We start from the raw sequence: 72,089 nt of genomic DNA on the forward strand, positions 1-72,089 counted from the left end.
GAGGCATTCTGTTATCTGTGGACTATCAGAGTGTTGATGAAACACAGAAATTGCATCGGGATTGAATACAACAGTCACCATACGCACTTTCCTCCATGGGAGTAATGTCTCAAAGAGTCTACGCTTTGATCGCTCCCTGGAATACCAGTAGTAGTTTCCGATGCACATCTGGAGGCATTCTGTAATCTGTGGACCTTCAAAGTGTTGAGGAAACGCAGAATTTGCATCGGGAGTGAATACAACAGTCACAATCCGCTCTTTCCTCAATAGGGTAATGTCTGATACAGTCTACACTTTGATCGTTCCCAGGAAGACCTGTAGTAGTTTCCGATGCACATCTGGTGACAATCTGTAATCTGTGAACTATCACAGTGTTGATGAAACACAGAAATTGCATCGGGATTGAATACAACAGTCACCATCTGCACTTTCCTCCATGGGAGTAACGTCTGAAACAGTCTACGCTTTGATCGTTCCCTGGTAGACCAGTGGTAGTTTCCGATGCACATCCGGTGGCTTTCTGTAATCTGTGGACTTTCAGAGTGTTGATGAAACACAGAAATGGCATCGGGATTAGATACAAAATACACCATGTGCACTTTCCTCCATGGGAGTAATGACTCAAACAGTCTACGCTTTGATCGTTCCCTGGAAGACCAGTAGTAGTTTCCGATGCACAACTGGTGGCATTCTGTAATCTGTGGACTATCAGAGTGTTGATGAGAAACAGAAATAGCATCGGGATTGAATACAACAGTCACCATGCGCACACGCCCATGGGGGTAATGTCTCAGACAGTGTACGCTTTGATCGTTCTCTGGAAGACCAGTAGTAGTTTCCGATGCACATCTGATGGCATTCTGTAATCTGTGGACTATCAGAGTGTTGATGAAACACAGAAATGGCATCGGGATTGAATACAACAGTCACCATGCGCACTTTCCTCCAAGGGAGTAATGTCGCAAACAGTCTACGCTTTGATCGTTCCCTAGAAGACCAGTAGTGGTTTCCGATGCACAACTGGTGGCATTCTGTAATCTGTGGACTATCAGAGTGTTGATGAAACACAGAAAATGCATCGGCATTGAATACAAGAGTCACCATGCGCACATTCCTCCACGGGAGTGATATCTCAAACAGTCTACACTTTGATCGTTCCCTGGAATACCAGTAGTAGTTTCCGATCTACATCTGGTGGCATTCTGTAATCTGTGGACTATCAGAGTGTTGACGAAACACAGAAATTGCATCGGGATTGAATACAACAGTCACCATGCGCATTTTCCTCCAAATGAGTAGTGTCTCAAACAGTCTATGCTTTGATCGTTCCCTGAAATACCAGTAGTACTCTCCGATGCACATCTTTTGGCATTCTGTAATCTGTGGACTAACAGAGTGTTGATGAAACACAAAAATTGCATCGGGATTCAATACAACAGTCAATACTCCCACTTTCCTCCATGGGAGTAATGTCTCAATCAGTCTACGATTTGATCGTTCCCTGGAAGAGCAGTAGTAGTTTCCGATGCACATCTGGAGGCATTCTGTAATCTGTGGATTATCTGAGTGTTGATGAAACACAGAAATTGCACAGGGATTGAATACAACAGTCACCATGCGCACTCTGCTCCATGGGAGTAATGTATCAAACAGTCTACGCTTTGATCGTTCCCTAGAAGACCAGTAGTGGTTTCCTATGCACAACTGGTGGCAATCTGTAAATTGTGGACTATCAGAGTGTTGATGAAACACAGAAATTGCATCGGGATTGAATACAACAGTCACCATGCGCATTTTCCTCCATATGAGTAATGTCTCAAACAGTCTACGCTTTGATCGTTCCCTGGAAAACAAGTTGTACTCTCCGATGCATATCTGGTGGCATTCTCTAATCTGTGGACTAACAGAGTGTTGATGAAACACAGAAATTGCATCGGGATTTAATACAACAGTCAATATTCCCACATTCGTCCATGGGAGTAATGTCTCAAACAGTCTACGCTTTGATCGTTTTCTGGAAGACCAGTAGTAATTTCCGATGCACATCTGGAGGCATTCTGTAATCTGTGGACTATCAGAGTGTTGATGAAACACAGAAATTGCATCGGGATTGAATACAACAGTCACCATCCGCACTTTCCCCCGTGGGAGTAATTCTCAAACATTCTACGCTTTGATCGTTCCCTGGAAATCCAGTAGTAGTTTCCGATGCACATCTGGTGGCATTCTGTAATCTGTGGACTATCAGAGTGTTGGTGAAACACAGAAATAGTATCGGGATTGAATTCAACAGTCACCATGCGCACTTTCCTCCACGGGAATAATGTCTCAAACAGTCTACGATTTGATCGTTCCCTGGAAGACCAGTAGTAGTTTCCGATGCACATCTGGAGGCATTCTGTAATCTGTGGATTATCTGAGTGTTGATGGAACACAGAAATTGCATAGGGATTGAATACAACAGTCACCATGCGCACTTACCTCCATGAAAGTAATGTCTCAAACGGTCTACGCTTTGATCGTTCCCTGGAAGACCAGTAGTAATTTCCGATGCACATCTGGGGCATTCTGTAATCTGTGGACTATCAGAGTGTTGATAAAACACAGAAATTGCATCAGGATTGAATACAACAGTCACCATGCGCACTTTCCTCCATGGGAGTAATGTCTCAAACAGTCTACGCTTTGATCGTTCCCTGAAAGACCAGTAGCAGTTTCCGATGCACATCTGGAGGCATTCTGCAATCTGTGGACTATCAGAGTGTTGATGAAACACAGAAATTGCATCGTGATTGAATACAACAGTCACCATACGAACTTTCCTCCATGGGAGTAATGTCTCAAGGAGTCTACGGTTTGATCGCTCCCTGGAATACCAGTAGTAGCTTCCGATGCACATCTGGAGGCATTCTGTAATCTGTGGACCTTCAAAGTGTTGAGGAAACACAGAATTTGCATCGGGAGTGAATACAACAGTCACAATCCCCTCTTTCCTCAATAGAGTAATGTCTGATACAGTCTACACTTTGATCGTTCCCAGGAAGACCTATAGTAGTTCCCGATGCACATCTGGTGACAATCTGTAATCTGTGGACTATCAGAGTGTTGATGAAACACAGAAATTGCATCGGGATTGAATACAACAGTCACCATCTGCACTTTCCTCCATGGGAGTTACGTCTGAAACAGTCTACGCTTTGATCGTTCCCTGGTAGACCAGTGGTAGTTTCCGATGCACATCTGGTGGCATTCTGTAATCTGTGGACTGTCAGAGTGTTGATGAAACACAGAAATGGCATCGGGATTAGATACAAAAGACACCATGCGCACCTCCCCCATGGGAGTAATGTCTCAGACAGTCTCCGCTTTGATCGTTCTCTTGAAGACCAGTAGTAGTTTCCGATGCACATCTGATGGCATTCTGTAATCTGTGGACTATCAGAGTGTTGATGAAACACAGAAATTGCATCGGGATTGAATACAACAGTCACCATGCGCACTTTCCTCCATGGGAGTAATATCTCAAACAGTCCACGATTTGATCGTTCCCTGGAAGACCAGTAGTAGTTTCCGATGCACATCTGGTGGTATTTTGTAATCTGTATACTATCAGAGTGTTGATGAAACACAGAAATTGCATCGGGATTGAATACAACAGTCACCATATGCACTTTCCTAAATGGAAGGTATGTCGCAAACAGTCTACGCTTTGATCGTTCCCTAGAAGACCAGTAGTGGTTTCCGATGCACAACTGGTGGCATTCTGTAATCTGTGGACTAACAGAGTGTTGATGAAACACAGAAATGGCATCGAGATTGAATACAACAGTCAATATTCCCACTTTCCTCCATGGGAGTAATGTCTCAAACAGTCTACGCTTTGATCGTTCCCTGGAAGACCAGTAGTAATTTCCGATGCACATCTGGAGGCATTCTGTAATCTGTGGACTATCAGAGTGTTGATGAAAAACAGAAATAGCATCGGGATTGAATACAACAGTCACCATGCGCACTTCCCCCATGGGAGTAATGTCTCAGACAGTCTCCGCTTTGATCGTTCTCTTGAAGACCAGTAGTAGTTTCCGATGCACATCTGGTGGCATTCTGTAATCTGTGGACTGTCAGAGTGTTGATGAAACACAGAAATTGCATCGGGATTGAATACAACAGTCACCATCGCATTTTCCTCCATATGAGTAATGTCTCAAACAGTCTACGCTTTGATCGTTCTCTGGAAAACCAGTAGTACTCTCCGATGCATATCTGGTGGCATTCTGTAATCTGTGGACTAACAGAGTGTTGATGAAACACAGAAATGGCATCGAGATTGAATACAACAGTCAATATTCCCACTTTCCTCCATGGGAGTAATGTCTCAAACAGTCTACGCTTTGATCGTTCCCTGGAAGACCAGTAGTAATTTCCGATGCACATCTGGAGGCATTCTGTAATCTGTGGACTATCAGAGTGTTTATGAAACACAGAAATTGCATCAGGATTGAATACAACAGTCACCATGCGCACTTTCCTCTATGGGAGTAATGTCTCAAACAGTCTACGCTTTGATCGTTCGCTGGAAGACCAGTAGTAGTTTCCGATGCACATCTGGATGCATTCTGTCATCTGTGGACTATCAGAGTGTTGATGAAACACAGAAATGGCATCGGGATTAGATACAACAGTCACCATGCGCACTTTCCTCCATGGGAGTTATGTCTCAAACAGTCTACGATTTGATCGTTCCCTGGAAGACCAGTAGTAATTTCCGATGCACATCTGATGGCATTCTGTAATCTGTGGACTATCAGAGTGTTGATGAAACACAGAAATTGCATCAGGATTGAATACAACAGTCACCATGCGCACTTTCCTCCATGGGAGTAATGTCTCAAACAGTCTACGCTTTGATCGTTCCCTGGAAGACCAGTAGTAGTTTACGTTGCACATCTGGAGGCCTTCTGTAATCTGTGGACTATCAGAGTGTTGATGAAACACAGAAATTTAATCGGCATTGAATACAACAGTCACCTTGCGCACTTTCTTCCATGGGAGTAATTCTCAAACAGTCTACGTTTTGATCGTTCCTTGGAAGACCAGTAGTAGTTTCCGATGCACATCTGGCGGCATTCTGTAATCTGTGGACTATCAGAGTGTTGATGAAAAACAGAAATAGCATCGGGATTGAATACAACAGTCACCATGCGCACTTCCCCCATGGGAGTAATGTCTCAGACAGTCTACGCTTTGATCTTTCTCTGGAAGACCAGTAGTAGTTTCCGATGCACATCTGATGGCATTCTGTAATCTGTGGACTATCAGAGTGTTCATGAAACACAGAAAATTCTTCGGGATTGAATACAACAGTCACCATGCGCACTTTCCTCCATGGGAGTAATGTCTCAAACAGTCTCCGATTTGATCGTTCCCTGGAAGACCAGTAGTAGTTTCCGATGCACATCTGGTGGTATTTTGTAATCTGTGGACTATCAGAGTGTTGATGAAACACAGAAATTGCATCGGGATTGATTGCAATAGTCACCATGCGCACTTTGCTCCATGGGAGTAATGTCTCAAACAGTCTACGCTTTGATCGTTCCCTAGAAGGCAGTAGTGGTTTCCTATGCACAACTCGTTTCATTGTGTAATCTGTGGACTATCAGAGTGTTGATGAAACACAGAAATTGCATCGGGATTGAATATAACAATCACCATGCGCATTTTCCTCCATATGAGTAATGTCTCAAACAGTCTACGCTTTGATCGTTCCCTGGAAAACTAGTAGTACTCTCCGATGCATATCTGGTGGCATTCTCTAATCTGTGGACTAACAGTGTGTTGATGAAACACAGAAATTGCATCGGGATTGAATACAACAATCAATATTCCCACATTCCTCCATGGGAGTAATGTCTCAAACAGTCTACGCTTTGATCGTTCCCTGGAAGACCAGTAGTAATTTCCGATGCACATCTGGAGGCATTCTGTAATCTGTGGACTATCAGCGTGTTGATGAAACACAGAAATTGAATCGGGATTGAATACAACAGTCACCATCCGCACTTTCCCCCGTAGGAGTAATTCTCAAACATTCTACGCTTTGATCGTTCCCTCGAAGACCAGTACTAGTTTCCGATGCACATCTGGTGGCATTCTGTAATCTGTGGACTATCAGAGTGTTGGTGAAACACAGAAATAGCTTCGGGATTGAATACAACAGTCACCATGCGCACTTTCCTCCACGGGAGTAATGTCTCAAACAGTCTACGATTTGATCGTTCCCTGGAAGACCAGTAGTAGTTTCCGATGCACATCTGGAGGCATTCTGTAATCTGTGGATTATCTGAGTGTTGATGAAACACAGACATTGCATAGGGATGGAATACAACAGTCACCTTGCGCACTTACCTCCATGAAAGTAATGTCTCAAACGGTCTACGCTTTGATCGTTCCCTGGAAAACCAGTAGTAATTTCCGATGCGCATCTGGAGGCATTCTGTTATCTGTGGACTATCAGAGTGTTGATGAAACACAGAAATTGCATCGGGATTGAATACAACAGTCACCATACGCACTTTCCTCCATGGGAGTAATGTCTCAAAGAGTCTACGCTTTGATCGCTCCCTGGAATACCAGTAGTAGTTTCCGATGCACATCTGGAGGCATTCTGTAATCTGTGGACATTCAAAGTGTTGAGGAAACGCAGAATTTGCATCGGGAGTGAATACAACAGTCACAATCCGCTCTTTCCTCAATAGGGTAATGTCTGATACAGTCTACACTTTGATCGTTCCCAGGAAGACCTGTAGTAGTTTCCGATGCACATCTGGTGACAATCTGTAATCTGTGAACTATCACAGTGTTGATGAAACACAGAAATTGCATCGGGATTGAATACAACAGTCACCATCTGCACTTTCCTCCATGGGAGTAACGTCTGAAACAGTCTACGCTTTGATCGTTCCCTGGTAGACCAGTGGTAGTTTCCGATGCACATCTGGTGGCATTCTGTAATCTGTGGACTTTCAGAGTGTTGATGAAACACAGAAATGGCATCGGGATTAGATACAAAATACACCATGTGCACTTTCCTCCATGGGAGTAATGACTCAAACAGTCTACGCTTTGATCGTTCCCTGGAAGACCAGTAGTAGTTTCCGATGCACAACTGGTGGCATTCTGTAATCTGTGGACTATCAGAGTGTTGATGAGAAACAGAAATAGCATCGGGATTGAATACAACAGTCACCATGCGCACACGCCCATGGGGGTAATGTCTCAGACAGTGTACGCTTTGATCGTTCTCTGGAAGACCAGTAATAGATTCCGATGCACATCTGATGACATTCTGTAATCTGTGGACTATCAGAGTGTTGATGAAACACAGAAATGGCATCGGGATTGAATACAACAGTCACCATGCGCACTTTCCTCCATGGGAGTAATGTCGCAAACAGTCTACGCTTTGATCGTTCCCTAGAAGACCAGTAGTGGTTTCCGATGCACAACTGGTGGCATTCTGTAATCTGTGGACTATCAGAGTGTTGATGAAACACAGAAAATGCATCGGCATTGAATACAAGAGTCACCATGCGCACATTCCTCCACGGGAGTGATATCTCAAACAGTCTACACTTTGATCGTTCCCTGGAATACCAGTAGTAGTTTCCGATCTACATCTGGTGGCATTCTGTAATCTGTGGACTATCAGAGTGTTGATGAAACACAGAAATTGCATCGGGATTGAATACAACAGTCACCATGCGCATTTTCCTCCAAATGAGTAGTGTCTCAAACAGTCTATGCTTTGATCGTTCCCTGAAATACCAGTAGTACTCTCCGATGCACATCTGGTGGCATTCTGTAATCTGTGGACTAACAGAGTGTTGATGAAACACAAAAATTGCATCGTGATTCAATACAACAGTCAATACTCCCACTTTCCTCCATGGGAGTAATGTCTCAAACAGTCTACGATTTGATCGTTCCCTGGAAGAGCAGTAGTAGTTTCCGATGCACATCTGGAGGCATTCTGTAATCTGTGGATTATCTGAGTGTTGATGAAACACAGAAATTGCACAGGGATTGAATACAACAGTCACCATGCGCACTCTGCTCCATGGGAGTAATGTATCAAACAGTCTACGCTTTGATCGTTCCCTAGAAGACCAGTAGTGGTTTCCTATGCACAACTGGTGGCAATCTGTAAACTGTGGACTATCAGAGTGTTGATGAAACACAGAAATTGCATCGGGATTGAATACAACAGTCACCATCCGCACTTTCCCCCGTGGGAGTAATTCTCAAACATTCTACGCTTTGATCGTTCCCTGGAAATCCAGTAGTAGTTTCCGATGCACATCTGGTGGCATTCTGTAATCTGTGGACTATCAGAGTGTTGGTGAAACACAGAAATAGTATCGGGATTGAATTCAACAGTCACCATGCGCACTTTCCTCCACGGGAGTAATGTCTCAAACAGTCTACGATTTGATCGTTCCCTGGAAGACCAGTAGTAGTTTCCGATGCACATCTGGAGGCATTCTGTAATCTGTGGATTATCTGAGTGTTGATGGAACACAGAAATTGCATAGGGATTGAATACAACAGTCACCATGCGCACTTACCTCCATGAAAGTAATGTCTCAAACGGTCTACGCTTTGATCGTTCCCTGGAAGACCAGTAGTAATTTCCGATGCACATCTGGGGCATTCTGTAATCTGTGGACTATCAGAGTGTTGATAAAACACAGAAATTGCATCAGGATTGAATACAACAGTCACCATGCGCACTTTCCTCCATGGGAGTAATGTCTCAAACAGTCTACGCTTTGATCGTTCCCTGAAAGACCAGTAGCAGTTTCCGATGCACATCTGGAGGCATTCTGCAATCTGTGGACTATCAGAGTGTTGATGAAACACAGAAATTGCATCGGGATTGAATACAACAGTCACCATACGAACTTTCCTCCATGGGAGTAATGTCTCAAGGAGTCTACGCTTTGATCGCTCCCTGGAATACCAGTAGTAGTTTCCGATGCACATCTGGAGGCATTCTGTAATCTGTGGACCTTCAAAGTGTTGAGGAAACACAGAATTTGCATCGGGAGTGAATACAACAGTCACAATCCCCTCTTTCCTCAATAGGGTAATGTCTGATACAGTCTACACTTTGATCGTTCCCAGGATGACCTGTAGTAGTTCCCGATGCACATCTGGTGACAATCTGTAATCTGTGGACTATCAGAGTGTTGATGAAACACAGAAATTGCATCGGGATTGAATACAACAGTCCCCATCTGCACTTTCCTCCATGGGAGTAACGTCTGAAACAGTCTACGCTTTGATCGTTCCCTGGTAGACCAGTGGTAGTTTCCGATGCACATCTGGTGGCATTCTGTAATCTGTGGACTGTCAGAGTGTTGATGAAACACAGAAATGGCATCGGGATTAGATACAAAAGACACCATGCGCACCTCCCCCATGGGAGTAATGTCTCAGACAGTCTCCGCTTTGATCGTTCTCTTGAAGACCAGTAGTAGTTTCCGATGCACATCTGATGGCATTCTGTAATCTGTGGACTATCAGAGTGTTGATGAAACACAGAAATTGCATCGGGATTGAATACAACAGTCACCATATGCACTTTCCTAAATGGAAGTTATGTCGCAAACAGTCTACGCTTTGATCGTTCCCTAGAAGACCAGTAGTGGTTTCCGATGCACAACTGGTGGCATTCTGTAATCTGTGGACTATCAGAGTGTTGAAACACAGAAAATGCATCGGCATTGAATACAAGAGTCACCATGCGCACATTCCTCCACGGGAGTGATATCTCAAACAGTCTACGCTTTGATCGTTCCCTGGAATACCAGTAGTAGTTTCCGATCCACATCTGGTGGCATTCTGTAATCTGTGGACTATCAGAGTGTTGATGAAACACAGAAATTGCATCGGGATTGAATACAACAGTCACCATGCGAATTTTCCTCCAAATGAGTAGTGTCTCAAACAGTCTATGCTTTGATCGTTCCCTGAAATACCAGTAGTACTCTCCGATGCACATCTGGTGGCATTCTGTAATCTGTGGACTAACAGAGTGTTGATGAAACACAGAAATTGCATCGGGATTCAATACAACAGTCAATACTCCCACTTTCCTCCATGGGAGTAATGTCTCAAACAGTCTACGATTTGATCGTTCCCTGGAAGAGCAGTAGTAGTTTCCGATGCACATCTGGAGGCATTCTGTAATCTGTGGATTATCTGAGTGTTGATGAAACACAGAAATTGCATAGGGATTGAATACAACAGTCACCATGCGCACTTTGCTCCATGGGAGTAATGTATCAAACAGTCTACGCTTTGATCGTTCCCTAGAACACCAGTAGTGGTTTCCTATGCACAACTGGTGGCAATCTGTAATCTGTGGACTATCAGAGTGTTGATGAAACACAGAAATTGCATCGGGATTGAATACAACAGTCACCATTCGCATTTTCCTCCATATGAGTAATGTCTCAAACAGTCTACGCTTTGATCGTTCCCTGGAAAACCAGTTGTACTCTCCGATGCATATCAGGTGGCATTCTCTAATCTGTGGACTAACAGAGTGTTGAAGAAACACAGAAATTGCATCGGGATTTAATACAACAGTCAATATTCCCACATTCGTCCATGGGAGTAATGTCTCAAACAGTCTACGCTTTGATCGTTTCCTGGAAGACCAGTAGTAATTTCCGATGCACATCTGGAGGCATTCTGTAATCTGTGGACTATCAGAGTGTTGATGAAACACAGAAATTGCATCGGGATTGAATACAACAGTCACCATCCGCACTTTCCCCCGTGGGAGTAATTCTCAAACATTCTACGCTTTGATCGTTCCCTGGAAGACCGGTAGTAGTTTCCGATGCACATCTGGTGGCATTCTGTAATCTGTGGACTATCAGAGTGTTGGTGAAACACAGAAATAGCATCGGGATTGAATTCAACAGTCACCATGCACACTTTCCTCCACGGGAGTAATGTCTCAAACAGTCTACGATTTGATCGTTCCCTGGAAGACCAGTAGTAGTTTCCGATGCACATCTGGAGGCATTCTGTAATCTGTGGATTATCTGAGTGTTGATGGAACACAGAAATTGCATAGGGATTGAATACAACAGTCACCATGCGCACTTACCTCCATGAAAGTAATGTCTCAAACGGTCTACGCTTTGATCGTTCCCTGGAAGACCAGTAGTAATTTCCGATGCACATCTGGAGGCATTCTGTAATCTGTGGACTATCAGAGTGTTGATAAAACACAGAAATTGCATCAGGATTGAATACAACAGTCACCATGCGCACTTTCCTCCATGGGAGTAATGTCTCAAACAGTCTACGCTTTGATCGTTCCCTGAAAGACCAGTAGCAGTTTCCGATGCACATCTGGAGGCATTCTGCAATCTGTGGACTATCAGAGTGTTGATGAAACACAGAAATTGCATCAGGATTGAATACAACAGTCACCATACGCACTTTCCTCCATGGGAGTAATGTCTCAAGGAGTCTACGCTTTGATCGCTCCCTGGAATACCAGTAGTAGTTTCCGATGCACATCTGGAGGCATTCTGTAATCTGTGGACCTTAAAAGTGTTGAGGAAACACAGAATTTGCGTCGGGAGTGAATACAACAGTCACAATCCCCTCTTTCCTCAATAGGGTAATGTCTAATACAGTCTACACTTTGATCGTTCCCAGGAAGACCTGTAGTAGTTTCCGATGCACATCTGGTGACAATCTGTAATCTGTGGACTATCAGAGTGTTGATGAAACGCAGATTGCATCGGGATTGAATTCAACAGTCACCATGCGCACTTTCCTCCACGGGAGTAATGTCTCAAACAGTCTACGATTTGATCGTTCCCTGGAAGACCAGTAGTAGTTTCCGATGCACATCTGGAGGCATTCTGTAATCTGTGGATTATCTGAGTGTTGATGGAACACAGAAATTGCATAGGGATTGAATACAACAGTCACCATGCGCACTTACCTCCATGAAAGTAATGTCTCAAACGGTCTACGCTTTGATCGTTCCCTGGAAGACCAGTAGTAATTTCCGATGCACATCTGGGGCATTCTGTAATCTGTGGACTATCAGAGTGTTGATAAAACACAGAAATTGCATCAGGATTGAATACAACAGTCACCATGCGCACTTTCCTCCATGGGAGTAATGTCTCAAACAGTCTACGCTTTGATCGTTCCCTGAAAGACCAGTAGCAGTTTCCGATGCACATCTGGAGGCATTCTGCAATCTGTGGACTATCAGAGTGTTGATGAAACACAGAAATTGCATCGGGATTGAATACAACAGTCACCATACGAACTTTCCTCCATGGGAGTAATGTCTCAAGGAGTCTACGCTTTGATCGCTCCCTGGAATACCAGTAGTAGTTTCCGATGCACATCTGGAGGCATTCTGTAATCTGTGGACCTTCAAAGTGTTGAGGAAACACAGAATTTGCATCGGGAGTGAATACAACAGTCACAATCCCCTCTTTCCTCAATAGGGTAATGTCTGATACAGTCTACACTTTGATCGTTCCCAGGAAGACCTGTAGTAGTTCCCGATGCACATCTGGTGACAATCTGTAATCTGTGGACTATCAGAGTGTTGATGAAACACAGAAATTGCATCGGGATTGAATACAACAGTCACCATCTGCACTTTCCTCCATGGGAGTAACGTCTGAAACAGTCTACGCTTTGATCGTTCCCTGGTAGACCAGTGGTAGTTTCCGATGCACATCTGGTGGCATTCTGTAATCTGTGGACTGTCGGGGTGTTGATGAAACACAGAAATGGCATCGGGATTAGATACAAAAGACACCATGCGCACCTCCCCCATGGGAGTAATGTCTCAGACAGTCTCCGCTTTGATCGTTCTCTTGAAGACCAGTAGTAGTTTCCGATGCACATCTGATGGCATTCTGTAATCTGTGGACTATCAGAGTGTTGATGAAACACAGAAATTGCATCGGGATTGAATACAACAGTCACCATATGCACTTTCCTAAATGGAAGTTATGTCGCAAACAGTCTACGCTTTGATCGTTCCCTAGAAGACCAGTAGTGGTTTCCGATGCACAACTGGTGGCATTCTGTAATCTGTGGACTATCAGAGTGTTGAAACACAGAAAATGCATCGGCATTGAATACAAGAGTCACCATGCGCACATTCCTCCACGGGAGTGATATCTCAAACAGTCTACGCTTTGATCGTTCCCTGGAATACCAGTAGTAGTTTCCGATCCACATCTGGTGGCATTCTGTAATCTGTGGACTATCAGAGTGTTGATGAAACACAGAAATTGCATCGGGATTGAATACAACAGTCACCATGCGAATTTTCCTCCAAATGAGTAGTGTCTCAAACAGTCTATGCTTTGATCGTTCCCTGAAATACCAGTAGTACTCTCCGATGCACATCTGGTGGCATTCTGTAATCTGTGGACTAACAGAGTGTTGATGAAACACAGAAATTGCATCGGGATTCAATACAACAGTCAATACTCCCACTTTCCTCCATGGGAGTAATGTCTCAAACAGTCTACGATTTGATCGTTCCCTGGAAGAGCAGTAGTAGTTTCCGATGCACATCTGGAGGCATTCTGTAATCTGTGGATTATCTGAGTGTTGATGAAACACAGAAATTGCATAGGGATTGAATACAACAGTCACCATGCGCACTTTGCTCCATGGGAGTAATGTATCAAACAGTCTACGCTTTGATCGTTCCCTAGAACACCAGTAGTGGTTTCCTATGCACAACTGGTGGCAATCTGTAATCTGTGGACTATCAGAGTGTTGATGAAACACAGAAATTGCATCGGGATTGAATACAACAGTCACCATTCGCATTTTCCTCCATATGAGTAATGTCTCAAACAGTCTACGCTTTGATCGTTCCCTGGAAAACCAGTTGTACTCTCCGATGCATATCAGGTGGCATTCTCTAATCTGTGGACTAACAGAGTGTTGAAGAAACACAGAAATTGCATCGGGATTTAATACAACAGTCAATATTCCCACATTCGTCCATGGGAGTAATGTCTCAAACAGTCTACGCTTTGATCGTTTCCTGGGAGACCAGTAGTAATTTCCGATGCACATCTGGTGGCATTCTGTAATCTGTGGACTAACAGAGTGTTGATGAAACACAGAAATTGCATCGGGATTCAATACAACAGTCAATACTCCCACTTTCCTCCATGGGAGTAATGTCTCAAACAGTCTACGATTTGATCGTTCCCTGGAAGAGCAGTAGTAGTTTCCGATGCACATCTGGAGGCATTCTGTAATCTGTGGATTATCTGAGTGTTGATGAAACACAGAAATTGCATAGGGATTGAATACAACAGTCACCATGCGCACTTTGCTCCATGGGAGTAATGTATCAAACAGTCTACGCTTTGATCGTTCCCTAGAACACCAGTAGTGGTTTCCTATGCACAACTGGTGGCAATCTGTAATCTGTGGACTATCAGAGTGTTGATGAAACACAGAAATTGCATCGGGATTGAATACAACAGTCACCATTCGCATTTTCCTCCATATGAGTAATGTCTCAAACAGTCTACGCTTTGATCGTTCCCTGGAAAACCAGTTGTACTCTCCGATGCATATCAGGTGGCATTCTCTAATCTGTGGACTAACAGAGTGTTGAAGAAACACAGAAATTGCATCGGGATTTAATACAACAGTCAATATTCCCACATTCGTCCATGGGAGTAATGTCTCAAACAGTCTACGCTTTGATCGTTTCCTGGAAGACCAGTAGTAATTTCCGATGCACATCTGGAGGCATACTGTAATCTGTGGACTATCAGAGTGTTGATGAAACACAGAAATTGCATCGGGATTGAATACAACAGTCACCATCCGCACTTTCCCCCGTGGGAGTAATTCTCAAACATTCTACGCTTTGATCGTTCCCTGGAAGACCGGTAGTAGTTTCCGATGCACATCTGGTGGCATTCTGTAATCTGTGGACTATCAGAGTGTTGGTGAAACACAGAAATAGCATCGGGATTGAATTCAACAGTCACCATGCACACTTTCCTCCACGGGAGTAATGTCTCAAACAGTCTACGATTTGATCGTTCCCTGGAAGACCAGTAGTAGTTTCCGATGCACATCTGGAGGCATTCTGTAATCTGTGGATTATCTGAGTGTTGATGGAACACAGAAATTGCATAGGGATTGAATACAACAGTCACCATGCGCACTTACCTCCATGAAAGTAATGTCTCAAACGGTCTACGCTTTGATCGTTCCCTGGAAGACCAGTAGTAATTTCCGATGCACATCTGGAGGCATTCTGTAATCTGTGGACTATCAGAGTGTTGATAAAACACAGAAATTGCATCAGGATTGAATACAACAGTCACCATGCGCACTTTCCTCCATGGGAGTAATGTCTCAAACAGTCTACGCTTTGATCGTTCCCTGAAAGACCAGTAGCAGTTTCCGATGCACATCTGGAGGCATTCTGCAATCTGTGGACTATCAGAGTGTTGATGAAACACAGAAATTGCATCAGGATTGAATACAACAGTCACCATACGCACTTTCCTCCATGGGAGTAATGTCTCAAGGAGTCTACGCTTTGATCGCTCCCTGGAATACCAGTAGTAGTTTCCGATGCACATCTGGAGGCATTCTGTAATCTGTGGACCTTAAAAGTGTTGAGGAAACACAGAATTTGCATCGGGAGTGAATACAACAGTCACAATCCCCTCTTTCCTCAATAGGGTAATGTCTAATACAGTCTACACTTTGATCGTTCCCAGGAAGACCTGTAGTAGTTTCCGATGCACATCTGGTGACAATCTGTAATCTGTGGACTATCAGAGTGTTGATGAAACGCAGATTGCATCGGGATTGAATTCAACAGTCACCATGCGCACTTTCCTCCACGGGAGTAATGTCTCAAACAGTCTACGATTTGATCGTTCCCTGGAAGACCAGTAGTAGTTTCCGATGCACATCTGGAGGCATTCTGTAATCTGTGGATTATCTGAGTGTTGATGGAACACAGAAATTGCATAGGGATTGAATACAACAGTCACCATGCGCACTTACCTCCATGAAAGTAATGTCTCAAACGGTCTACGCTTTGATCGTTCCCTGGAAGACCAGTAGTAATTTCCGATGCACATCTGGAGGCATTCTGTAATCTGTGGACTATCAGAGTGTTGATAAAACACAGAAATTGCATCAGGATTGAATACAACAGTCACCATGCGCACTTTCCTCCATGGGAGTAATGTCTCAAACAGTCTACGCTTTGATCGTTCCCTGAAAGACCAGTAGCAGTTTCCGATGCACATCTGGAGGCATTCTGCAATCTGTGGACTATCAGAGTGTTGATGAAACACAGAAATTGCATCAGGATTGAATACAACAGTCACCATACGCACTTTCCTCCATGGGAGTAATGTCTCAAGGAGTCTACGCTTTGATCGCTCCCTGGAATACCAGTAGTAGTTTCCGATGCACATCTGGAGGCATTCTGTAATCTGTGGACCTTAAAAGTGTTGAGGAAAAACAGAATTTGCATCGGGAGTGAATACAACAGTCACAATCCCCTCTTTCCTCAATAGGGTAATGTCTAATACAGTCTACACTTTGATCGTTCCCAGGAAGACCTGTAGTAGTTTCCGATGCACATCTGGTGACAATCTGTAATCTGTGGACTATCAGAGTGTTGATGAAACGCAGAAATTGCATCGGGATTGAATACAACAGTCACCATCTGCACTTTCCTCCATGGGAGTAACGTCTGAAACAGTCTACGCTTTGATCGTTCCCTGGTAGACCAGTGGTAGTTTCCGATTCACATCTGGTGGCATTCTGTAATCTGTGGACTGTCAGAGTGTTGATGAAACACAGAAATGGCATCGGGATTAGATACAAAAGACACAATGCGCACTTTCCTCCATGGGAGTAATGACTCAAACAGTCTACGCTTTGATCGTTCCCTGGAAGACCAGTAGTAGTTTCCGATGCACATCTGGTGGCATTCTGTAATCTGTGGACTATCAGAGTGTTGATGAGAAACAGAAATAGCATCGGGATTGAATACAACAGTCACCATGCGCACCTCCCCCATGGGAGTAATGTCTCAGACAGTCTCCGCTTTGATCGCTCTCTTGAAGACCAGTAGTAGTTTCCGATGCACATCTGATGGCATTCTGTAATCTGTGGACTATCAGAGTGTTGATGAAACACAGAAATTGCATCGGGATTGAATACAACAGTCACCATGCGCACTTTCCTCCATGGGAGTAATGTCTCAAACAGTCCACGATTTGATCGTTCCCTGGAAGACCAGTAGTAGTTTCCGATGCACAGCTGGTGGTATTTTGTAATCTGTATACTATCAGAGTGTTGATGAAACACAGAAATTGCATCGGGATTGAATACAACAATCACCATATGCACTTTCCTAAATGGAAGGTATGTCGCAAACAGTCTACGCTTTGATCGTTCCCTAGAAGACCAGTAGTGGTTTCCGATGCACAACTGGTGGCATTCTGTAATCTGTGGACTATCAGAGTGTTGAAACACAGAAAATGCATCGGCATTGAATACAAGAGTCACCATGCGCACATTCCTCCACGGGAGTGATATCTCAAACAGTCTACGCTTTGATCGTTCCCTGGAATACCAGTAGTAGTTTCCGATCCACATCTGGTGGCATTCTGTGAAGTGTGGACTATCAGAGTGTTGATGAAACACAGAAATTGCATCGGGATTGAATACAACTGTCACCATGTGCATTTTCCTCCAAATGAGTAGTGTCTCAAACAGTCTATGCTTTGATCGTTCCCTGAAATACCAGTAGTACTCTCCGATGCACATCTGGTGGCATTCTGTAATCTGTGGACTAACAGAGTGTTGATGAAACACAGAAATTGCATCGGGATTCAATACAACAGTCAATACTCCCACTTTCCTCCATGGGAGTAATGTCTCAAACAGTCTACGATTTGATCGTTCCCTGGAAGAGCAGTAGTAGTTTACGTTGCACATCTGGAGGCCTTCTGTAATCTGTGGACTATCAGAGTGTTGATGAAACACAGAAATTTAATCGGCATTGAATACAACAGTCACCTTGCGCACTTTCTTCCATGGGAGTAATTCTCAAACAGTCTACGTTTTGATCGCTCCTTGGAAGACCAGTAGTAGTTTCCGATGCACATCTGGTGGCATTCTGTAATCTGTGGACTATCAGAGTGTTGATGAAAAACAGAAATAGCATCGGGATTGAATACAACAGTCACCATGCGCACTTCCCCCATGGGAGTAATGTCTCAGACAGTCTACGCTTTGATCTTTCTCTGGAAGACCAGTAGTAGTTTCCGATGCACATCTGATGGCATTCTGTAATCTGTGGACTATCAGAGTGTTGATGAAACACAGAAAATTCATCGGGATTGAATACAACAGTCACCATGCGCACTTTCCTCCATGGGAGTAATGTCTCAAACAGTCTCCGATTTGAGCGTTCCCTGGAAGACCTGTAGTAGTTTCCGATGCACATCTGGTGGTATTTTGTAATCTGTGGACTATCAGAGTGTTGATGAAACACAGAAATTGCATCGGGATTGATTACAACAGTCACCATGCGCACTTTGCTCCATGGGAGTAATGTCTCAAACAGTCTACGCTTTGATCGTTCCCTAGAAGGCAGTAGTGGTTTCCTATGCACAACTGGTTTCATTATGTAATCTGTGGACTATCAGAGTGTTGATGAAACACAGAAATTGCATCGGGATTGAATACAACAGTCACCATGCGCATTTTCCTCCATATGAGTAATGTCTCAAACAGTCTACGCTTTGATCGTTCCCTGGAAGACCAGTAGTAATTTCCGATGCACATCTAGGGGCATTCTGTAATCTGTGGACTATCAGAGTGTTGATGAAACACAGAAATTGCATCGGGATTGAATACAACAGTCACCATCCGCACTTTCCCCCGTAGGAGTAATTCTGAAACATTCTACGCTTTGATCGTTCCCTGGAAGACCAGTAGTAGTCTCCGATGCACATCTTTTGGCATTCTGTAATCTGTGGACTATCAGAGTGTTGATGAAACACAGAAATTGCATCGGGATTGAATACAACAGACACCATGCGCACTTTCCTCATCGGGAGTAATATCTCATACAGTCTACGCTTTGATCGTTCCCTGGAAGACCAGTAGTAGTTTCCAATGCACATCTGGTGGCATTCTGTAATCTGTGGACTATCAGAGTGTTGATGAGGCACAGAAATTGCATCGGGATTGAATACAACAGTCACCATGCGCACTTTTTTCCATGGGAGTAATGTCTCTAAAGGTCTACGCTTTGATCGTTCCCTGGAAGACCAGTAGTAGTTTCCGATGCGCATCTGGTGGCATTCTATGATTTGTGGACTATCAGAGCGTTGATGAAACACAGAAATTGCATCGGGATTGAATACAACAGTCACCATGCGCACTTTCCTCCATGGGAGTAATGTCTGAAACAGTCTGCGCTTTGATCGTTCCCTGGAAGACCAGTAGTAGTTTCCGATGTGCATCTGGAGGCATTCTGTAATCTGTATACCTTCAAAGTGTTGATGAAACACAGAAATTGCATCGGGATTGAATACAACAGTTACCACGCGCACTTTCCCTCCACGGGAGTAATGTCTCAAACAGTCTACGCTTTGACCGTTCCCTGGAATACCAGTAGTAGTTTCTGATGCACATCTGGTGGCATTCTGTAATCTGTGGACTATCAGAGTGTTGATGAAACACAGAACTTGCTTCGAGATTGAAAACAACAGTCACAATGCGCACTTTCCTCCACGAGAGTAATGTCTCAAACAGTCTACGCTTTGATCGTTCCCTGGAAGACCAGTAGTAGTTCCCGATGTACATCTGGTGGCATTCTGTAATCTGTGGACTATCAGAGTGTTGATGAAACACAGAAATTGCATCGGGATTGAATACAACAGTCACCATGCGCACTTTCCTCCACGGGAGTAATGTCTCAAACAGTCTACGCTTTGATCGTGCCCTGGAAGACCAGTAGTAGTTTCCGATGCACATCTGGTGGCATTCTGTAATCTGTGGACTATCAGAGTGTTGATGAGAAACAGAAATAGCATCGGGATTGAATACAAAAGTCACCATGCGCACACCTCCATGGGGGTAATGTCTCAGACAGTGTACGCTTTGATCGTTCTCTGGAAGACCAGTAGTAGTTTCCGATGCACATCTGATGGCATTCTGTAATCTGTGGACTATCAGAGTGTTGATGAAACACAGAAATTGCATCGGGATTGAATACAACAGTCACCATGCGCACTTCCCCCATGGGGGTAATGTCTCAGACAGTGTACGCTTTGATCGTTCTCTGGAAGACCAGTAGTAGTTTCCGATGCACATCTGATAACATTCTGTAATCTGTGGACTATCAGAGTGTTGATGAAACACAGAAATGGCATCGGGATTGAATACAACAGTCACCATGCGCACTTTCCTCCATGGGAGTAATGTCGCAAACAGTCTAGGCTTTGATCGTTCCCTAGAAGACCAGTAGTGGTTTCCGATGCACAACTGGTGGCATTCTGTAATCTGTGGACTATCAGAGTGTTGATGAAACACAGAAAATGCATCGGCATTGAATACAAGAGTCACCATGCGCACATTCCTCCACGGGAGTGATATCTCAAACAGTCTACGCTTTGATCGTTCCCTGGAATACCAGTAGTAGTTTCCGATCTACATCTGGTGGCATTCTGTAATCTGTGGACTATCAGAGTGTTGATGAAACACAGAAATTGCATCGGGATTGAATACAACAGTCACCATGCGCATTTTCCTCCAAATGAGTAGTGTCTCAAACTGTCTATGCTTTGATCGTTCCCTGAAATACCAGTAGTACTCTCCGATGCACATCTGGTGGCATTCTGTAATCTGTGGACTAACAGAGTGTTGATGAAACACAGAAATTGCATCGGGATTCAATACAACAGTCAATACTCCCACTTTCCTCCATGGGAGTAATGTCTCAAACAGTCTACGATTTGATCGTTCCCTGGAAGAGCAGTAGTAGTTTCCTATGCACAACTGGTGGCAATCTGTAATCTGTGGACTATCAGAGTGTTGATGAAACACAGAAATTGCATCGGGATTGAATACAACAGTCACCATGCGCATTTTCCTCCATATGAGTAATGTCTCAAACAGTCTACGCTTTGATCGTTCCCTGGAAAACCAGTTGTACTCTCCGATGCATATCTGGTGGCATTCTCTAATCTGTGGACTAACAGAGTGTTGATGAAACACAGAAATTGCATCGGGATTTAATACAACAGTCAATATTCCCACATTCGTCCATTGGAGTAATGTCTCAAACAGTCTACGCTTTGATCGTTTCCTGGAAGACCAGTAGTAATTTCCGTTGCACATCTGGAGGCATTCTGTAATCTGTGGACTATCAGAGTGTTGATGAAACACAGAAATTGCATTGGGATTGAATACAACAGTCACCATCCGCACTTTCCCCCGTTTGAGTAATTCTCAAACATTCTACGCTTTGATCGTTCCCTGGAAGACCAGTAGTAGTTCCGATGCACATCTGGTGGCATTCTGTAATCTGTGGTCTATCAGAGTGTTGGTGAAACACAGAAATAGCATCGGGATTGAATTCAACAGTCACCATGCGCACTTTCCTCCACGGGAGTAATGTCTCAAACAGTCTACGATTTGATCGTTCCCTGGAAGACCAGTAGTAGTTTCCGATGCACATCTGGAGGCATTCTGTAATCTGTGGATTATCTGAGTGTTGATGGAACACAGAAATTGCATAGGGATTGAATACAACAGTCACCATGCGCACTTACCTCCATGAAAGTAATGTCTCAAACGGTCTACGCTTTGATCGTTCCCTGGAAGACCAGTAGTAATTTCCGATGCACATCTGGAGGCATTCTGTAATCTGTGGACTATCAGAGTGTTGATAAAACACAGAAATTGCATCAGGATTGAATACAACAATCACCATGCGCACTTTCCTCCATGGGAGTAATGTCTCAAACAGTCTACGCTTTGATCGTTCCCTGAAAGACCAGTAGCAGTTTCCGAGGCACATCTGGAGGCATTCTGCAATCTGTGGACTATCAGAGTGTTGATGAAACACAGAAATTGCATCGGGATTGAATACAACAGTCACCATACGCACTTTCCTCCATGGGAGTAATGTCTCAAGGAGTCTACGCTTTGATCGCTCCCTGGAATACCGGTAGTAGTTTCCGATGCACATCTGGAGGCATTCTGTAATCTGTGGACCTTCAAAGTGTTGAGGAAACACAGAATTTGCATCGGGAGTGAATACAACAGTCACAATCGCCTCTTTCCTCAATTGGGTAATGTCTGATACAGTCTACACTTTGATCGTTCCCAGGAAGACCTGTAGTAGTTTCCGATGCACATCTGGTGACAATCTGTAGTCTGTGGACTATCAGAGTGTTGATGAAACACAGAAATTGCATCGGGATTGAATACAACAGTCACCATCTGCACTTTCCTCCATGGGAGTAACGTCTGAAACAGTCTACGCTTTGATCGTTCCCTGGTAGACCAGTGGTAGTTTCCGATGCACGTCTGGTGGCATTCTGTAATCTGTGGACTGTCAGAGTGTTGATGAAACACAGAAATGGCATCGGGATTAGATACAAAAGACACCATGCGCACTTTCCTCCATGGGAGTAATGACTCAAACAGTCTACGCTTTGATCGTTCCCTGGAAGACCAGTAGTAGTTTCCGATGCACATCTGGTGGCATTCTGTAATCTGTGGACTATCAGAGTGTTGATGAGAAACAGAAATAGCATCGGGATTGAATACAACAGTCACCATGCGCACCTCCCCCATGGGAGTAATGTCTCAGACAGTCTCCGCTTTGATCGTTCTCTTGAAGACCAGTAGTAGTTTCCGATGCACATCTGATGGCATTCTGTAATCTGTGGACTATCAGAGTGTTGATGAAACACAGAAATTGCATCGGGATTGAATACAACAGTCACCATGCGCACTTTCCTCCATGGGAGTAATGTCTCAAACAGTCCACGATTTGATCGTTCCCTGGAAGACCAGTAGTAGTTTCCGATGCACATCTGGTGGTATTTTGTAATCTGTATACTATCAGAGTGTTGATGAAACACAGAAATTGCATCGGGATTGAATACAACAGTCACCATATGCACTTTCCTAAATGGAAGGTATGTCGCAAACAGTCTACGCTTTGATCGTTCCCTAGAAGACCAGTAGTGGTTTCCGATGCACAACTGGTGGCATTCTGTAATCTGTGGACTATCAGAGTGTTGAAACACAGAAAATGCATCGGCATTGAATACAAGAGTCACCATGCGCACATTCCTCCACGAGAGTGATATCTCAAACAGTCTACGCTTTGATCGTTCCCTGGAATACCAGTAGTAGTTTCCGATCCACATCTGGTGGCATTCTGTAATCTGTGGACTATCAGAGAGTTGATGAAACACAGAAATCGCATCGGGATTGAATACAACAGTCACCATGCGCATTTTCCTTCATATGAGTAATGTCTCAAACAGTCTACGCTTTGATCGTTCCCTGGAAAACAAGTTGTACTCTCCGATGCATATCTGGTGGCATTCTCTAATCTGTGGACTAACAGAGTGTTGATGAAACACAGAAATTGCATCGGGATTTAATACAACAGTCAATATTCCCTCATTCGTCCATGGGAGTAATGTCTCGAACAGTCTACGCTTTGATCGTTTCCTGGAAGACCAGTAGTAATTTCCGATGCACATCTGGAGGCATTCTGTAATCTGTGGACTATCAGAGTGTTGATGAAACACAGAAATTGCATCGGGATTGAATACAACAGTCACCATCCGCACTTTCCCCCGTGGGAGTAATTCTCAAACAGTCTACGCTTTGATCGTTCCTTGGAAGACCAGTAGTAGTTTCCGATGCACATCTGGTGGCATTCTGTAATCTGTGGACTATCAGAGTGTTGATGAAACACACAAGTTGCATCGGGATTGATTACAACAGTCACCATGCGCACTTTGCTCCATGGGAGTAATGTCTCAAACAGTCTACGCTTTGATCGTTCCCTAGAAGAGCAGTAGTGGTTTCCTATGCACAACTGGTCACATTCTGTAATCTGAGGACTAGCAGAGTGTTGATGAAACACAGAAATTGCATCGGGATTGAATACAACAGTCACCATCCGCACTTTCCCCCGTGGGAGTAATTCTCAAACAGTCTACGCTTTGATCGTTCCCTGGAAGACCAGTAGTAGTTTTCGATGCACACCTGGTGGCATTCTGTAATCTGTGGACTATCAGAGTGTTGGTGAAACACAGAAATAGCATCGGGATTGAATACAACAGTCACCATGCGAACTTTCCTCCACGGGAGTAATGTCTCAAACAGTCTACGATTTGGTCGTTCCCTGGAAGACCAGTAGTAGTTTCCGATGCACACCTGGTGGCATTCTGTAATCTGTGGACTACCAGAGTGTTGGTGAAACACAGAAATTGCATCGGGATTGAATACAACAGTCACCATGCGCACTTTCCTCCATGGGAGTAATGTCTCAAACAGTCTACGTTTGATCGTTCCCTGGAAGACCAGTATTAGTTTCCGATGCACATCTGGAGGCATTCTGTAATCTGTGGACTATCAGAGTGTTGATGAAACACAGAAATTCCATCTGGATTGAATACAACAGTAACCATGCGCACTTTCCTCCGTGGTAGTAATTCTCAAACATTCTACGCTTTGATCGTTCCCTGGAAGACCAGTAGTAGTTTCCGATGCGCATCTGGAGACAATCTGTAATCTGTGGACTATCAGAGTGTTGATGAAACACAGAAATTGCATCGGGATTGAATACAACAGTCACCATCCGCACTTTCCTCCATGGGAGTAACGTCTGAAACAGTCTACGCTTTGATCGTTCCCTGGTAGACCAGTGGTAGTTTCCGATGCACATCTGGTGGCATTCTGTAATCTGTGGACTGTCAGAGTGTTGATGGAACATAGAAATGGCATCGGGATTAGATACAAAAGTCACCATGCGCACTTTCCTCCATGGGTCTAATGACTCACACAGTCTACGCTTTGATCGTTCCCTGGAAGACCAGTAGTAGTTTCCGATGGACATCTGGCGACATTCTGTAATCTGTGGACTATCAGAGTGTTGATGAGAAACAGAAATAGCATCGGGATTGAATACAACAGTCACCATGCGGCACTTCCCCCATGGGAGTAATGTCTCAGACAGTCTACGTTTTGATCCTTTTCTGGAAGACCAGTAGTAGTTTCCGATGCACATCTGATGGCAATCTGTAATCTGTGGACTATCAGAGTGTTGATGAAACACAGAAATTGGATCGGGATTGAATACAACACTCACCATGCGCACTTCCCTCCATGGGAGTAATGTCTCAAACAGTCTACGATTTGATCGTTCCCTGGAAGACCAGTAGTAGTTTCCGATGCACATCTGGTGGTATTTTGTAATCTGTGGACTATCAGAGTGTTGATGAAACACAGAAATTGCATCGGGATTGAACACAACAGTCACCATACGCACTTACCTAAATGGGAGTAATGTCGCAAACAGTCTACGCTTTGATCGTTCCTTAGAATACCAGTAGTTTTTTCCGATGCACAACTGGTGGCATTCTGTAATCTGTGGACTAACAGAGTGTTGATGAAACACAGAAATTGCATCGGGATTCAATACAACAGTCAATATTCCCACTTTCCTCCATGGGAGTAATGTCTCAAACAGTCTACGATTTGATCGTTCCCTGGAAGACCAGTAGTAGTTTCCGATGCACATCTGGTGGCATTCTGTAATCTGTGGACTATCAGAGTGTTGATGAAACACAAAAATTCGATCGGGGTTAAATACAACAGTCACCTTGCGCACTTTGTTCCATGGGAGTAATTCTCAAACAGTCTACGCTTTCATCGTTCCCTGAGGGACCAGTAGTAGTTTCCGATGCACATCTGGTGGCATTCTGTAATCTGTGGACTATCAGAGTGTTGATGAAACACAGAAATTGCATCGGGATGAATTCAACAGTCACCATGTGCATTTTCCTCCATATGAGTAATGTCTCACACAGTCTACGTTTTGATCGTTCCCTGGAAAACCAGTAGTAGTTTCCGATGCACATCTGGAGGCATTCTGTAATCTGTGGATTATCTGAGTGTTGATGAAACACAGAAATTGCATAAGGAGTGAATACAACAGTCACCATGCGCACTTTCCTAGATGGGAGTAATGTCTCAAACGGTCTACGCTTTGATCGTTCCCTCGAAGACCAGTAGTAATTTCCAATGCACATCTGGAGGCATTCTGTAATCTGTGGACTATCAGAGTGTTGATGAAACACAGAAATTCCATCGGGTTTGAATACAACATTCACCTTGCGCACTTTGCTCCATGGGAGTAATTCTCAAACAGTCTACGCTTTGATCGTTCCCTGGAAGACGAGTAGTAGTTTCCGATGCACATCTGGTGGCATTCTGTAATCTGTGGACTATCAGAGTGTTGATGAAAAACAGAAATAGCATCGGGATTGAATATAACAGTCACCATCCGCACTTTCCCCCGTGGGAGTAATTCTCAAACATTCTACGCTTTGATCGTTCCCTGGAAGACCAGTAGTAGTTCCGATGCACATCTGGTGGCATTCTGTAATCTGTGGTCTATCAGAGTGTTGGTGAAACACAGAAATTGCATCGGGATTGAATTCAACAGTCACCATGCGCACTTTCCTCCACGGGAGTAATGTCTCAAACAGTCTACGCTTTGATCGTTCCCTGGAAGACCAGTAGTAGTTTCCGATGCACATCTGGTGGCATTCTGTAATCTGTGGACTATCAGAGTGTTGATGAGAAACAGAAATAGCATCGGGATTGAATACAACAGTCACCATGCGCACCTCCCCCATGGGAGTAATGTCTCAGACAGTCTCCGCTTTGATCGTTCTCTTGAAGACCAGTAGTAGTTTCCGATGCACATCTGATGGCATTCTGTAATCTGTGGACTATCAGAGTGTTGATGAAACACAGAAATTGCATTGGGATTGAATACAACAGTCACCATGCGCACTTTCCTCCATGGGAGTAATGTCTCAAACAGTCCACGATTTGATCGTTCCCTGGAAGACCAGTAGTAGTTTCCGATGCACATCTGGTGGTATTTTGTAATCTGTATACTATCAGAGTGTTGATGAAACACAGAAATTGCATCGGGATTGAATACAACAGTCACCATATGCACTTTCCTAAATGGAAGGTATGTCGCAAACAGTCTACGCTTTGATCGTTCCCTAGAAGACCAGTAGTGGTTTCCGATGCACAACTGGTGGCATTCTGTAATCTGTGGACTATCAGAGTGATGAAACACAGAAATCGCATCGGGATTGAATACAACAGTCACCATGCGCATTTTCCTTCATATGAGTAATGTCTCAAACAGTCTACGATTTGGTCGTTCCCTGGAAGACCAGTAGTAGTTTCCGATGCACACCTGGTGGCATTCTGTAATCTGTGGACTACCAGAGTGTTGGTGAAACACAGAAATTGCATCGGGATTGAATACAACAGTCACCATGCGCACTTTCCTCCATGGGAGTAATGTCTCAAACAGTCTACGTTTGATCGTTCCCTGGAAGACCAGTATTAGTTTCCGATGCACATCTGGAGGCATTCTGTAATCTGTGGACTATCAGAGTGTTGATGAAACACAGAAATTCCATCTGGATTGAATACAACAGTAACCATGCGCACTTTCCTCCGTGGTAGTAATTCTCAAACATTCTACGCTTTGATCGTTCCCTGGAAGACCAGTAGTAGTTTCCGATGCGCATCTGGAGACAATCTGTAATCTGTGGACTATCAGAGTGTTGATGAAACACAGAAATTGCATCGGGATTGAATACAACAGTCACCATCCGCACTTTCCCCCATGGGAGTAACGTCTGAAACAGTCTACGCTTTGATCGTTCCCTGGTAGACCAGTGGTAGTTTCCGATGCACATCTGGTGGCATTCTGTAATCTGTGGACTGTCAGAGTGTTGATGAAACATAGAAATGGCATCGGGATTAGATACAAAAGTCACCATGCGCACTTTCCTCCATGGGAGTAATGACTCACACAGTCTACGCTTTGATCGTTCCCTGGAAGACCAGTAGTAGTTTCCGATGGACATCTGGCGGCATTCTGTAATCTGTGGACTATCAGAGTGTTGATGAGAAACAGAAATAGCATCGGGATTGAATACAACAGTCACCATGCGCACTTCCCCCATGGGAGTAATGTCTCAGACAGTCTACGTTTTGATCCTTTTCTGGAAGACCAGTAGTAGTTTCCGATGCACATCTGATGGCAATCTGTAATCTGTGGACTATCAGAGTGTTGATGAAACACAAAAATTGCATCGGGATTCAATACAACAGTCAATATTCCCACTTTCCTCCATGGGAGTAATGTCTCAAACAGTCTACGATTTGATCGTTCCCTGGAAGACCAGTAGTAGTTTCCGATGCACATCTGGTGGCATTCTGTAATCTGTGGACTATCAGAGTGTTGATGAAACACAAAAATTCGATCGGGGTTAAATACAACAGTCACCTTGCGCACTTTGTTCCATGGGAGTAATTCTGAAACAGTCTACGCTTTCATCGTTCCCTGGGGGACCAGTAGTAGTTTCCGATGCACATCTGGTGGCATTCTGTAATCTGTGGACTATCAGAGTGTTGATGAAACACAGAAATTGCATCGGGATGAATTCAACAGTCACCATGTGCATTTTCCTCCATATGAGTAATGTCTCAAACAGTCTACGTTTTGATCGTTCCCTGGAAAACCAGTAGTAGTTTCCGATGCACATCTGGAGGCATTCTGTAATCTGTGGATTATCTGAGTGTTGATGAAACACAGAAATTGCATAAGGAGTGAATACAACAGTCACCATGCGCACTTTCCTAGATGGGAGTAATGTCTCAAACGGTCTACGCTTTGATCGTTCCCTCGAAGACCAGTAGTAATTTCCAATGCACATCTGGAGGCATTCTGTAATCTGTGGACTATCAGAGTGTTGATGAAACACAGATATTGCATCAGGATTGAATACAACAGTCACCATGCGCACTTTCCTCCATGGGAGTAATGTCTCAAACAGTCTACGCTTTGATCATTCCCTGGAAGACCAGTAGCAGTTTCCGATGCACATCTGGAGGCATTCTGTAATCTGTGGACTATCAGAGTGTTGATGAAACACAGAAATTCGATCGGGTTTGAATACAACATTCACCTTGCGAACTTTGCTCCATGGGAGTAATTCTCAAACAGTCTACGCTTTGATCGTTCCCTGGAAGACGAGTAGTAGTTTCCGATGCACATCTGGTGGCATTCTGTAATCTGTGGACTATCAGAGTGTTGATGAAAAACAGAAATAGCATCGGGATTGAATATAACAGTCACCATGCGCACTTCCCGCATGGGAGTAATGTCTCAGACAGTCTACGCTTTGATCGTTCTCTGGAAGACCAGTAGTAGTTTCCGATGCACATCTGATGGCATTCTGTAATCTGTGGACTATCAGAGTGTTGATGAAACACAGAGAATGCATCGGGATTGAATACAACAGTCACCATGCGCACTTTCCTCCATGGGAGTAATGTCTCAAACAGTCTACGATTTGATCGTTCCCTGGAAGACCAGTAGTAGTTTCCGATGCACATCAGGTGGCATTGTGTAATCTGTGGACTATCAGAGTTTTGAGAAAAACAGAAATTGCTTCCGGATTGAATACAACAGTCACCATGCCTACTTTCCTCCATGGGAGTGACGTCTCAGACAGTCTACGCTTTGATCGTTCTCTGGAAGACCAGTAGTAGATTCCCATGGACAACTGGTGGCATTCTGTAATCTGTGGAATATCAGAGTGTTGATGAAACACAGAAAATGCATCGGGATTGAATACAAAAGTCACCATGCGCACTTTCCTCCATGGGATTAATGTCTCAAACAGTATACGCTTTGATCGTTCCTGGAAGACCAGTAGAAGTTTACGTTGCACATTTGGAGGCATTCTGTAATCTGTGGACTATCAGAGTGTTGATGAAACATAAAAATTTAATCGGGATTGAATACAACAGTCACCTTGCGCACTTTCCTCCATGGGAGTAATTCTCAAACAGTCTACGATTTGATCGTTCCTTGTAAGACCAGTAGTAGTTTCCGATGCACATCTGGTGGCATTCTGTAATCTGTGGACTATCAGAGTGTTGATGAAAAACAGAAATAGCATCGGGATTGAACACAACAGTCACCATGCGCACTTCCCTTATGGGAGTAATGTCTCAGACAGTCTACGCTTTGATCGTTCTCTGGAAGACCAGTAGTAGTTTCCGATGCACATCTGATGGCATTCTGTAATCTGTGGACTATCAGAGTGTTGATGAAACACAGAAAATGCATCGGGATTGAATACAACAGTCACCATGCGCACTTTCCTCCATGGGAGGAATGTCTCAGACAGTCTACGATTTGATCGTTCCCTGGAAGACCAGTAGTAGTTTCCGATGCACATCTGGTGGAATTTTGTAATCTGTGGACTATCAGAGTGTTGATGAAACACAGAAATTGCATCGGGATTGATTACAACAGTCGCCATGCGCCCTTTGCTCCATGGGAGTAATGTCTCAAACAGTCTACGCTTTGATCGTTCCCTAGAAAACCAGTAGTGGTTTCCTATGCACAACTGGTGGCATTCTGTAATCTGTGGACTATCAGAGTGTTGATGAAACACAGAAATTGCATCGGGATTGAATACAACAGTCACCATACGCATTTTCCTCCATATGAGTAATGTCTCAAACAGTCTACGCTTTGATCGTTCTCTGGAAAACCAGTAGTACTCTCCGATGCATATCTGGTGGCATTCTCTAATCTGTGGACTAACAGAGTGTTGATGAAACACAGAAATTGCATCGGGATTGAATACAACAGTCAATATTCCCACATTACTCCATGGGAGTAATGTCTCAAACAGTCTACGCTTTGATCGTTCCCTGGAAGAGCAGTAGTAATTTCCGATGCACATCTGGAGGCATTCTGTAATCTGTGGACTATCAGAGTGTTGATGAAACACAGAAATTGCATCGGGATTGAATACAACACTCACCATGCGCACTTTCCTCCACGGGAGTAATGTCTCAAAGAACCTACGATTTGATCGTTCCCTGGAAGACCAGTAGTAGTTTCCGATGCACACCTGGTGGCATTCTGTAATCTGTGGACTATCAGAGTGTTGGTGAAACACAGAAATAGCATCGGGATTGAATACAACAGTACCATGAGCACTTTCCTCCGTGGGAGTAATGTCTCAAACAGTCTACGCTTTGATCGCTCCCTGGAATACCAGTAGTAGTTTCCGATGCACATCTGGAGGCATTCTGTAATCTGTGGACCTTCGAAGTGTTGAGGAAACACAGAATTTGCATCGGGATTGAATACAACAGTCAATATTCCCACTTTCCTCCATGGGAGAAATGTCTCAAACAGTCTACGCTTTGATCGATCCCTGGAAGACCAGTAGCAATTTCCGATGCACATCTGGAGGCATTCTGTAATCTGTGGACTATCAGAGAGTTGATGAAACACAGAAATTGCATCGGGATTGAATACAACAGTCACCATGCGCACTTTCCTCCATGGGAGTAATGTCTCAAACAGTCTACGTTTGATCGTTCCCTGGAAGACCAGTATTAGTTTCCGATGCACATCTGGTGGCATTCTGTAATCTGTGGACTATCAGAGTGTTGATGAAACACAGAAATTCCATCTGGATTGAATACAACAGTAACCATGCGCACTTTCCTCCGTGGGAGTAATTCTTAAACATTCTACGCTTTGATCTTTTCCTGGAAGACCAGTAGTAGTTTCCGATGCACATCTGGTGGCATTCTGTAATCTGTGGACTATCAGAGTGTTGGTGAAACACAGAAATAGCATCGGGATTAAATACCACAGTCACCATGCGCACTTACCTCTTTGGGAGTAATGTCTCAAACGGTCTACGCTTTGATCGTTCCCTGGAAGACCAGTAGTAATTTCCGATGCACATCTGGAGAAATTCTGTAATCTGTGGAGGATCAGAGTGTTGATGAAACACAGAAATTGCATCAGGATTGAATACAACAGTCACCATGCGCACATTCCTCAATGGGAGTAATGTCTCAAACGGTCTACGCTTTGATCGTTCCCTGCAAGACCAGTAGCAGTTTCCGATGCACATCTGGAGGCATTCTGTATTCTGTGGTCTATCAGAGTGTTGATGAAACACAGAAATTGCATCGGGATTGAATACAACAGTCACCAAACGCACTTTCCTCCATGGGAGTAATGTCTCAAACAGTCTACGATTTGATCGCTCCCTGGAATACCAGTAGTAGTTTCCGAAGCACATCTGGAGGCATTCTGTAATCTGTGGACTTTCAAAGTGTTGAGGAAACACAGAATTTGCATCGGGAGTGAATACAACAGTCACAATCCGCTCTTTCCTCAATAGGGTAATGTCTGATACAGTCTACACTTTGATCGCTCCCAGGAAGACCTGTAGTAGTTTCCGATGCACATCTGGAGACAATCTGTAATCTGTGGACTATCAGAGTGTTGATGAAGCACAGAAATTCAATCGGGGTTGAATACAACAGTCACCTTGCGCACTTTGCTCCATGGGAGTAATTCTCAAACAGTCTACGCTTTGATCGTTCCCTGGAATACCAGTAGTACTCTCCGATGCACATTTGGTGGCATTCTGTAATCTGTGGACTAACAGAGTGTTGATGAAACACAGAAATTGCATCGGGATTCAATACAACAGTCAATATTCCCACTTTCCTCCATGGGAGTAATGTCTCAAACAGTCTACGCTTTGATCGTTCCCTGGAAGAGCAGTAGTAATTTCCGATGCACATCTGGAGGTATTCTGTAATCTGTGGACTATCAGAGTGTTGATGAAACACAGAAATTGCATCGGGATTGAATACAACAGTAACGATGCGCACTTTCCTCCATGGGAGTAATTCTCAAACATTCTACGCTTTGATCGTTCCCTGGAAGACCAGTAGTAGTTTCCGATGCACACCTCGTGGCATTCTGTAATCTGTGGACTATCAGAGTGTTGGTGAAACACAGAAATAGCATCGGGATTGAATACAACAGTCACCATGCGCACTTTCCTCCACGGGAGTAATGTCTCAAACAGTCTACGATTTGATCGTTCCCTGGAAGACCAGTAGTAGTTTCCGATGCACTCCTGGTGGCATTCTCTAATCTGTGGACTATCAGAGTGTTGGTGAAACACAGAAATAGCATCGGGATTGAATACAACAGTCAACATGCGCACTTTCCTCCACGGGAGTAATGTCTCAAACAGTCTACGATTTGATCGTTCCCTGGAAGACCAGTAGTAGTTTCCGATTCACATCTGCAGGCATTCTGTAATCTGTGGACTATCAGAGTGTTGATGAAACAGAGAAATTGCATCGGGATTGAATACAACAGTACCATGAGCACTTTAATCCATGGGAGTAATGTCTCAAAGAGTCTACGCTTTGATCGCTCCCTGGAATACCAGTAGTAGTTTCCGATGCACATCTGGAGGCATTCTGTAATCTGTGGACCTTCGAAGTGTTGAGGAAACACAGAATTTGCATCGGGAGTGAATACAACAGTCACAATCTGCTCTTTCCTCCATGGGGTAATGTCTGATACATTCTACGCTTTGATCGTTCCCATTAACACCTGTAGTAGTTTCCGATGCACATCTGGAGACAATCTGTAATCTGTGTACTATCAGACTGTTGATGAAAGACAGAAATTGCATCGGGATTAAATACAACAGTCACCATCCGCACTTTCCTCCATGGGAGTAGTGTCGCAAACAGTCTACGCTTTGATCGTTCCCTAGAAGACTAGTAGTGGTTTCCGATGCGCAACTGGTGGCATTCTGTAATCTGTGGACTATCAGAATGTTGATGAAACACAGAAAATGCATCGGCATTGAATACAACAGTCACCATGCGCACTTTCCTCCACGGGAGTGATATCTCAAACAGTCTACGCTTTGATCGTTCCCTGGAATACCAGTGGTAGTTTCCGATGCACATCTGGTGGCATTCTGTAATCTGTGGACTAACAGAGTGTTGATGAAACACAGATATTGCATCGGGATTCAATACAACAGTCAATATTCCCACTTTCCTCCATGGGAGTAATGTCTCAAACAGTCTACGATTTGATCGTTCCCTGGAAGACCAGTAATAGTTTCCGATGCACATCTGATGGCATTCTGTAATCTGTGGACTATCAGAGTGTTGATGAAACACAGAAGTTCCATCGGGGTTGTATACAACAGTCACCTTGCGCACTTTGCTCCATCGGAGTAATTCTCAAACAGTCTACGCTTTGATCGTTCCCTGGGGGACCAGTAGTAGATTCCGATGCACATCTGGTGGCATTCTGTAATCTGTGGACTAACAGAGTGTTGATAAAACACAGAAATTGCTTCGGGATTGAATACAACAGTCACCATGCCTACTTTCTTCCATGGGAGTGACGTCTCAGACAGTCTACGCTTTGATCGTTCTCTGGAAGACCAGTAGTAGATTCCGATGGACAACTAGTGGCATTCTGTAATCTGTGGACAATCAGAGTGTTGATGAAACACAGAAAATGCATCGGGATTGAATACAAAAGTCACCATGCGCACTTTCCTCCACGGGAGTGATATCTCAAACAGTCTACGCTTTGATCGTTCCCTGGAATACCAGTAGTAGTTTACGATGCACATGTGGTGGCATTCCGTAATCTGTGGACTATCAGAGTGTTGATGATACACAGAAATTGCATCGGGATTGAATTCAACAGTCACCATCAGCACTTTCCTCCATGGAAATAACGTCTGAAACCGTCTACGCTTTGATCGTTCCCTGGAAGACCAGGAGTAGTTTCCGATGCACATCTGATGGCATTCTGTAATCTGTGGACTGTCAGAGTGTTGATGAAAGACAGAAATTGCATCGGATTTGAATACAACAGTCAGCATGCGCACTTTCCTCCATGGGATTAATGTCTCAAACAGTCTACGCTTTGATCGTTCCCTGGAAAACCAGTAGTAGTTTCCCATGAACATCTGGTATCATTCTGTACTCTATGGACTATCAGAGTGTTGATGAAACACAGAAATTGCATCGGGAGTGAAAACAACAGTCACCATCAGCACTTTCATCCATGGGAGTAACGTCTGAAACAGTCTACGCTTTGATCGTTCCCTGGAAGACCAGTAGTAGTTTCCGATGCACATCTGATGGCATTCTGTAATCTGTGGACTGTCAGAGTGTTGATGAAACATAGAAATTGCTTCAGGGTTGAATACAACAGTCACCATCCGCACTTTCCTCCATGGGAGTAATGTCTGAAACAGTCTACGTTTTGATCGTTACCTGGAAGACCATTAGTACTTTCCGGTGCACATCTGGAAGCATTCTGTAATCTGTGGACCTTCAAAATGTTGGTGAAACACAGAAATTGCATCGGGAGTGAAAACAACAGTCACCGTCAGCACTTTCATCCATGGGAGGAACGTCTGAAACAGTCTACGTTTTGATCGTTCCCTGGAAGACCAGTAGTAGTTTCCGATGCAGATCTGGTGGTATTCTGTAATCTGTGGACTATCAGAGTGTTGTTGAAACACAGAAATTGCATCGGGGTTGATTACAACAGTCACCATGCGCACTTTGCTCCATGGGGGTAATGTCTCAAACAGTCTACGCTTTGATCGTTCCCTAGAAGACCAGTAGTGGTTTCCTATGCACAACTGGTGGCATTCTGTAATCTGTGGACTATCGGAGTGTTGATGAAACACAGAAATTGCATCGGGATTGAATACAACAGTCACCATGCGCATTTTCCTCCATATGAGTAATGTCTCAAACAGTCTACGCTTTGATCGTTCTTTGGAAAACCAGTAGTACTCTCCGATGCATATCTGGTGGCATTGTCTAGTCTGTGGACTAACAGAGCGTTGATGAAACACAGAAATTGCATCGGGATTGAATACAACAGTCAATATTCCCACATTCCTCCATGGGAGTAATGTCTCAAACAGTCTACGCTTTGATCGTTCCCTGGAAGAGCAGTAGTAATTTCCGATGCACATCTGGAGGTATTCTGTAATCTGTGGACTATCAGAGTGTTGATGAAACTCAGAAATTGCATCGGGATTGAATACAACACTCACCATGCGCACTTTCCTCTATGGGAGTAATGTCTCAAATAGTCTACGCTTTGATCGTTCCCTGGAACACCAGTAGTAGTTTCCGATGCACATCTGGAGGCATTCTGTAATCTGTGGACTATCAGAGTGTTGATGAAACACAGAAATTCCATTGGGATTGAATACAACAGTAACCATGCGCACTTTCCTCCATGGGAGTAATTCTCAAACATTCTACGCTTTGATCGTTCCCTGGAAGACCAGTAGTAGTTTGCGATGCACACCCCGTGGCATTCTGTAATCTGTGGACTATCAGAGTGTTGGTGAAACACAGAAATAGCATCGGGATTGAATACAACAGTCACCATGCGCACTTTCCTCCACGGGAGTAATGTCTCAAACAGTCTACGGTTTGATCGTTCACTGGAAGACCAGTAGTAGTTTCCGATGCACACCTGGTGGCATTCTGGAATCTGTGGACTATCAGAGTGTTGGTGAAACACAGAAATAGCATCGGGATTGAATACAACAGTCAACATGCGCACTTTCCTCCACGGGAGTAATGTCTCAAACAGTCTACGATTTGATCGTTCCCTGGAAGACCAGTAGTAGTTTCCGATTCACATCTGCAGGCATTCTGTAATCTGTGGACTATCAGAGTGTTGATGAAACAGAGAAATTGCATCGGGATTGAATACAACAGTACCATGAGCACTTTAATCCATGGGAGTAATGTCTCAAAGAGTCTACGCTTTGATCGCTCCCTGGAATACCAGTAGTAGTTTCCGATGCATATCTGGAGGCATTCTGTAATCTGTGGACCTTCGAAGTGTTGAGGAAACACAGAATTTGCATCGGGAGTGAATACAACAGTCACAATCTGCTCTTTCCTCCATGGGGTAATGTCTGATACATTCTACGCTTTGATCGTTCCCATTAAGACCTGTAGTAGTTTCCGATGCACATCTGGAGGCAATCTGTAATCTGTGTACTATCAGACTGTTGATGAAAGACAGAAATTGCATCGGGATTGAATACAACAGTCACCATGCGCATTTTCCTCCATATGAGTAATGTCTCAAACAGTCTGCGCTATGATCGTTCCCTGGAAAACCAGTAGTACTCTACGATGCACATCTGGTGGCTTTCTGTAATCTGTGGACTATCAGACTGTTGATGAAACACAGAAATTGCATCGGGATTGAATACAACAGTCACCATCCGCACTTTCCTCCATGGGAGTAGTGTCGCAAACAGTCTACGCTTTGATCGTTCCCTAGAAGACCAGTAGTGGTTTCCGATGCACCTCTGGAGACAATCTGTAATCTGTGTACTATCAGACTGTTGATGAAACACAGAAATTGCATCGGGATTGAATACAACAGTCACCATGCGCACTTTCCTCCATGGGAGTAATGTCTCAAACAGTCTACGTTTGATCGTTCCTTGGAAGACCAGTATTAGTTTCCGATGCACATCTGGAATCATTCTGTAATCTGTGGACTATCATAGTGTTGATGAAACACAGAAATTCCATCTCGATTGAATACAACAGTAACCATGCGCACTTTCCTCCATGGCAGAAATTCTCAAACATTCTACGCTTTGATCTTTCCCTGGAAGACCAGTAGTAGTTTCCGATGCACATCTGGTGCCATTCTGTAATCTGTGGATTATCAGAGTGTTGGTGAAACACAGAAATAGCATCGGGATTGAATACAACAGTCACCATGCGCACTTACCTCCATGGGAGTAATGTCTCAAACGGTCTACGCTTTGATCGTTCCCTGGAAGACCAGTAGTAATTTCCGATGCACATCTGGAGAAATTCTGTAACCTGTGGACTATCAGAGTGTTGATGAAACACAGAATTTGCAGCAGGATTGAATACAACAGTTACCATGCGCACTTTCCTCAATGGGAGTAATGTCACAAACGGTCTACGCTTTGATCGTTCCCTGGAAGACCAGTAGCAGTTTCCGATGCACATATGGAGGCATTCTGTAATCTGTGGTCTATCAGAGTGTTGATGAAACACAGAAATTGCATCGGGATTGAATACAACAGTCACCATACGCACTTTCCTCCATGGGAGTAATGTCTCAAACAGTCTACGCATTGATCGCTCCCTGGAATACCAGTAGTAGTTTCCGATGCACATCTGGAGGCATTCTGTAATCTGTGGACCTTCAAAGTGTTGAGGAAACACAGAATCTGCATCGGGAGTGAATACAACAGTCACAATCCGCTCTTTCCTCAATAGGGTAATGTCTGATACAGTCTACACTTTGATCGCTCCCAGGAAGACCTGTAGTAGTTTCCGATGCACATCTGATGGCATTCTGTAATCTGTGGACTATCAGAGTGTTGATGAAACACAGAAATTCCATCGGGGTTGAATACAACAGTCACCTTGCGCACTTTGCTCCATGGGAGTAATTCTCAAACATTCTACTCTTTGATCGTTTCCTGGAATACCAGTAGTACTCTCCGATGCACATCTGGTGGCATTCTGTAATCTGTGGACTAACAGAGTGTTGATGAAACACAGAAATTGCATCGGGATTGAATACAAAGTCACCATGCGCACTTTCCTCCACGGGAGTGATATCTCAACCAGTCTGCGCTTTGATCGTTACCTGGAATACCAATAGTAGTTTCCGATCCGCATCTGGTGGCATTCTGCAATCTGTGGACTATCACAGTGTTGATGAAACACAGAAATTGCATCGGGATTGAATACAACAGTCACCATGCGCATTTTCCTCCAAATGAGTAATGTCTCAATCAGTCTACGCTTTGATCGTTCCCTGGAAAACCAGTAGTACTCTCCGATGCACATCTGGTGGCATTCTGTAATCTGTGGACTAACAGAGTGTTGATGAAACACAGAAATTGCATCGGGATTCAATACAACAGTCAATATTCCCACTTTCCTCCATGGGAGTAATGTCTCAAACAGTCTACGATTTGATCGTTCCCTGGAAGACCAGTAGTAGTATCCGATGCACATCTGGTGGCATTCTGTAATCTGTGGACTATCAGATTGTTGATGAAGTACAGAAATAGCATCGGGATTGAATACAACAGTCACCATGCGCACTTCCCCCATGGGAGTATTCTCTCAGACAGTCTACGCAATGATCGTTCTCTGGAAGACCAGTAGTAGTTTCCGATGCACATCTGATGGCATTCTGTAATCTGTGGACTATCAGAGTGTTGATGAAACACAGAAATTCCATCGGGGTTGAATACAACAGTCACCTTGCGCACTTTGCTCCATGGGAGTAATTCTCAAACAGTCTACGCTTTGATCGTTCCCTGGGGGACCAGCAGTAGTTTCCGATGCACATCTGGTGGCATTCCGTAATCTGTGGACTAACAGAGTGTTGATGAAACACAGAAATTTCATCGGGATTGAATACAACAGTCACCATGTGCATTTTCCTCCATATGAGTAATGTCTCAAACAGTCTACGCTTTGATCGTTCCCTGGAAAACCAGTAGTAGTTTCCGATGCACATCTGGAGGCATTCTGTATTCTGTGGATTATCTGAGTGTTGATGAAACACAGAAATTGCATAGGGAGTGAATACAACAGTCACCATGCGCACTTTCCTAGATGGGAGTAATGTCTCAAACGGTCTACGCTTTGATCGTTCCCTCGATGACCAGTATTAATTTCCAATGCACATCTGGAGGCATTCTGTAATCTGTGGACTATCAGGGTGTGGATGAAACACAGATATTGCATCAGGATTGAATACAACAGTCACCATGCGCACTTTCCTCCATGGGTGTAATGTCTCAAACAGTCTACGCTTTGATCGTTCCCTGGAAGACCAGTAGCAGTTTCCGATGCACATCTGGAGGCATTCTGTAATCTGTGGACTATCAGAGTGTTGATGAAACACAGAAATTGCATCGGGATTGAATATAACAGTCACAATAAGCACTTTCCTTCATGGGAGTAATGTCTCAAACAGTCTACGCTTTGATCGTTCCCAGGAAGACCAGTAGTAGTTTCTGATGCACATCTGGAGACAATCTGTAATCTGTGGACTATCAGAGTGTTGATGAAACACAGAAATTGCATCGGGATTGAATTCAACAGTCACCATCCTCACTTTCCTCCATGGAAGTAACGTCTGAAACAGTCTACGCTTTGATCGTTCCCAGGAAGACCAGTAGTAGTTTCCGATGCACCTCTGGATGCATTCTATAATCTGTGGACATTTAAAGTGTTGATGAAACACAGAAATTGAATCGGGATTGAATACAACAGTCACCATCCGCACTTTCCTCCATGGGAGTAATGTCTGAAACAGTCTACGCTTTGATCGTTACCTGGAAGACCATTAGTACTTTCCGGTGCACATGTGGAAGCATTCTGTAATCTGTGGACCTTCAAAATGTTGATGAAACACAGAAATTGCATCGGGAGTGAAAACAACAGTCACCATCAGCACTTTCATCCATGGGAGTAACGTCTGAAACAGTCTACGTTTTGATCGTTCCCAGGAAAACCAGTAGTAGTTTCCGATGCACATCTGGAGGCAATCTGTAATCTGTGGACTATCAGAGTGTTGATGAAACACAGAAACTCCATCCGGATTGAATACAACAGTCACCATGCGCACTTTCCTCCATGGGAGTAATTCTCAAACAGTCTAGGCTTTGATCGTTCCCTGAAAGACCAGTAGTAGTCTCCGATGCATATCTTGTGGCATTCTGTAATCTGTGGACTAACAGAGTGTTGATGAAACACAAAAAGTGCATCGGTATTGAATACAACAGTCAATATTGGCACTTTCCTCCATGGGAGTAATGTCTCAAGCAGTCTACGATTTGATCGTTCCCTGGAAGACCAGTAGTAGTTTCCGATGCACATCTGGTGGCATTCTGTAATCTGTGGACAATCAGAGTGTTGATGAAACACAGAAATAGCATCGGGATTGAATACAACAGTCACCATGCGCACTTTCCTCCATGAGAATAATGTCTCAAACAGTCAACGCTTTGATCGTTCCCTGGAAGACCAGTAGTGATTTCCGATGCACATCTGGTGGCAATCTGTAATCTGTGGACTATCAGTGTGTTGATGAAATACAGAAAATGCTCCGGGATTGAATACAACAGTCACCATGCGCATTTTCCTCCATGGGAGTATTGTCTCAAACAGTCTACACTTTGATCGTTCCCTGGAAGACCAATGTTGTTTTACGATGCACATCTGGAAGCATTCTGTAATCTGTGGACTAACAGAGTGTTGATGAAACACAGAAATTGCATCGGGATTGAATACAACAGTAAATATTCGTACTTTCCTCCATGGGAGTAATGTCTCAAACAGTCTACGCTTTGATCGTTCCCTGGAAGACCAGTAGTAATTTCCGATGCACATCTGGAGGCATTCTGTAATCTGTGGACTATCAGAGTGTTGATGAAACACAGAAATTGCATCGGGATTGAATATAACAGTCACAATAAGCACTTTCCTCCATGGGAGTAATGTCTCAAACAGTTTACGCTTTGATCGTTCCCTGGAAGACCAGTAGTAGTTTCCGATGCACATCTGGAGGCATTCTGTAAACTGTGGACAATCCATGTGTTGATGAAACACAGAAATTCCATCGGGATTGAATACAACAGTCACCATGCGCACTTTCCTCCATAGGAGTAATGTCACAAAGAGTCTACGCTTTGATCGTTCCCTGGAAGACCAGTAGTAGTTTCCGATGCACATCTGGTGGCATTCTGTAACCTGTGGACTATCAGAGTGTTGGTTAAACACAGAAATAGCATCGGGATTTAATACAACAGTCATAATGCGCACTTTCCTCCACGGGAGTCATGTCTCAAACAGTCTATGCTTTGATCGTTCCCTAGAAGACCAGTAACAGTTTCCGATGCACATCTGGAGGCATTCTGTTATCTGTGGACTATCAGAGTGTTGATGAAACACAGAAATTGAATCGGGATTGAATACAACAGTCACCATCCGCACTTTCCTCCATGGGAGTAATGTCTGAAACAGTCTACGCTTTGATCGTTCACTGGAAGACCATTAGTACTTTCCGGTGCACATCTGGAAGCATTCTGTAATCTGTGGACCATCAAAATGTTGATGAAACATAGGAATTGCATCGGGATTGAATACAACAGTCACCATGCGCACTTTCCTCCATGGGAGTAATTCTCAAACATTCTACGCTTTGATCGTTCCCTGGAAGACCAGTGGTAGTTTCCGATGCACATCTGGTGGCATACTGTACTCTGTGGACCATCAGAGTGTTGATGAAACACAGAAATAGCATCGGGATTGAATACAACAGTCACCATGTGCACTTTCCTCCATTTGAGTAATGTCTCAAACAGTCTACGCTTTGATCGTTCCCAGGAAGACCAGTAGTAGTCTCCGATGCACATCTGGTGGCATTCTGTAATCTGTGGACTAACAGAGTGTTGATGAAACACAGAAATTGCATCGGGATTCAATACAACATCCAATATTGGCACTTTCCTCCATGGGAGTAATGTCTCAAACAGTCTACGATTTGATCGATGCCTGGAAGACCAGTAGTAGTTTCCGATGCATATCTGGTGGCATTCTGTAATCAGTGGACAATCAGAGAGTTGATGAAACACAGAAATTGCATCGGGATTGAATACAACAATCACCATTCGCACTCTCCTACACGGGAGTGATACCTCAAACAGTGTACGCTTTGATCGTTCCCTGGAATGCCAGTAGTAGTTTCCGATGCACATCTGGTGGCATTCTGTAATCTGTGGACTATCAGAGTGTTGATGAAACACAGAAATAGCATCGGAATTGAATACAACAGTCACCATGCGCACTTTCCTCCGTGGGAGTAATGTCTCAAACAGTCTACGCTTTGATCTTTCCCTGGAAGACCAGTAGCAGTTTCCGATGCACATCTGGAGGCATTCTGTAATCTGTGGACTATCAGAGTGTTGATGAAACACAGAAATTCCATCGGGGTTGAATACAACAGTCACCATGCGCACTTTCCTCCATGGGAGTAATGTGTCAAACAGTCTACGCTTTGATCGCTCCCAGGAAGACCAGTAGTAGATTCCAATGCACATCTGGTGGCATTCTGTAATCTGTGGACTATCAGAGTGTTGATGAAACAGAGAAATTGCATCTGGATTTAATACAACTGTCACCATGCGCACATTCCTCCACGGGAGTAATGTCTCAAACAGTCTATGCTTTGATCGTTCCCTGGAAGACCATTAGTACCTTCCGTTGCTCATCTGGAAGTATTCTGTAACCTGTGGACTTTCAAAATGTTGATGAAACACAGAAATTGCATCGGGAGTGTAAACAACAGTCACCATCAGCACTTTCATCCATGGGAGTAACGTCTGAAACAGTCTACGTTTTGATCGTTTCCAGGGAAACCAGTAGTAGTTTCCGATGCACATATGGAGGCAATCTGTAATCTGTGGACTATCAGAGTGATGATGAAAATCAGAAATTGCATCGGGATTGAATACAACAGTCACCATGCGCACTTTCCTCCGTGGGAGTAATGTCTCAAACAGTCTACGCTTTGATCGTTCCCTGGATGAAGAGTAGTAGTTTCCGATGTACATCTGGAGGCATTCAGTAATCTGTAGACTATCAGAGTGTTGATGAAACACAGAAATTGCATCGGGATTGAATACAACAGTCACCATGCGCACTTTCCTCCATGGGAGTAATTCTCAAACAGTCTACGCTTTGATCGTTCCCTGGAAGACCAGTGGTAGTCTCCGATGCACATCTGGTGGCATACTGTAATCTGTGGACTACCAGAGTGTTGATGAAACACAAAAATGCATCGGGAATGAATACAACAATCGCCATGCGCACTTTCCTCCACTGGAGTGATATCTCAAACAGTGTACGCTTTGATCGTTCCCTGGAATACCAGTAGTAGTTTCCAATGCACATCTGGTGGCATTCTGTGATCTGTGGACTATTAGAGTGTTGTTGAAACACAGAAATTCCATCGGGATTGAATACAACAGTCACCATGCGCACTTTCCTACATGGGAGTAATTCTCAAACAGTCTACGCTTTGATCGTTCCCTGGAAGAGCAGTGGTAGTTTCCGATGCACATCTGGTGGCATACTGTAATCTGTGGACTACCAGAGTGTTGATGAATCACAGAAAATGCATCGGGAATGAATACAACAATCACCATGCGCACTTTCCTCCATGGGAGTAATGTCTCAAACGGTCTACGCTTTGATCGATACCTGGAAGACCAGTAGTAATTTCCATTGCACATCTGGATGCATTCTGTAATCTGTGGACTATCAGAGTGTTGATGAAACACAGATATTGCATCTGGATTGAATACAACAGTCACCATGCGCACTTTCCTCCATGGGAGTAATGTCTCAAATAGTCTACGCTTTGATCGTTCCCTGGAAGACCAGTAGCAGTTTCCGATGCATATCTGGAGGCATTCTGTAATCTGTGAACTATCAGAGTGTTGATGAAACACAGAAATTCCATCGGGGTTGAATACAACAGTCACCTTGCGCACTTTGCTCCATCGGAGTAATTCTCATACAGCCTACGCTTGGATCGTTCCCTGGAAGACCAGTAGTAGTATCCGATGCACATCTGGTGGCATTCTGTAATCTGTGGACTATCAGAGTGTTGATGAAACACAGAAATTGCATCGGGATTGAATACAACAGCCAATATTCCCACTTTCCTCCATGGGAGTAATGTCTCAAACAGTCTACGCTTTGATCGTTCCCTGGAAGACCAGTAGCAGTTTCCGATGCACATCTGGAGGCATCCTGTAATCTGTGGACTATCAGAGTGTTGATGAAACACATAAATTCCATCGGGGTTGAATACAACAGTCACCTTGCGCCCTTTGCTCCATGGGAGTAATTCTCAAACAGTACACGCTTTAATCGTTCCCTGGAAGACCAGTAGTAGTATCCGATGCACATCTGGTGGCATTCTGTAATCTGTGGACTATCAGAGTGTTGATGAAACACAGAAATTGCATCGGGATTGAATACAACAGCCTATATTCCCACTTTCCTCCATGGGAGTAATGTCTCAAACAGTCTACGCTTTGATCGTTAACTGGAAGACCAGTAGTTATTTCCGATGCACATCTGGAGGCATTCTGTAATCTGTGGACTTTCAGAGTGTTGATGAAACACAGAAATTGGATCGGGATTGAATACAACAGTCACCTTGCGCACTTTCCTCCATGGGAGTAATGTCTCAAACAGTCTACGCTTTGATCGTTCCCTGGAAGACCAGTAGTAGTTTCCGATGCACATCTGGTGGCATTCTGTAATCTGTAGACTATCAGAGTGTTGATGAAACACAGAAATTTCATCGGGATTGAATACAACAGTTACCATACGCACTTTCCTCCATGGGAGTAATGTCTCAAACAGTCTACGCTTTGATCGTTCCCTGGAAGACCAGTAGTAGTTTCCGATGCACAACTGGTGGCATTCTGTAATCTGTGGACTATGAGAGTGTTGATGAAACACAGAAAATGCATCGGGATTGAATACAACAATCACCATGCGCACTTTCCATCTCAGGAGTGATATCTCAAACAGTCTACGCTTTTATCATTGCCTGGAATACCGGTAGTAGTTTCCGATGCACATCTGGTGGCATTCTGTAATCTGTGGACTAACAGAGAGTTGATGCAACACAGAAATTGCATCGAGATTGAATACAACAGTCAAAATTCGCACTTTCCTCCATGGGAGTAATATCTCAAACAGTCTACGCTTTGATCGTTCCCTGGAAGACCAGTAGCAATTTCCGATGCACATCTGGAGGCATTCTGTAATCTGTGTCTATCAGAGTGTTGATGAAACACAGAAATTGCATCGGGATTGAATATAACAGTCACCATGCGCACTTTCCTCCGTGGGAGTAATGTCTCAAACAGTCTACGCTTTGATCGTTCCCTGGAAGGCCAGTAGTAGTTTCCAATGCACATGCTGGAGGCATTCTGTAATCAGGGGACTATCAGAGTGATGATGAAACACAGTAATTCCATCGGGATTGAATACAAGAGTAACCATGCGCACTTTCCTCCATGGGAGAAATTATCAAACATTCTATGCTTTGATCGTTCCCTGGAAGACCAGTAGTAGTTTCCGATGCACATCTGGTGGCATTCTGTAAACTGTGGACTATCAGAGTGTTGGTAAAACATAGAAATAGCATCGGGATTTAATACAACAGTCACCATGCGCACTTTCCTCCATGGGAGTAATGTCTGATACAGTCTACGCTTCGATCGTTCCCAGGAAGACCAGTAGTAGTTTCCGATGCACATCTGGAAACAATCTGTAATCTGTGGACTATCAGAGTGTTGATGAAACACAGAAATTGCATCGGGATTGAATACAACAGTCAACATCCGCACTTTCCTCCATGGAAGTAACGTCTGAAACAGTGTACGCTTTGATCGTTCCCTGGAAGACCAGTAGTAGTTTCCGATGCACATCTGGTGGCATTCTGTAATTTGTGGACTATCAGAGTGTTGATGAAACACAGAAATCGCATCGGGATTGAATACAACAGTCACCATATGCACTTTCCTCCATGGGAGTAATTTCTCAAACAGTCTACGCTTTGATCGTTCCCTGGAAGACCAGTAGTAATTTCCGATGCACATCTGGAGGCATTCTGTAATCAGTGTACTATGAGAGTGATGATGAAACACTGAAATTCCATCGGGATTGAATGTAACAGTCACCATAAGCACTTTCCTCGATGGGAGTAATGTCGCAAACAGTCTACGCTTTGATCGTTCCCTGGAAGACCAGTAGTAGTTTCCGATGCACATCTGGAGGCATTCTGTAATCAGTGGACTATCAGAGTGATGATGAAACACAGAAATAGCATCGGGATTGAATACAACAGTCATCATGCGCACTTTCTTCCATAGGACTAATTCTCAAAAATTCTACGCTTTGATCGTCCCTGGAAGACCAGTAGTAGATTCCGATGCACATCTGGTGGCATTCTGTAATCAGTGGACTATCAGAGTGATGATGAAACACAGAAATTCCATCCGGATTGAATACAAGAGTAACCATGCGCACTTTCCTCCATGGGAGAAATTATCAAACATTCTATGCTTTGATCGTTCCGTGGAAGACCAGTAGTAGTTACCGATGCACATCTGGTGGCATTCTGTAACCTGTGGACTATCAGAGTGTTGGTGAAACATAGAAATAGCATCGGGATTTAATACAACAGTCACCATGCGCACTTGCCTCCATGGGAGTAATGTCTGATACAGTCTACGCTTCGATCGTTCCCAGGAAGACCAGTAGTAGTTTCCGATGCACATCTGGAAACAATCTGTAATCTGTGGACTATCAGAGTGTTGATGAAACACAGAAATTGCATCGGGATTGAATACAACAGTCAACATCCGCACTTTCCTCCATGGAAGTAACGTCTGAAACAGTGTACGCTCTGATCGTTCAATGGAAGACCAGTAGTGATTTCCGATTCACAACTGGTGGCATTCTGTAATCTGTGGACTATCAGAGTGTTGATGAAACACAGAAATAGCATCGGGATTGAATACAACAGTCACCTTGCGCACTTTCTTCCATAGGACTAATTCTCAAACATTCTACGCTTTGATCGTCCCTGGAAGACCAGTAGTAGATTCCGATGCACACCTGGTGGCATTCTGTAATCTGTGGACTATCAGAGTGTTGATGATACACAGAAATTGCATCGCGATTAAATACAACAGTCACCATGCGTACTTTCCTCCATGGGAGTAATGTCTCAGACAGTCTACGTTTTGATCGTTCTCTGGATGACCAGTAGTAGATTCCGATGGACAACTGATGGCAATCTGTAATCTGTGGACTATCAGAGTGTTGATGAAACTCAGAAAATGCATCGGGATTGAATACAACAGTCACCATGGGCATTTTCCTCCATGGGAGTAATGTCTCAAACAGTCTACGCTTTGATCGTTCCCTGGAAGACCAGTAGTAGTCGCCGATGCACATCTGGTGGCATTCTGTAATCTGTGGACTAACAGAGAGTTGATGCAACACAGAAATTGCATCGAGATTGAATACAACAGTCAAAATTCGCACTTTCCTCCATGGGAGTAATATCTCAAACAGTCTACGCTTTGATCGTTCCCTGGAAGACCAGTAGCAATTTCCGATGCACATCTGGAGGCATTCTGTAATCTGTGTCTATCAGAGTGTTGATGAAACACAGAAATTGCATCGGGATTGAATATAACAGTCACCATGCGCACTTTCCTCCGTGGGAGTAATGTCTCAAACAGTCTACGCTTTGATCGTTCCCTGGAAGGCCAGTAGTAGTTTCCAATGCACATGCTGGAGGCATTCTGTAATCAGGGGACTATCAGAGTGATGATGAAACACAGTAATTCCATCGGGATTGAATACAAGAGTAACCATGCGCACTTTCCTCCATGGGAGAAATTATCAAACATTCTATGCTTTGATCGTTCCCTGGAAGACCAGTAGTAGTTTCCGATGCACATCTGGTGGCATTCTGTAACCTGTGGACTATCAGAGTGTTGGTAAAACATAGAAATAGCATCGGGATTTAATACAACAGTCACCATGCGCACTTTCCTCCATGGGAGTAATGTCTGATACAGTCTACGCTTCGATCGTTCCCAGGAAGACCAGTAGTAGTTTCCGATGCACATCTGGAAACAATCTGTACTCTGTGGACTATCAGAGTGTTGATGAAACACAGAAATTGCATCGGGATTGAATACAACTGTCAACATCCGCACTTTCCTCCATGGAAGTAACGTCTGAAACAGTGTACGCTTTGATCGTTCCCTGGAAGACCAGTAGTAGTTTCCGATGCACATCTGGTGGCATTCTGTAATTTGTGGACTATCAGAGTGTTGATGAAAAACAGAAATCGCATCGGGATTGAATACAACAGTCACCATATGCACTTTCCATCACAGGAGTGATATCTCAAACAGTCTACGCTTTGATCGTTCCCTGGAATACCGGTAGTAGTTTCCGATGCACATCTGGTGGCATTCTGTAATCTGTGGACTATCAGAGTGTTGATGAAACACAGAAATCGCATCGGGATTGAATACAACAGTCACCATATGCACTTTCCATCACAGGAGTAATTTCTCAAACAGTCTACGCTTTGATCGTTCCCTGGAAGACCAGTAGTAATTTCCGATGCACATCTGGAGGCATTCTGTAATCAGTGGACTATCAGAGTGATGATGAAACACAGAAATTCCATCGGGATTGAATGTAACAGTCACCATAAGCACTTTCCTCGATGGGAGTAATGTCTCAAACAGTCTACGCTTTGATCGTTCCCTGGAAGACCAGTAGTAGTTTCCGATGCACATCTGGAGGCATTCTGTAATCAGTGGACTATCAGAGTGATGATGAAACACAGAAATAGCATCGGGATTGAATACAACAGTCATCATGCGCACTTTCTTCCATAGGACTAATTCTCAAAAATTCTACGCTTTGATCGGCCCCGTGAAGACCAGTAGTAGATTCCGATGCACATCTGGTGGCATTCTGTAATCAGTGGACTATCAGAGTGATGATGAAACACAGAAATTCCATCCGGATTGAATACAAGAGTAACCATGCGCACTTTCCTCCATGGGAGAAATTATCAAACATTCTATGCTTTGATCGTTCCGTGGAAGACCAGTAGTAGTTACCGATGCACATCTGGTGGCATTCTGTAACCTGTGGACTATCAGAGTGTTGGTGAAACATAGAAATAGCATCGGGATTTAATACAACAGTCACCATGCGCACTTGCCTCCATGGGAGTAATGTCTGATACAGTCTACGTTTCGATCGTTCCCAGGAAGACCAGTAGTAGTTTCCGATGCACATCTGGAAACAATCTGTAATCTGTGGACTATCAGAGTGTTGATGAAACACAGAAATTGCATCGGGATTGAATACAACAGTCAACATCCGCACTTTCCTCCATGGAAGTAACGTCTGAAACAGTGTACGCTCTGATCGTTCAATGGAAGACCAGTAGTGATTTCCGATTCACAACTGGTGGCATTCTGTAATCTGTGGACTATCAGAGTGATGATGAAACACAGAAAATGCATCGGGATTGAATACAACAATCACCATGCGCACTTTCCATCACAGGAGTGATATCTCAAACAGTCTACGCTTTGATCGTTCCCTGGAATACCGGTAGTAGTTTCCGATGCACATCTGGTGGCATTCTGTAATCTGTGGACTATCAGAGTGTTGATGAAACACAGAAATAGCATCGGGATTGAATACAACAGTCACCTTGCGCACTTTCTTCCATAGGACTAATTCTCAAACATTCTACGCTTTGATCGTCCCTGGAAGACCAGTAGTAGATTCCGATGCACACCTGGTGGCATTCTGTAATCTGTGGACTATCAGAGTGTTGATGATACACAGAAATTGCATCGCGATTAAATACAACAGTCACCATGCGTACTTTCCTCCATGGGAGTAATGTCTCAGACAGTCTACGCTTTGATCGTTTTCTGGATGACCAGTATTAGATTCCGATGCACATCTGGAAACAATCTGTAATCTGTGGACTATCAGAGTGTTGATGAAACACAGTAATTGCATCGGGATTGAATACAACAGTCAACATTTGCATTTTCCTCCATGGGAGTAATGTCTCAAACAGTCTACGCTTTGATCGTTCCCTGGAAGACCAGTAGTAATTTCCGATGCACATCTGGAGGCATTCTGTAATCTGTGACTATCAGAGTGTTGATGAAACACAGAAATTGCATCGGGATTGAATATAACTGTCACCATGTACACTTTCCTCCATGGGAGTAATGTCTGATACAGTCTACGCTTCGATCGTTCCCAGGAAGACCAGTAGTAGTTTCCGATGCACATCTGGAAACAATCTGTAATCTGTGGACTATCAGAGTGTTGATGAAACACAGAAATTGCATCGGGATTGAATACAACAGTCAACATCCGCACTTTCCTCCATGGAAGTAACGTCTGAAACAGTGTACGCTTTGATCGTTCCCTGACGGACCAGTAGTAGTTTCCGATGCACATCTGGTGGCATTCTGTAATCTGTGGACTATCAGAGTGTTGATGAAACACAGAAATTGCATCGGGATTGAATACAACAGTCACCATACGCACTTTCCTCCATGGGAGTAATTTCTCAAACAGTCTACGCTTTGATCGTTCCCTGGAAGACCAGTAGTAATTTCCGATGCACATCTGGAGGCATTCTGTAATCTGCGACTATCAGAGTGTTGATGAAACACAGAAATTGCATCGGGATTGAATATAACAGTCACAATAAGCACTTTCCTCGATGGGAGTAATGTCTCAAACAGTCTACGCTTTGATCGTTCCCTGGAAGACCAGTAGTAGTTTCCGATGCACATCTGGAGGCATTCTGTAATCAGTGGACTATCAGAGTGATGATGAAACACAGAAATTCCATCGGGATTGAATACAAGAGTAACCATGCGCACTTTCCTCCAGGGGAGAAATTATCAAACATTCTATGCTTTGATCGTTCCCTGGAAGACCAGTAGTAGTTTCCGATGCACATCTGGTGGCATTCTGTAACCTGTGGACTATCAGAGTGTTGGTGAAACATAGAAATAGCATCGGGATTTAATACAACAGTCACCATGCGCACATTCCTCCATGGGAGTAATGTCTGATACAGTCTATGCTTCGATCGTTCCAAGGAAGACCAGTAGTAGTTTCCGATGCACATCTGGAAACAATCTGTAATCTGTGGACTATCAGAGTGTTGATGAAACACAGAAATTGCATCGGGATTGAATACAACAGTCACCATCCGCACTTTCCTCCATGGAAGTAACGTCTGAAACAGGGTACTCTTTTATCGTTCCCTGGAAGACCAGTAGTAGTATCCGATGCACATCTGGTGGCATTCTGTAATCTGTGGCTATCAGAGTGTTGATGAAACACAGAAATTGCATCGGCATTGAATACAACAGTCACCATGCGCATTTTCCTCCATATGAGTAATGTCTCAAACAGTCTACGCTTTGATCGTTCCCTGGAAAACCAGTAGTACTCTCCGATGCACATCTGGTAGCATTCTGTAATCTGTAGACTAACAGAGTGTTGATGAAACACAGAAATTGCATCGGGATTGAATACAACAGCCAATATTCCCACTTTCCTCCATGGGAGTAATGTCTCAAACAGTCTACGCTTTGATCGCTCCCTGGAAGAACAGTACTAATTTCCGATGCACATCTGGAGGCATTCTGTAATCTGTGGACTATCAGAGTGTTGAGGAAACACAGAAATTGGATCGGGATTGAATACAACAGTCACCTTGCGCACTTTCCTCCATGGGAGTAATGTCTCATACAGTCTAGGCTTTGATCGTTCCCTGGAAGACCAGTAGTAGTTTCCGATGCACATCTGGTGGCATTCTGTAATCTGTGGACTATCAGAGTGTTGATGAAACACAGAAATTGCATCGGGATTGTATACAAAAGCCACCATACGCACTTTCCTCCATGAGAACAGTGTCTCAAACAGTCTACGCTTTGATCGTTCCCTGGAAAACCAGTAGTGATTTCCGATGCACAACTGGTGGCATTCTGTAATCTGTGGACTATCAGAGTGTTGATGAAACACAGAAAATGCATCGGGATTGAATACAACAATCACCATGCGCACTTTCCATCACAGGAGTGATATCTCAAACAGTCTACGCTTTGATCGTTCCCTGGAATACCGGTAGTAGTTTCCGATGCACATCTGGTGGCATTCTGTAATCTGTGGACTATCAGAGTGTTGATGAAACACAGAAATAGCATCGGGATTGAATACAACAGTCACCATGCGCACTTACCTCCATAGGACTAATTCTCAAACATTCTACGCTTTGATCGTCCCTGGAAGACCAGTAGTAGTTTCCGATGAACATCTGGTGGCATTCTGTAATCTGTGGACTATCAGAGTGTTGATGAAACACAGAAATTGCATCGCGATTAAATACAACAGTCACCATGCGTACTTTCCTCCATGGGAGTAATGTCTCAGACAGTCTACGCTTTGATCGTTCTCTGGATGACCAGTAGTAGATTCCGATGGACAACTGATGGCATTCTGTAATCTGTGGACTATCAGAGTGTTGATGAAACACAGAAAATGCATCGGGAAGGAATACAACAGTCAGCATGGGCATTTTCCTCCATGGGAGTAATGTCTCAAACAGTCTACGCTTTGATCGTTCCCTGGAAGACCAGTAGTAGTCGCCGATGCACATCTGGTGGCATTCTGTAATCTGTGGACTAACAGAGTGTTGATGCAACGCAGAAATTGCATCGAGATTGAATACAACAGTCAATATTCGCACTTTCCTCCATGGGAGTAATTTCTCAAACATACTACGCTTTGATCGTTCCCTGGAAGACCAGTAGTAATTTCCGATGCACATCTGGAGGCATTCTGTAATCTGTGACTATCAGAGTGTTGATGAAACACAGAAATTGCATCGGGATTGAATATAACAGTCACAATAAGCACTTTCCTCGATGGGAGTAATGTCTCAAACAGTCTACGCTTTGATCGTTCCCTGGAAGACCAGTAGTAGTTTCCGATGCACATCTGGTGGCATTCTATAACCTGTGGACTATCATAGTGTTGATGAAACATAGGAATAGCATCGGGATTTAGCACAACAGTCACCTTGCGCACTTTCCTCCATGGGAGTAATGTCTCAAACAGTCTACGCTTTGATCGTTCCCTGGAAGACCAGTAGTAGTCGCCGATGCACATCTGGTGGCATTCTGTAATCTGTGGACTAACAGAGTGTTGATGCAACGCAGAAATTGCATCGAGATTGAATACAACAGTCAATATTCGCACTTTCCTCCATGGGAGTAATTTCTCAAACATACTACGCTTTGATCGTTCCCTGGAAGACCAGTAGTAATTTCCGATGCACATCTGGAGGCATTCTGTAATCTGTGACTATCAGAGTGTTGATGAAACACAGAAATTGCATCGGGATTGAATATAACAGTCACAATAAGCACTTTCCTCGATGGGAGTAATGTCTCAAACAGTCTACGCTTTGATCGTTCCCTGGAAGACCAGTAGTAGTTTCCGATGCACATCTGGTGGCATTCTGTAACCTGTGGACTATCAGAGTGTTGATGAAACATAGGAATAGCATCGGGATTTAACACAACAGTCACCTTGCGCACTTTCCTCTTTGGGAGTAGTGTCTCATACAGTCTACGCTTTGATCGTTCCCTGGAAAGCCAGTAGTAGTTTCCGATGCACATCTGGTGGCAATCTGTAATCTGTGGACTACCAGAGTGTTGATGAAACACAGAAATTGCATCGGGATTGAATACAACAGTCACCATCCGCACTTTCCTGCATGGAAGTAACGTCTGAAACAGTGTACGCTTTGATCGGTCCCTGGAAGACCAGTAGTAGTTTCCGATGCACATCTGATGGCAGTCTGTAATTTGTGGACTGTCAGAGTGTTGATGAAACACAGAAATTGCATCGGGTTTGAATACAACAGTCAGCATAAGCACTTACCTCCATGGGATTAATGTCTCAAACAGTCTACGCTTTGATCGTTCCCTGGAAGACCAGTAGTAGTTTCTGATGCACATCTGGTATCATTCTGTAATCTATGGACTATCAGAGTGTTGTTGAAACACAGAAAATGCATCGGGATTGAATACAACAGTCACCATGGGCATTTTCCTCCATGGGAGTAATGTCTCAAACAGTCTACGCTTTGATCGTTCCCTGGAAGACCAGTAGTAGTCGCCGATGCACATCTGGTGGCATTCTGTAATCTGTGGAGTAACAGAGTGTTGATGCAACACAGAAATTGCATCGAGATTGAATACAACAGTCAATATTCGCACTTTCCTCCATGGGAGTAATTTCTCAAACATACTACGCTTTGATCGTTCCCTGGAAGACCAGTAGTAATTTCCGATGCACATCTGGAGCCACTCTGTAATCTGTGACTATCAGAGTGTTGATGAAACACAGAAATTGCATCGGGATTGAATACAACAGTCAACATCCGCACTTTCCTCCATGGGAGTAATGTCTCAAACAGTCTACGCTTTGATCGTTCCCTGGAAGACCAGTAGTAGTTTCCGATGCACATCTGGAGGCATTCTGTAATCAGTGGACTATCAGAGTGATGATGAAACACAGAAATTGCATCGCGATTAAATACAACAGTCACCATGCGTACTTTCCTCCATGGGAGTAATGTCTGATACAGTCTACGCTTCGATCGTTCCCAGGAAGACCAGTAGTAGTTTCCGATGCACATCTGGAAACAATCTGTAATCTGTGGACTATCAGAGTGTTGATGAAACACAGAAATTGCATCGGGATTGAATACAACAGTCAACATCCGCACTTTCCTCCATGGAAGTAACGTCTGAAACAGTGTACGCTTTGATCGTTCCCTGGAAGACCAGTAGTACTTTCCGATGCACATCAGGTGGCATTCTGTAATCTGTGGACTATCAGAGTGTTGATGAAACACAGAAATTGCATCGGGATTGAATACAACAGTCACCATACGCACTTTCCTCCATGAGAATAGTGTCTCAAACAGTCTACGCTCTGATCGTTCTCTGGATGACCAGTAGTAGATTCCGATGGACAACTGATGGCATTCTGTAATCTGTGGACTATCAGAGTGTTGATGAAACACAGAAAATGCATCGGGATTGAATACAACAGTCAGCATGGGCATTTTCCTCCATGGGAGTAATGTCTCAAACAGTCTACGCTTTGATCGTTTCCTGGAAAACCAGTAGTAGTCGCCGATGCACATCTGGTGGCATTCTGTAATCTGTGGACTATCAGAGTGTTGATGAAACATAGGAATAGCATCGGGATTTAACACAACAGTCACCTTGCGCACTTTCCTCCATGGGAGTAATGTCTCAAACAGTCTACGCTTTGATCGTTCCCTGGAAGACCAGTAGTAGTCGCCGATGCACATCTGGTGGCATTCTGTAATCTGTGGACTAACAGAGTGTTGATGCAACGCAGAAATTGCATCGAGATTGAATACAACAGTCAATATTCGCACTTTCCTCCATGGGAGTAATTTCTCAAACATACTACGCTTTGATCGTTCCCTGGAAGACCAGTAGTAATTTCCGATGCACATCTGGAGGCATTCTGTACTCTGTGACTATCAGAGTGTTGATGAAACACAGAAATTGCATCGGGATTGAATATAACAGTCACAATAAGCACTTTCCTCGATGGGAGTAATGTCTCAAACAGTCTACGCTTTGATCGTTCCCTGGAAGACCAGTAGTAGTTTCCGATGCACATCTGGTGGCATTCTATAACCTGTGGACTATCAGAGTGTTGATGAAACATAGGAATAGCATCGGGATTTAACACAACAGTCACCTTGCGCACTTTCCTCCATGGGAGTAATGTCTCAAACAGTCTACGCTTTGATCGTTCCCTGGAAGACCAGTAGTAGTCGCCGATGCACATCTGGTGGCATTCTGTAATCTGTGGACTAACAGAGTGTTGATGCAACGCAGAAATTGCATCGAGATTGAATACAACAGTCAATATTCGAACTTTCCTCCATGGGAGTAATTTCTCAAACATACTACGCTTTGATCGTTCCCTGGAAGACCAGTAGTAATTTCCGATGCACATCTGGAGGCATTCTGTACTCTGTGACTATCAGAGTGTTGATGAAACACAGAAATTGCATCGGGATTGAATATAACAGTCACAATAAGCACTTTCCTCGATGGGAGTAATGTCTCAAACAGTCTACGCTTTGATCGTTCCCTGGAAGACCAGTAGTAGTTTCCGATGCACATCTGGTGGCATTCTATAACCTGTGGACTATCAGAGTGTTGATGAAACATAGGAATAGCATCGGGATTTAACACAACAGTCACCTTGCGCACTTTCCTCCATGGGAGTAATGTCTCAAACAGTCTACGCTTTGATCGTTCCCTGGAAGACCAGTAGTAGTCGCCGATGCACATCTGGTGGCATTCTGTAATCTGTGGACTAACAGAGTGTTGATGCAACGCAGAAATTGCATCGAGATTGAATACAACAGTCAATATTCGCACTTTCCTCCATGGGAGTAATTTCTCAAACATACTACGCTTTGATCGGTCCCTGGAAGACCAGTAGTAATTTCCGATGCACATCTGGAGGCATTCTGTAATCTGTGACTATCAGAGTGTTGATGAAACACAGAAATTGCATCGGGATTGAATATAACAGTCACAATAAGCACTTTCCTCGATGGGAGTAATGTCTCAAACAGTCTACGCTTTGATCGTTCCCTGGAAGACCAGTAGTAGTTTCCGATGCACATCTGGTGGCATTCTGTAACCTGTGGACTATCAGAGTGTTGATGAAACATAGGAATAGCATCGGGATTTAACACAACAGTCACCTTGCGCACTTTCCTCTTTGGGAGTAGTGTCTCATACAGTCTACGCTTTGATCGTTCCCTGGAAAGCCAGTAGTAGTTTCCGATGCACATCTGGTGGCATTCTGTAACCTGTGGACTATCAGAGTGTTGGTGAAACATAGAAATAGCATCGGGATTTAATACAACAGTCACCATGCGCACATTCCTCCATGGGAGTAATGTCTGATACAGGCTATGCTTCGATCGTTCCCAGGAAGACCAGTAGTAGTTTCCGATGCACATCTGGAAACAATCTGTAATCTGTGGACTATCAGAGTGTTGATGAAACACAGAAATTGCATCGGGATTGAATACAACAGTCACCATCCGCACTTTCCTCCATGGAAGTAACGTCTGAAACAGTGTACTCTTTGATGGTTCCCTGGAAGACCAGTAGTAGTATCCGATGCACATCTGGTGGCATTCTGTAATCTGTGGCTATCAGAGTGTTGATGAAACACAGAAATTGCATCGGCATTGAATACAACAGTCACCATGCGCATTTTCCTCCATATGAGTAATGTCTCAAACAGTGTACGATTTGATCGTTCCCTGGAAAACCAGTAGTACTCTCCGATGCACATCTGGTAGCATTCTGTAATCTGTAGACTAACAGAGTGTTGACGAAACACAGAAATTGCATCGGGATTGAATACAACAGCCAATATTCCCACTTTCCTCCATGGGAGTAATGTCTCAAACAGTCTACGCTTTGATCGCTCCCTGGAAGACCAGTAGTAATTTCCGATGCACATCTGGAGGCATTCTGTAATCTGTGGACTATCAGAGTGTTGATGAAACACAGAAATTGGCTCGGGATTGAATACAACAGTCACCTTGCGCACTTTCCTCCATGGGAGTAATGTCTCATACAGTCTAGGCTTTGATCGTTCCCTGGAAGACCAGTAGTAGTTTCCGATGCACATCTGGTGGCATTCTGTAATCTGTGGACTATCAGAGTGTTGATGAAACACAGAAATTGCATCGGGATTGTATACAACAGCCACCATACGCACTTTCCTCCATGAGAACAGTGTCTCAAACAGTCTACGCTTTGATCGTTCCCTGGAAAACCAGTAGTGATTTCCGATGCACAACTGGTGGCATTCTGTAATCTGTGGACTATCAGAGTGTTGATGAAACACAGAAAATGCATCGGGATTGAATACAACAATCACCATGCGCACTTTCCATCACAGGAGTGATATCTCAAACAGTCTACGCTTTGATCGTTCCCTGGAATACCGGTAGTAGTTTCCGATGCACATCTGGTGGCATTCTGTAATCTGTGGACTATCAGAGTGTTGATGAAACACAGAAATAGCATCGGGATTGAATACAACAGTCACCATGCGCACTTTCCTCCATAGGACTAATTCTCAAACATTCTACGCTTTGATCGTCCCTGGAAGACCAGTAGTAGTTTCCGATGAACATCTGGTGGCATTCTGTAATCTGTGGACTATCAGAGTGTTGATGAAACACAGAAATTGCATCGCGATTAAATACAACAGTCACCATGCATACTTTCCTCCATGGGAGTAATGTCTCAGACAGTCTACGCTTTGATCGTTCTCTGGATGACCAGTAGTAGATTCCGATGGACAACTGATGGCATTCTGTAATCCGTGGACTATCAGAGTGTTGATGAAACACAGAAAATGCATCGGGATTGAATACAACAGTCAGCATGGGCATTTTCCTCCATGGGAGTAATGTCTCAAACAGTCTACGCTTTGATCGTTCCCTGGAAGACCAGTAGTAGTCGCCGATGCACATCTGGTGGCATTCTGTAATCTGTGGACTAACAGAGTGTTGATGCAACGCAGAAATTGCAACGAGATTGAATACAACAGTCAATATTCGCACTTTCCTCCATGGGAGTAATTTCTCAAACATACTACGCTTTGATCGTTCCCTGGAAGACCAGTAGTAATTTCCGATGCACATCTGGAGGCATTCTGTAATCTGTGACTATCAGAGTGTTGATGAAACACAGAAATTGCATCGGGATTGAATATAACAGTCACAATAAGCACTTTCCTCGATGGGAGTAATGTCTCAAACAGTCTACGCTTTGATCGTTCCCTGGAAGAGCAGTAGTAGTTTCCGATGCACATCTGGTGGCATTCTATAACCTGTGGACTATCAGAGTGTTGATGAAACATAGGAATAGCATCGGGATTTAACACAACAGTCACCTTGCGCACTTTCCTCCATGGGAGTAATGTCTCAAACAGTCTACGCTTTGATCGTTCCCTGGAAGACCAGTAGTAGTCGCCGATGCACATCTGGTGGCATTCAGTAATCTGTGGACTAACAGAGTGTTGATGCAACGCAGAAATTGCATCGAGATTGAATACAACAGTCAATATTCGCACTTTCCTCCATGGGAGTAATTTCTCAAACATACTACGCTTTGATCGTTCCCTGGAAGACCAGTAGTAATTTCCGATGCACATCTGGAGGCATTCTGTAATCTGCGACTATCAGAGTGTTGATGAAACACAGAAATTGCATCGGGATTGAATATAACAGTCACAATAAGCACTTTCCTCGATGGGAGTAATGTCTCAAACAGTCTACGCTTTGATTGTTCCCTGGAAGACCAGTAGTAGTTTCCGATGCACATCTGGTGGCATTCTGTAACCTGTGGACTATCAGAGTGTTGATGAAACATAGGAATAGCATCGGGATTTAACACAACAGTCACCTTGCGCACTTTCCTCTTTGGGAGTAGTGTCTCATACAGTCTACGCTTTGATCGTTCCCTGGAAAGCCAGTAGTAGTTTCCGATGCACATCTGGTGGCAATCTGTAATCTGTGGACTACCAGAGTGTTGATGAAACACAGAAATTGCATCGGGATTGAATACAACAGTCACCATCCGCACTTTCCTGCATGGAAGTAACGTCTGAAACAGTGTACGCTTTGATCGGTCCCTGGAAGACCAGTAGTAGTTTCCGATGCACATCTGATGGCAGTCTGTAATCTGTGGACTGTCAGAGTGTTGATGAAACACAGAAATTGCATCGGGTTTGAATACAACAGTCAGCATAAGCACTTACCTCCATGGGATGAATGTCTCAAACAGTCTACGCTTTGATCGTTCCCTGTAAGACCAGTAGTAGTTTCCGATGCACATCTGGTATCATTCTGTAATCTATGGACTATCAGAGTGCTGTTGAAACACAGAAATTGCATGGGGATTGATAACAACAGACACTATGCGCACTTTCTTCCACGGGAGTAATGTCTCAAACAGTGTACGCTTTGATTATTCGATGGAAGACCAGTAGTAGTTTCCGAAGCACATCTGTAGGCATTCTGTAATCTGTGGACTATCTGAGTGTTGATGAAACACAGAAATTGCATCGGGATTGAATACAACAGTCACCATGCGCACTTTCCTCCATAAGAGTAATTCTCAAACAGTATACGCTTTGATCGTTCCCTGGAAGACCAGTGGTAGTTTCCGATGCACATCTGGTGGCATACTGTAATCTGTGGATTACCAGAGAGTTGATGAAACACAGAAAATGCATCGGGATTGAATACAACAATCACCGTGCGCACTTTCCTCCACGGGAGTGATATCTCAAACAGTCTACGCTTTGATCGTTCCCTGGAATACCAGTAGTAGTTTCCGATGCACATCTAGTGGCATTCTGTAATCTGTGCACTATCAGAGTGTTGATGAATCACAGAAATAGCATCGGGATTGAATACAACAGTCACCATGCGTACTTTCCTCCATGGGAGTAATGTCTCAAACAGTCTACGCTTTGATCGTTCCCTGGAAGACCAGTAGTAGTTTCCGATGCACATCTGGAGGCATTCTGTAATCTGTGGACTATCAGAGTGTTGATGAAACACAGAAAATGCATCGGGATTGAATACAACAGTCAGCATGGGCATTTTCCTCCATGGGAGTAGTGTCTCAAACAGTCTACGCTTTGATCGTTCCCTGGAAGACCAGTAGTAGTCGCCGATGCACATCTGGTGGCATTCAGTAATCTGTGGACTAACAGAGTGTTGATGCAACGCAGAAATTGCATCGAGATTGAATACAACAGTCAATATTCGCACTTTCCTCCATGGGAGAAATTTCTCAAACATACTACGCTTTGATCGTTCCCTGGAAGACCAGTAGTAATTTCCGATGCACATCTGGAGGCATTCTGTAATCTGTGACTATCAGAGTGTTGATGAAACACAGAAATTGCATCGGGATTGAATATAACAGTCACAATAAGCACTTTCCTCGATGGGAGTAATGTCTCAAACAGTCTACGCTTTGATCGTTCCCTGGAAGAGCAGTAGTAGTTTCCGATGCACATCTGGTGGCATTCTATAACCTGTGGACTATCAGAGTGTTGATGAAACATAGGAATAGCATCGGGATTTAACACAACAGTCACCTTGCGCACTTTCCTCCATGGGGGTAATGTCTCAAACAGTCTACGCTTTGATCGTTCCCTGGAAGACCAGTAGTAGTCGCCGATGCACATCTGGTGGCATTCTGTAATCTGTGGACTAACAGAGTGTTGATGCAACGCAGAAATTGCATCGAGATTGAATACAACAGTCAATATTCGCACTTTCCTCCATGGGAGTAATTTCTCAAACATACTACGCTTTGATCGTTCCCTGGAAGACCAGTAGTAATTTCCGATGCACATCTGGAGGCATTCTGTAATCTGTGACTATCAGAGTGTTGATGAAACACAGAAATTGCATCGGGATTGAATATAACAGTCAGCATAAGCACTTACCTCCATGGGATTAATGTCTCAAACAGTCTACGCTTTGATCGTTCCCTGGAAGACCAGTAGTAGTTTCCGATGCACATCTGGTATCATTCTGTAATCTATGGACTATCAGAGTGTTGTTGAAACACAGAAATTGCATGGGGATTGATAACAACAGACACTATGCGCACTTTCTTCCACGGGAGTAATGTCTCAAACAGTGTACGCTTTGATTATTCGATGGAAGACCAGTAGTAGTTTCCGATGCACATCTGGAGGCATTCTGTAATCTGTGGACTATCTGAGTGTTGATGAAACACAGAAATTGCATCGGGATTGAATACAACAGTCACCATGCGCACTTTCCTCCATAAGAGTAATTCTCAAACAGTATACGCTTTGATCGTTCCCTGGAAGACCAGTGGTAGTTTCCGATGCACATCTGGTGGCATACTGTAATCTGTGGATTACCAGAGAGTTGATGAAACACAGAAAATACATCGGGATTGAATACAACAATCACCGTGCGCACTTTCCTCCACGGGAGTGATATCTCAAACAGTCTACGCTTTGATCGTTCCCTGGAATACCAGTAGTAGTTTCCGATGCACATCTAGTGGCATTCTGTAATCTGTGCACTATCAGAGTGTTGATGAATCACAGAAATAGCATCGGGATTGAATACAACAGTCACCATGCGTACTTTCCTCCATGGGAGTAATGTCTCAAACAGTCTACGCTTTGATCGTTCCCTGGAAGACCAGTAGTAGTTTCCGATGCACATCTGGAGGCATTCTGTAATCAGTGGACTATCAGAGTGATGATGAAACACAGAAATTGCATCGGGATTAAATACAACAGTCACCATGCGTACTTTCCTCCATGGGAGTAATGTCTGATACAGTCTACGCTTCGATCGTTCCCAGGAAGACCAGTAGTAGTTTCCGATGCACATCTGGAAACAATCTGTAATCTGTGGACTATCAGAGTGTTGATGAAACACAGAAATTGCATCGGGATTGAATACAACAGTCAACATCCGCACTTTCCTCCATGGAAGTAACGTCTGAAACAGTGTACGCTTTGATCGTTCCCTGGAAGACCAGTAGTACTTTCCGATGCACATCTGGTGGCATTCTGTAATCTGTGGACTATCAGAGTGTTGATGAAACACAGAAATTGCATCGGGATTGAATACAACAGTCACCATGCGCACTTTCCTCCATAAGAGTAATTCTCAAACAGTATACGCTTTGATCGTTCCCTGGAAGACCAGTAGTAATTTCCGATGCACATCTGGAGGCATTCTGTAATCTGTGACTATCAGAGTGTTGATGAAACACAGAAATTGCATCGGGATTGAATATAACAGTCACAATAAGCACTTTCCTCGATGGGAGTAATGTCTCAAACAGTCTACGCTTTGATCGTTCCCTGGAAGACCAGTAGTAGTTTCCGATGCACATCTGGTGGCATTCTGTAACCTGTGGACTATCAGAGTGTTGATGAAACATAGGAATAGCATCGGGATTTAACACAACAGTCACCTTGCGCACTTTCCTCTTTGGGAGTAGTGTCTCATACAGTCTACGCTTTGATCGTTCCCTGGAAGACCAGTAGTAGTTTCCGATGCACATCTGGTGGCATTCTATAACCTGTGGACTATCAGAGTGTTGATGAAACATAGGAATAGCATCGGGATTTAACACAACAGTCACCTTGCGCACTTTCCTCCATGGGAGTAATGTCCCAAACAGTCTACGCTTTGATCGTTCCCTGGAAGACCAGTAGTAGTCGCCGATGCACATCTGGTGGCATTCTGTAATCTGTGGACTAACAGAGTGTTGATGCAACGCAGAAATTGCATCGAGATTGAATACAACAGTCAATATTCGCACTTTCCTCCATGGGAGTAATTTCTCAAACATACTACGCTTTGATCGTTCCCTGGAAGACCAGTAGTAATTTCCGATGCACATCTGGAGGCATTCTGTAATCTGTGACTATCAGAGTGCTGATGAAACACAGAAATTGCATCGGGATTGAATATAACAGTCACAATAAGCACTTTCCTCGATGGGAGTAATGTCTCAAACAGTCTACGCTTTGATCGTTCCCTGGAAGACCAGTAGTAGTTTCCGATGCACATCTGGTGGCATTCTGTAACCTGTGGACTATCAGAGTGTTGATGAAACATAGGAATAGCATCGGGATTTAACACAACAGTCACCTTGCGCACTTTCCTCTTTGGGAGTAGTGTCTCATACAGTCTACGCTTTGATCGTTCCCTGGAAAGCCAGTAGTAGTTTCCGATGCACATCTGGTGGCAATCTGTAATCTGTGGACTACCAGAGTGTTGATGAAACACAGAAATTGCATCGGGATTGAATACAACAGTCACCATCCGCACTTTCCTGCATGGAAGTAACGTCTGAAACAGTGTACGCTTTGATCGGTCCCTGGAAGACCAGTAGTAGTTTCCGATGCACATCTGATGGCAGTCTGTAATCTGTGGACTGTCAGAGTGTTGATGAAACACAGAAATTGCATCGGGTTTGAATACAACAGTCAGCATAAGCACTTACCTCCATGGGATTAATGTCTCAAACAGTCTACGCTTTGATCGTTCCCTGGAAGACCAGTAGTAGTTTCCGATGCACTTCTGGTATCATTCTGTAATCTATGGACTATCAGAGTGTTGTTGAAACACAGAAATTGCATGGGGATTGATAACAACAGTCACTATGCGCACTTTCTTCCACGGGAGTAATGTCTCAAACAGTGTACGCTTTGATTATTCGATGGATGACCAGTAGTAGTTTCCGATGCACATCTGGAGGCATTCTGTAATCTGTGGACTATCTGAGTGTTGATGAAACACAGAAATTGCATCGGGATTGAATACAACAGTCACCATGCGCACTTTCCTCCATAAGAGTAATTCTCAAACAGTATACGCTTTGATCGTTCCCTGGAAGACCAGTGGTAGTTTCCGATGCACATCTGGTGGCATACTGTAATCTGTGGATTACCAGAGAATTGATGAAACACAGAAAATGCATCGGGATTGAATACAACAATCACCGTGCGCACTTTCCTCCACGGGAGTGATATCTCAAACAGTCTACGCTTTGATCGTTCCCTGGAATACCAGTAGTAGTTTCCGATGCACATCTAGTAGTATTCTGTAATCTGTGCACTATCAGAGTGTTGATGAAACACAGAAATAGCATCGGGATTGAATACAACAGTCACCATGCGTACTTTCCCCCATGTGAGTAATGTCTCAAACAGTCTACGCTTTGATCGTTCCCTGGAAGACCAGTAGTAGTTTCCGATGCACATCTGGAGGCATTCTGTAATCAGTGGACTATCAGAGTGATGATGAAACACAGAAATAGCATCGGGATTGAATACAACAGTCAACATGCGCACTTTCTTCCATAGGACTAATTCTCAAACATTCTACGCTTTCATCGTCCCTGGAAGACCAGTAGTAGATTCCGATGCACATCTGGTGGCATTCTGTAATCTGTGGACTATCAGAGTGTTGATGAAACACAGAAATTGCATCGCGATTAAACACAACAGTCACCATGCGTACTTTCCTCCATGGGAGTAATGTCTCAGACAGTCTACGCTTTGATCGTTCTCTGGATGAAGAGTAGTAGATTCCGATGGACAACTGATGGCATTCTGTAATCTGTGGACTATCAGAGTGTTGATGAAACGCAGAAAATGCATCGGGATTGAATACAACAGTCACCATGGGCATTTTCCTCCATGGGAGTAATGTCTCAAACAGTCTACGCTTTGATCGTTCCCTGGAAGACCAGTAGTAGTCGCCGATGCACATCTGGTGGCATTCTGTAATCTGTGGAGTAACAGAGTGTTGATGCAACACAGAAAATGCATCGAGATTGAATACAACAGTCAATATTCGCACTTTCCTCCATGGGAGTAATTTCTCAAACATACTACGCTTTGATCGTTCCCTGGAGGACCAGTAGTAATTTCCGATGCACATCTGGAGCCATTCTGTAATCTGTGACTATCAGAGTGTTGATGAAACACAGAAATTGCATCGGGATTGAATATAACAGTCACAATAAGCACTTTCCTCGATGGGAGTAATGTCTCAAACAGTCTACGCTTTGATCGTTCCCTGGAAGACCAGTAGTAGTTTCCGATGCACATCTGGTGGCATTCTGTAACCTGTGGACTATCAGAGTGTTGATGAAACATAGGAATAGCATCGGGATTTAACACAACAGTCACCTTGCGCACTTTCCTCTTTGGGAGTAGTGTCTCATACAGTCTACGCTTTGATCGTTCCCTGGAAAGCCAGTAGTAGTTTCCGATGCACATCTGGTGGCAATCTGTAATCTGTGGACTACCAGAGTGTTGATGAAACACAGAAATTGCATCGGGATTGAATACAACAGTCACCATCCGCACTTTCCTGCATGGAAGTAACGTCTGAAACAGTGTACGCTTTGATCGGTCCCTGGAAGACCAGTAGTAGTTTCCGATGCACATCTGATGGCAGTCTGTAATCTGTGGACTGTCAGAGTGTTGATGAAACACAGAAATTGCATCGGGTTTGAATACAACAGTCAGCATAAGCACTTACCTCCATGGGATTAATGTCTCAAACAGTCTACGCTTTGATCGTTCCCTGGAAGACCAGTAGTAGTTTCCGATGCACATCTGGTATCATTCTGTAATCTATGGACTATCAGAGTGTTGTAGAAACACAGAAATTGCATGGGGATTGATAACAACAGACACTATGCGCACTTTCTTCCACAGGAGTAATGTCTCAAACAGTGTACGCTTTGATTATTCGATGGAAGACCAGTAGTAGTTTCCGATGCACATCTGGAGGCATTCTGTAATCTGTGGACTATCTGAGTGTTGATGAAACACAGAAATTGCATCGGGATTGAATACAACAGTCACCATGCGCACTTTCCTCCATAAGAGTAATTCTCAAACAGTATACGCTTTGATCGTTCCCTGGAAGACCAGTGGTAGTTTCCGATGCACATCTGGTGGCATACTGTAATCTGTGGATTACCAGAGAGTTGATGAAACACAGAAAATGCATCGGGATTGAATACAACAATCACCGTGCGCACTTTCCTCCACGGGAGTGATATCTCAAACAGTCTACGCTTTGATCGTTCCCTGGAATACCAGTAGTAGTTTCCGATGCACATCTAGTGGCATTCTGTAATCTGTGCACTATCAGAGTGTCGATGAATCACAGAAATAGCATCGGGATTGAATACAACAGTCACCATGCGTACTTTCCTCCATGGGAGTAATGTCTCAAACAGTCTACGCTTTGATCGTTCCCTGGAAGACCAGTAGTAGTTTCCGATGCACATCTGGAGGTATTCTGTAATCAGTGGACTATCAGAGTGATGATGAAACACAGAAATTGCATCGCGATTAAATACAAGTCACCATGCGTACTTTCCTCCATGGGAGTAATGTCTGATACAGTCTACGCTTCGATCGTTCCCAGGAAGACCAGTAGTAGTTTCCGATGCACATCTGGAAACAATCTGTAATCTGTGGACTATCAGAGTGTTGATGAAACACAGAAATTGCATCGGGATTGAATACAACAGTCAACATCCGCACTTTCCTCCATGGAAGTAACGTCTGAAACAGTGTACGCTTTGATCGTTCCCTGGAAGACCAGTAGTACTTTCCGATGCACATCTGGTGGCATTCTGTAATCTGTGGACTATCAGAGTGTTGATGAAACACAGAAATTGCATCGGGATTGAATACAACAGTCACCATACGCACTTTCCTCCATGAGAATAGTGTCTCAAACAGTCTACGCTCTGATCGTTCTCTGGATGACCAGTAGTAGATTCCGATGGACAACTGATGGCATTCTGTAATCTGTGGACTATCAGAGTGTTGATGAAACACAGAAAATCCATCGGGATTGAATACAACAGTCAGCATGGGCATTTTCCTCCATGGGAGTAATGTCTCAAACAGTCTACGCTTTGATCGTTCCCTGGAAGACCAGTAGTAGTCGCCGATGCACATCTCGTGGCATTTTGTAATCTGTGGACTAACAGAGTGTTGATGCAACGCAGAAATTGCATCGAGATTGAATACAACAGTCAATATTCGCACTTTCCTCCATGGGAGTAATTTCTCACACATAATACGCTTTGATCGTTCCCTGGAAGACCAGTAGTAATTTCCGATGCACATCTGGAGGCACTCTGTACTCTGTGACTATCAGAGTGTTGATGAAACACAGAAATTGCATCGGGATTGAATATAACAGTCACAATAAGCACTTTCCTCGATGGGAGTAATGTCTAAAACAGTCTACGCTTTGATCGTTCCCTGGAAGACCAGTAGTAGTTTCCGATGCACATCTGGTGGCATTCTATAACCTGTGGACTATCAGAGTGTTGATGAAACATAGGAATAGCATCGGGATTTAACACAACAGTCACCTTGCGTACTTTCCTCCATGGGAGTAATGTCCCAAACAGTCTACGCTTTGATCGTTCCCTGGAAGACCAGTAGTAGTCGCCGATGCACATCTGGTGGCATTCTGTAATCTGTGGACTAACAGAGTGTTGATGCAACGCAGAAATTGCATCGAGATTGAATACAACAGTCAATATTCGCACTTTCCTCCATGGGAGTAATTTCTCAAACATACTACGCTTTGATCGTTCCCTGGAAGACCAGTAGTAATTTCCGATGCACATCTGGAGGCATTCTGTAATCTGTGACTATCAGAGTGTTGATGAAACACAGAAATTGCATCGGGATTGAATATAACAGTCACAATAAGCACTTTCCTCGATGGGAGTAATGTCTCAAACAGTCTACGCTTTGATCGTTCCCTGGAAGACCAGTAGTAGTTTCCGATGCACATCTGGTGGCATTCTGTAACCTGTGGACTATCAGAGTGTTGATGAAACATAGGAATAGCATCGGGATTTAACACAACAGTCACCTTGCGCACTTTCCTCTTTGGGAGTAGTGTCTCATACAGTCTACGCTTTGATCGTTCCCTGGAAAGCCAGTAGTAGTTTCCGATGCACATCTGGTGGCAATCTGTAATCTGTGGACTACCAGAGTGTTGATGAAACACAGAAATTGCATCGGGATTGAATACAACAGTCACCATCCGCACTTTCCTGCATGGAAGTAACGTCTGAAACAGTGTAAGCTTTGATCGGTCCCTGGAAGACCAGTAGTAGTTTCCGATGCACATCTGATGGCAGTCTGTAATCTGTGGACTGTCAGAGTGTTGATGAAACACAGAAATTGCATCGGGTTTGAATACAACAGTCAGCATAAGCACTTACCTCCATGGGATTAATGTCTCAAACAGTCTACGCTTTGATCGTTCCCTGGAAGACCAGTAGTAGTTTCCGATGCACTTCTGGTATCATTCTGTAATCTATGGACTATCAGAGTGTTGTTGAAACACAGAAATTGCATGGGGATTGATAACAACAGTCACTATGCGCACTTTCTTCCACGGGAGTAATGTCTCAAACAGTGTACGCTTTGATTATTCGATGGATGACCAGTAGTAGTTTCCGATGCACATCTGGAGGCATTCTGTAATCTGTGGACTATCTGAGTGTTGATGAAACACAGAAATTGCATCGGGATTGAATACAACAGTCACCATGCGCACTTTCCTCCATAAGAGTAATTCTCAAACAGTATACGCTTTGATCGTTCCCTGGAAGACCAGTGGTAGTTTCCGATGCACATCTGGTGGCATACTGTAATCTGTGGATTGCCAGAGAGTTGATGAAACACAGAAAATGCATCGGGATTGAATACAACAATCACCGTGCGCACTTTCCTCCACGGGAGTGATATCTCAAACAGTCTACGCTTTGATCGTTCCCTGGAATACCAGTAGTAGTTTCCGATGCACATCTAGTAGCATTCTGTAATCTGTGCACTATCAGAGTGTTGATGAAACACAGAAATAGCATCGGGATTGAATACAACAGTCACCATGCGTACTTTCCCCCATGGGAGTAATGTCTCAAACAGTCTACGCTTTGATCGTTCCCTGGAAGACCAGTAGTAGTTTCCGATGCACATCTGGAGGCATTCTGTAATCAGTGGACTATCAGAGTGATGATGAAACACAGAAATAGCATCGGGATTGAATACAACAGTCACCATGCGCACTTTCTTCCATAGGACTAATTCTCAAACATTCTACGCTTTCATCGTCCCTGGAAGACCAGTAGTAGATTCTGATGCACATCTGGTGGCATTCTGTAATCTGTGGACTATCAGAGTGTTGATGAAACACAGAAATTGCATCGCGATTAAACACAACAGTCACCATGCGTACTTTCCTCCATGGGAGTAATGTCTCAGACAGTCTACGCTTTGATCGTTCTCTGGATGACCAGTAGTAGATTCCGATGGACAACTGATGGCATTCTGTAATCTGTGGACTATCAGAGTGTTGATGAAACGCAGAAAATGCATCGGGATTGAATACAACAGTCACCATGGGCATTTTCCTCCATGGGAGTAATGTCTCAAACAGTCTACGCTTTGATCGTTCCCTGGAAGACCAGTAGTAGTCGCCGATGCACATCTGGTGGCATTCTGTAATCTGTGGAGTAACAGAGTGTTGATGCAACACAGAAATTGCATCGAGATTGAATACAACAGTCAATATTCGCACTTTCCTCCATGGGAGTAATTTCTCAAACATACTACGCTTTGATCGTTCCCTGGAGGACCAGTAGTAATTTCCGATGCACATCTGGAGCCATTCTGTAATCTGTGACTATCAGAGTGTTGATGAAACACAGAAATTGCATCGGGATTGAATACAACAGTCAACATCCGCACTTTCCTCCATGGGAGTAATGTCTCAAACAGTCTACGATTTGATCGTTCCCTGGAAGACCAGTAGTAGTTTCCGATGCACCTCTGGAGGCATTCTGTAATCAGTGGACTATCAGAGTGATGATGAAACACAGAAATTCCGTCCGGATTGAATACAAGAGTAACCATGCGCACTTTCCTCCATGGGAGAAATTATCAACCATTCTATGCTTTGATCGTTCCCTGGAAGACCAGTAGTAGATTCCGATGCACATCTGGTGGCATTCTCTAATCTGTGGACTATCCGAGTGTTGATGAAACACAGAAATTGCATCGCGATTAAATACAACAGTCACCATGCGTACTTTCCTCCATGGGAGTAATGTCTGATACAGTCTACGCTTCGATCGTTCCCAGGAAGGCCAATAGTAGTTTCCGATGCACATCTGGAAACAATCTGTAATCTGTGGACTATCAGAGTGTTGATGAAACACAGAAATTGCATCGGGATTGAATACAACAGTCAACAT

Source organism: Schistocerca gregaria, unplaced genomic scaffold (genome assembly GCF_023897955.1).
Source record: "Schistocerca gregaria isolate iqSchGreg1 unplaced genomic scaffold, iqSchGreg1.2 ptg000174l, whole genome shotgun sequence".
Lineage (NCBI taxonomy): Eukaryota > Metazoa > Arthropoda > Insecta > Orthoptera > Acrididae > Schistocerca > Schistocerca gregaria.